Genomic DNA, 62,877 nt, shown 5'->3' with positions numbered 1-62,877 from the left:
TTGATCCTTTTGGCTTTGCCCCTCAAGCACAAGGGGCTCAGCCCAACCATTTGTATAATTTTCAGTCAGTACCTGTAATATGCTGGCATAACGGTTAGCTAGGAAATGGTCAGGATCCGGAACCTACTCCGGATATTACATTGTACTGTGTAGTGTGTACTTGTGTATTACGTCACCAGACGCTGGTTACAGTTGAAATAAAGCATGGTCTAGCATGAACCAGTGTTCGTCTTTCTCACCGGGCTCATTCCATGAAGCTGTATAGTCAATACGCTTCATTTTGGGGACGAGCATATCAGAAGAACTTGTAGTAGAACGTCCACACGTAAAACTGTGAGTAATGGCCCAAATAAAGTTAAATAGTGTTGATAAATTCAACCCGCACGATGATCCTTCCCAACTAGACCAGTCGTCGAAAAGATGACTTCGGGGATTTGAACTCTTTGCAGTTGGAAAAGGGGTAACAGATTCTACACAAAAACGTGCGTTGTTACTGCATTGTGCAGGCATTGAAGTACAAGATATTTTCTTTACTTTGACAGAGGAGGAGAACGATGATGTTTTATCAGAAAGTGACATTAATTTTGAATACATATTTTGAGCCAAAGGCTTATGTTCCGTATGAAAAGCACTGTTTCCGAAACATGAAACAGAAGGAAAATGAGACAATCGATCAGTTCATAATACGACCTAAGCAAAAAGGGAAACCATGTAAATTTGACAAACCGGATGAACAAATTCGTGATGCAGTCATTGAAAAATGTAGGTCAAATAAATTACGCACAAAACCACTGGAAAAAGGTCATGATTTAACACTCGATCAGTCAAGAACGATGGCTAGTACGATGGAGTTATCCGTCAAACAGGGCCATTCTATGGAAGCTCAGGAGGGGCCGGTGAGCTCAGTAAATCATGTTCAACATAAAACTTTAAATCCTAATCACAACAGATGTTTTTGTTGTGGCGAGGCAGGTCATCTCGCCCGAGAATGTCTTGGAAGAAAAGAAAGCGACAATAACTACATATCTGGTCCAAATACTCGATGTCACAGTCGTGCTCGTGATCGTAGTCAAGGTCGTGGTCGAGGTCATACTGAAGGTCGCAGTCAAGGTGTTTGACCAAGGCTTAGGTAAAGTCGAAGGCACGATAGCCAAATTCTATGTTAACGAGTATGAGGTTCCGAATTACTTCAAAGCACGCCCCGTGGCGTATGTGCTCAGAGATAAAATTGAGAAGGAACTTGAAAGGGTGGGAAATGAAGGTACAATTGAATCAGTCGAATTCAGCGATTTGGCAACATCCATTGTTCCGATAGTGAAAAATGATGGTAACATTAGAATTTGTGGAGACTACAAGGTCACGGTGAACCAAGTCGCGAAGTTAGATAACTACCCCATTCCCAAAACTGAGGACCTCTACACAACACTTGGGAAGGTACAGAGTTTACAAAGCTTGATTTCAGTCAAGCCTATTAGCAGTTGGAGCTGGGCGAAGTACACGACGATCAACACACACAAGGGTCTTTTTTAGATACAATAGTTAACTCTATGGAATCTCATCAGCACCCGGAATTTTTCAGCGTACTATCGAAACTATTCTCCAGGGAATTCCGAATGTTGTTGTGAGAGTCGACGATATTCTGGTAACAGGTCGTACCCGAGAAATCCACTTACAGAATTTAGAACAAGTTTTAGTGAAACTTGACAAGGCCGGTGTACATTTCAAAAGGGATAAGTGCATTTTTATGGCACTAGAAGTGCTCTACTTAGGTCGTCGAATTAATCGCGACGGCATTCAACCGTTTGAGGACTAGGTCAAAGCGGTTAAAGAATCACCAGCTCCTACGAACGTCAAGGAACTCCAGTCATTCCTAGGCATGTTAAATTATTACGCATTTTACCTACCTAACCTGTCGACCGTGCTCGCACCGTTACATGAACTATTAGTGAAGGAGACGAAATGGAAATGGACGAGGCGTCAAATCAAGGCGTGGAACCAAGCGAAAGAGAAGGACTTGGTCATATCATGTGATGCCTCACCTTATGGTTTAGGGGCAGTGCTGTCTCATGTGATTAATGGTGAAGATAGAATGATAGCGTATGCTTACAGGACACTCGCTCCCGCTGAGAGAAATTATTCCCATTTGGATAAGGAAGGAGCGTCAGTGATTTTTGGAATTAAGAAATTTCATCAATATCTGCTAGGTCTACACTGATCATAAGCCGCTTCTAGGTTTAATGAGCCATTCCGCATATGGCTTCAATATCGCGAAGGCAAGAAACACCACTCAGTGATACTGTTACGTACGTTCTAACACCAGAAGACACCATACTCGTGCTGGACTACTTAGAGTCAAATCCTGTCAAATCGGAGAACATAGCTAAATGGACATCGCACGATACATTGTTACAACGCATGGTTACGTGTATGTACACTGGGTTGTCAGAGAGATATCCAGTGGAGAACATGCGTCCATATCATAACCGCCGCACTGAATTAAGTCTACAGAACGGATGTATATTCTGGGGCAATCGTGTCATTATACTTCCTGAGGGTCGAACAAAGTTGTTACAGGATCTACGTGAAGGTCACACCGTGGTGGTACGAATGAAAAACCCTGTCGAGAAGCTACTTTTGGTGCCCCGGGTTAGACAGCGATATCGAGACAAAAGTCAAATCTTTTAACGATTGTCAACTCATCAGCGCGACAGCCGTAACACCGCTACACCCTTGGCCATAATCTCCATGGTCGTGTCTGCATATTGATAATGCTTGTCCGTTCAAAGGTCAAATGTTTTAGCTGTTGTGGATGCGCACAGCAAGTGGCTAGAAGTATACCCTACAACGACATCTACATCTTCTGTAACGATTGAGAGGCTACGACAAGCATTTTCACAACATGTACTACCAGATGTCATCTTATCTAATAATGGTACGTGTTTCACTAGTGGTGAATTCACATAACAGCTCCGATTCTTCCATCATCAAATGGATTAGCTGAACGCTCTGCTCGCGTGTTCAAAGAGGGCATGAAAAAAATGGATGGGACTGTTGGTTCACTTAACACAAAATTACAGCGTTTTCTGTTAGCATATAGGACAACCCCTCAAACCACTACTGGCAAAACACCAGCTGAACTTTTGAACAACAGAAAGTTGAAAACAAACCTGGACTTGATCAAACATCCCAACAATGATGTCCGTGAACATGTCGAAAGAAAACAACAAACACAAAAGGAATATCATGATCAACATGCGAAAAGTCGTGATCTAGATGTAGGGGAAAATGTATTTGTGAAAACTTTTATGGATGTGCAAAGTGGTTATATGGACAAAGTAGTGTGTAAAACGGGACCTGTTTCATATACAGTGAAATGTCCAGAGGGAAACATTGGACGCCGACATATCGATCAACACCGTAGTCGTCATTGTCACATTCCAGTTGAGGAAACCTTATCCGAACATTCCGAGGAAATGTTGGAACCAGTCGGGAGTCCAGATACATCTGTTACAAACAGTCATCAACAGGGAGACATCACTGTATCTATGTGTCTGTATCATCGCGTCATCTCGGCTTTCCTAAGTCTCACACCAAAATAAAACTTGTATTGTCAGATACTAACCGTGAATTATGTTTATCCTGCAACCATTATGGCATTCAAACCGAAAGCAAACTGACAGTTATTTACTTGGTTTCGCTCGAAGCGAGAAGCTTCTTTGATGTGGAGGTAAAGACTCATTCACTAAACCGAATGAGAGTGTACTCTATTTTACTGCACTGGGAAATAAATAAGCGCATTCACAAAAGGTATCTGCAATTATATTCAGTGTGATATATATCACTCAAATAAAATGAAAATACTCAAAAACAATAAATACCCCAATAAAGAATTACTTACAATACATAGCTTTGCCATGAGCCAAGAAAACGACGACACCGCCATACAAACTATTCTATATCGTAAAAATGACGTTTTTTTTTCTAACTTGACCCAGAACTTGAACCTTCGGGTAAATGTGACGTTACGTTTTATTAGCGGGACTGAATGACGTTCCATTCACCGGAAGGTTCAAGTTCTGGGTCAAGTTAGAAAAAGTTCCGTCAGATATGAAACTAATTCACGTGATCGTATTGACGGATAAAGCATTTCGTATTGACGGATAAAGCACAAGTTTATCCGGCAGTAGTTATCGGTTAGTATGTGGGACAGTTGCAGGATAACATGTTGTATATGACATAAAATGTTGTATATGACATAAAATGACGTCGTTTGTACATTACGTACAAATGACGCTTGTTACCGTCATACATTGTGTGTGCATTGTCTAATCGACACAGTCCAGTTGTGACGAAAAACACAAAATATATCTTAAGAACCGAGATTGCGTGCATATTCTCTTTCACCATGAACGATGATAAGTTTATGACAACAGTTCTTTTAGTTTATACTTGTCAAGAAATGTTTGTATGCACGTTTGTAGAATAAAGTTAAATGCAACACTTGAAATAGATGTTTAATAAATATCGTCATATGTGTTCAGAGAAAGTTTTAACGTTAGCAGTTAAAAAAATCTTTAAATGAGATTCCAGAACATGAAGATGAAAGGATCAACTGAGAAAGAGGGGCGGTTAGAATGGTTGGAGGTTACGGAAATTGTGTTACAAGTTAATTTAGGTAAAGAATAAGATAGTTTCAATCGAAGGTCAAAGACAGTCAGTGAATGATAAAGACTTCACTAAATATCTGAAATGTAGCATAACAGGACCAGAAGGAAATGGTGATATAAGAGATAGAGAATGAGTGCATATAGATAAGAAAAGTCACGAAGAAATTTTTAATACATTTTTGTAGAGGCAATATGAAATGTTTCCTTCTGAACACTTTATGTAAAATAGAAAGAAGAAAAACATGGAAGTGGACCCAAATATGGAGTTAGATGATATGGGCGATGACTGATCTCGATATACTCTAACTGGTCCTTGCCAGTTCAGTAATGTGCCAGTTTTGTCCAAAATGGTGAAAAATCTTACTCTGTCAACCTTATTGTTTATTAAAGGAAATACAAAAAAAAATGGAAATCATCCATATTTGTAATCAAAAAAGCAAACGTTCTTTGAAAGTTTAACTTAAAACAATATCAAAGGTACTGTGGAAATCTCATATTTGTGAAACACGTTGTGCATTAATGTAAATATTATACATACACAAGGGTGTTCTGAATAAATGCTTTATTTAGCTATTGCTAATTATAGTAACATGGGAATCCCCTTGTCCATATATAACATATTCATGACTCCTCTACATTGGTTGGTTGGTTTTAAATACCAACAGGCTTTAGTCGTTATTGTTCTGTTTGCTACCCGTTTGTTACTTCAATATTGAAATCCTAACATAGTTAGATCGACTAATTTAGTTCATTTTTCACCGCATAAAAATCAAATTGAAATTAAGTTAATAATTTAAGAGAATAATTTATGAAGCATTACCCGCCGACGAGTTATTTTGTTTGTTCTCTCTTTACATAAAGCTCATCGAACGATATAAAAGTGGCCTCAAACGTAGGCAACGCGTATGTACAAATATCAAACGATCATTCCAATATCTATATATTGTGCACTTAAAATTAACCACATTCTTTATTGAGAGAGGCAGGAAACCCGGAATGATAAATATAATTATTTGAATAAACTAACAATGCAAAAACTTAAACAAAGTATTAGTTGGCAGAAAGGTTCTTTTTTTCCAAAAAAAAAGATTCTTCAGTATCATATATTGAATATGTTACAGCTCCCCTTCAACAGAAAGAAGGTCTCTCATTGTTGTTTCCACATTTGATGTGATATTTTCCTTCTCTCTCTTCCTAACAACATATTAATGTACAATCATCGTTCAATATAATTATTTATTTATGAATATAATACTTGATAACATCCATCTTAATTTCAGTTTTTAATATGTTTTAATTGACCATAAAAGCATTATTTTACAGTGCAGTCTACAATTGCTGCATATATATTGATTTATAAAAAAGAAAATGTTAATTTAAAGACAAAGTTTAGATATCATTGAAAATAATAGAGATTCGCTGATAACAAATACTGATCATGTCGCATAATTATATCTCATCAAGATTTCATACATCAATAAACACTTCGGTATTGTAAAGTTTCTTGCAGTGAACTTGAAAATATCCATAACTTAAGTCAGCATGATTTCATGACCTCGCTATCAATAACCATTTTGTTAATGTATATGTACGTTTTCCAAATTAGTCTTTTAATATCATGTGTCGGTTTTTAGCAAGATTTGGGCCATTCTTTTAGTATAAACATACACTGACACAAAGAATTTGATCGTAGATAAGTGATGGCAAAAAGTTAAAGTGAAAGAAAGATTAAAAAACAAAAATCAATTTGAATTATCCATGCACCAAGTGATACCCTATAACGTTTGTGCGGGACTAGTATATCTTGAAAGTGATGATGGAACGTAACTATACGTAATCTTCTCGTTGAAATGACATTAGCACAGGATATCATCTTTTGACGTCTTTCCGTCCTTTTAATGTTAATATTTTTTCGCGACTCTTTATTTCTGTGGTCCCTATAAACAGATGAACTTTACCGCTTGCGATAATTTCTTTATCAACAATATCGATATCTAAACAGGCAATCAATATTTATAAATCGCAAATTATAACCACAATGTTAAATTATTTTAAAAACGTATCACCACCATAGAACAATATAATAAATAATATCTGATTTCAGATAAAGGTTTCTAACTACATGGTGAGTCAGAAGTTATGTTCTATTTTTTTCTTAGTTTCAATATTTCTGTGGTACTTTTGAGGTATTTTATATCTCAACATTACCCATGCTCATTTAATGACGTGCACAATTAATATTGTTGTGGGAATACTATTGATAGGAGAAAAAGTATCGACCTATGGTCGGTCCTAATTCTGCCCAACGTGGTTTTAGATCACCCTAGGAGAATAGGACGGACGTATTATCGATATACACAGCTCACATTTTATGATAATTACAGAAAAGTTAGTTTAATTATAATAAATTGTACATTGTAATATATGCTGCCATGATCAAATTGTTGTATTTAAATATTGAGTTTATCCCAAATACAATTAGAATAATAGTTTTGTAATATTGATAACAATCCTTAATATACATACTTTATATATATGTTAAAGTTATATGTGCCGTATTTTTCATAGTCACGAATCAAGAAGAGCTTTTAATATGTTATTAAACTCCAAAAGTAACCAACATTTTGAGAATTACAATACTTTCAATGTATAGGTTTTAATTTTACAACTATAAAAAAGAGCTGAAAATGATTTTTGGCAGTACTGCCAAAAATCATTATATTAACGTCTTCAGTGTAGTGAAATGAGTACATACGGTCAGACCATGAATTCCACAGAAGTGGATGCGTCGCCTGTACAGCATCACAAAAAATAGTTATTTATAGAACAAACCCACCTAGCGATGTTCAATATTTATTTTTGATTTTTATCAAGTTTCCGAATTATTATCGCTCATCTTGACTTCGATTTAGTCCTGTCTCTAAATGATTTCTAACAGGATTTTTTCCTTCTTAATCATGAAATGATATTGCGACTCAGAAACATTAAAATTTATATGTATGCTAATATATATAAACTTTAGGCTTGTATCTTTCAGAGCTGGCATTATTAGCTAGCTTGTCCGATGAATAAGGATATGATAACAGGGGAAATAACCCCTGGAGTATCAAGGATGATGGATATAACGACAGTGATAGTAACCCCTGGAGAATCGGGGATAGTGGACATAAAGACAGTGATAGTAACCCCTGGAGTATCAAGGATGGTGGATATATAAACAGTGATAGTAACCCCTGGAGTATTGAGGATGGTGGATATAACGACAGTGATAGTAACCCCTGGAGTATTGAGGATGGTGGATATATGGACAGTGACAGTAACCCCTGGAGTATTGAGGATGGTGGATATACGGACAGTGACAGTAACCCCTGGAGTATTGAGGATGGTGGATATAAGGACAGTGACAGTAACCCCTGGAGTATTGAGGATGGTGGATATACGGACAGTGATAGTAACCCCTGGAGTATCAAGGATGGTGGATATAACGACAGTGATAGTAACCCCTGGAGTATCGAGGGTGGTGGATATAACGACAGTGATAGTAACCCCTGGAGTATTGAGGATGGTGGATATAAGGACAGTGACAGTAACCCCTGGAGTATTGAGGATGGTGGATATACGGACAGTGACAGTAACCCCTAGAGTATCAAGGATGGTGGATATACGGACAGTGATAGTAACCCCTGGAGTATCAAGGATGGTGGATAATATCATGATCAACATGCGAAAAGTCGTGATCTAGATGTAGGGGAAAATGTATTTGTGAAAAACTTTTATGGATGTCCAAAGTGGTTATATGGACAAGTAGTGTGTAAAACGGGACCTGTTTCATATACAGTGAAATGTCCAGAGGGAAACATTGGACGCCGACATATCGATCAACACCGTAGTCGTCATTGTCACATTCCAGTTGAGGAAACCTTATCCGAACATTCCGAGGAAATGTTGGAACCAGTCGGGAGTCCAGATACATCTGTTACAAACAGTCATCAACAGGGAGACATCACTGAATCTATGTGTCTGTATCATCGCGTCATCTCGGCTTTCCTAAGTCTCACACCAAAATAAAACTTGTATTGTCAGATACTAACCGTGAATTATGTTTATCCTGCAACCATTATGGCATTCAAACCGAAAGCAAACTGACAGTTATTTACTTGGTTTCGCTCGAAGCGAGAAGCTTCTTTGATGTGGAGGTAAAGACTCATTCACTAAACCGAATGAGAGTGTACTCTATTTTACTGCACTGGGAAATAAATAAGCGCATTCACAAAAGGTATCTGCAATTATATTCAGTGTGATATATATCACTCAAATAAAATGAAAATACTCAAAAACAATAAATACCCAATAAAGAATTACTTACAATACATAGCTTTGCCATGAGCCAAGAAAACGACGACACCGCCATACAAACTATTCTATATCGTAAAAATGACGTTTTTTTTCTAACTTGACCCAGAACTTGAACCTTCGGGTAAATGTGACGTTACGTTTTAGCGGGACTGAATGACGTTCCATTCACCGGAAGGTTCAAGTTCTGGGTCAAGTTAGAAAAAGTTCCGTCAGATATGAAACTAATTCACGTGATCGTATTGACGGATAAAGCATTTCGTATTGACGGATAAAGCACAAGTTTATCCGGCAGTAGTTATCGGTTAGTATGTGGGACAGTTGCAGGATAACATGTTGTATATGACATAAAATGTTGTATATGACATAAAATGACGTCGTTTGTACATTACGTACAAATGACGCTTGTTACCGTCATACATTGTGTGTGCATTGTCTAATCGACACAGTCCAGTTGTGACGAAAAACACAAAAATATATCTTAAGAACCGAGATTGCGTGCATATTCTCTTTCACCATGAACGATGATAAGTTTATGACAACAGTTCTTTTAGTTTATACTTGTCAAGAAATGTTTGTATGCACGTTTGTAGAATAAAGTTAAATGCAACACTTGAAATAGATGTTTAATAAATATCGTCATATGTGTTCAGAGAAAGTTTTAACGTTAGCAGTTAAAAAAATCTTTAAATGAGATTCCAGAACATGAAGATGAAAGGATCAACTGAGAAAGAGGGGCGGTTAGAATGGTTGGAGGTTACGGAAATTGTGTTACAAGTTAATTTAGGTAAAGAATAAAATAGTTTCAATCGAAGGTCAAAGACAGTCAGTGAATGATAAAGACTTCACTAAATATCTGAAATGTAGCATAACAGGACCAGGAGGAAATGGTGATATAAGAGATAGAGAATGAGTGCATATAGATAAGAAAAGTCACGAAGAAATTTTTAATACATTTTTGTAGAGGCAATATGAAATGTTTCCTTCTGAACACTTTATGTAAAATAGAAAGAAGAAAAAACATGGAAGTGGACTCAAATATGGAGTTAGATGATATGGGCGATGACTGATCTCGATATACTCTAACTGGTCCTTGCCAGTTCAGTAATGTGCCAGTTTTGTCCAAAATGGTGAAAAATCTTACTCTGTCAACCTTATTGTTCATTAAAGGAAATACAAAAAAATGGAAATCATCCATATTTGTAATCAAAAAAGCAAACGTTCTTTGAAAGTTTAACTTAAAACAATATCAAAGGTACTGTGGAAATCTCATATTTGTGAAACACGTTGTGCATTAATGTAAATATTATACATACACAAGGGTGTTCTGGATAAATACTTTATTTAGCTATTGTTAATTATAGTAACATGGGAATCCCCTCGTCCATATATAACATATTCATGACTCCTCTACATTGGTTGGTTGGTTTTATATACCAACAGGCTTTAGTCGTTATTGTTGTGTTTGCTACCCGTTTGTTACTTCAATATTGAAATCCTAACATAGTTAGATCGACTAATTTAGTTCATTTTCACCGCATAAAAATCAAATTGAAATTAAGTTAATAATTTAAGAGAATAATTTATGAAGCATTACCCGCCGACGAGTTATTTTGTTTGTTCTCTCTTTACATAAAGCTCATCGAACGATATAAAAGTGGCCTCAAACGTAGGCAACGCGTATGTACAAATATCAAACGATCATTCCAATATCTATATATATTGTGCACTTAAAATTAACCACATTCTTTATTGAGAGAGGCAGGAAACCCGGAATGATAAATATAATTATTTGAATAAACTAACAATGTAAAAACTTAAACAAAGTATTAGTTGGCAGAAAGGTTCTTTTTTTCCAAAAAAAAAGATTCTTCAGTATCATATATATTGAATATGTTACAGCTCCCCTTCAACAGAAAGAAGGTCTCTCATTGTGGTTTCCACATTTGATGTGATATTTTCCTTCTCTCTCTTCCTAACAACACATTAATGTACAATCATCGTTCAATATAATTATTTATTTATGAATATAATACTTGATAACATCCATCTTAATTTCAGTTTTTAATATGTTTTAATTGACCATAAAAGCATTATTTTACAGTGCAGTCTACAATTGCTGCATATATATTGATTTATAAAAAAGAAAATGTTAATTTAAAGACAAAGTTTAGATATCATTGAAAATAATAGAGATTCGCTGATAACAAATACTGATCATGTCGCATAATTATATCTCATCAAGATTTCATACATCAATAAACACTTCGGTATTGTAAAGTTTCTTGCAGTGAACTTGAAAATATCCATAACTTAAGTCAGCATGATTTCATGACCTCGCTATCAATAACCATTTTGTTAATGTATATGTACGTTTTCCAAATTAGTCTTTTAATATCATGTGTCGGTTTTTAGCAAGATTTGGGCCATTCTTTTAGTATAAACATACACTGACACAAAGAATTTGATCGTAGATAAGTGATGGCAAAAAGTTAAAGTGAAAGAAAGATTAAAAAACAAAAATCAATTTGAATTATCCATGCACCAAGTGATACCCTATAACGTTTGTGCGGGACTAGTATATCTTGAAAGTGATGATGGAACGTAACTATACGTAATCTTCTCGTTGAAATGACATTAGCACAGGATATCATCTTTTGACGTCTTTCCGTCCTTTTAATGTTAATATTTTTTCGCGACTCTTTATTTCTGTGGTTCCTATAAACAGATGAACTTTACCGCTTGCGATAATTTCTTTATCAACAATATCGATATCTAAACAGGCAATCAATATTTATAAATCGCAAATTATAACCACAATGTTAAATTATTTTAAAAACGTATCACCACCATAGAACAATATAATAAATAATATCTGATTTCAGATAAAGGTTTCTAACTACATGGTGAGTCAGAAGTTATGTTCTATTTTTTTCTTAGTTTCAATATTTCTGTGGTACTTTTGAGGTATTTTATATCTCAACATTACCCATGCTCATTTAATGACGTGCACAATTAATATTGTTGTGGGAATACTATTGATAGGAGAAAAAGTATCGACCTATGGTCGGTCCTAATTCTGCCCAACGTGGTTTTAGATCACCCTAGGAGAATAGGATGGACGTATTATCGATATACACAGCTCACATTTTATGATAATTACAGAAAAGTTAGTTTAATTATAATAAATTGTACATTGTAATATATGCTGCCATGATCAAATTGTTGTATTTAAATATTGAGTTTATCCCAAATACAATTAGAATAATAGTTTTGTAATATTGATAACAATCCTTAATATACATACTTTATATATATGTTAAAGTTATATGTGCCGTATTTTTCATAGTCACGAATCAAGAAGAGCTTTTAATATGTTATTAAACTCCAAAAGTAACCAACATTTTGAGAATTACAATACTTTCAATGTATAGGTTTTAATTTTACAACTATAAAAAAGAGCTGAAAATGATTTTTGGCAGTACTGCCAAAAATCATTATATTAACGTCTTCAGTGTAGTGAAATGAGTACATACGGTCAGACCATGAATTCCACAGAAGTGGATGCGTCGCCTGTACAGCATCACAAAAAATAGTTATTTATGGAACAAACCACCTAGCGATGTTCAATATTTATTTTTGATTTTTATCAAGTTTCCGAATTATTTTCGCTCATCTTGACTTCGATTTAGTCCTGTCTCTTAATGATTTATAACAGGATTTTTTTTCCTTCTTAATCATGAAATGATATTGCGACTCAGAAACATTAAAATTTATATGTATGCTAATATATATAAACTTTAGGCTTGTATCTTTCAGAGCTGGCAATATTAGCTAGCTTGTCCGGTGAATAAGGATATAATAACAGAGGAAATAACCCCTGGAGTATCAAGGATGATGGATATAACGACAGTGATAGTAACCCCTGGAGAATCGGGGATAGTGGACATAAAGACAGTGATAGTAACCCCTGGAGTATCAAGGATGGTGGATATATAAACAGTGATGGTAACCCCTGGAGTATCAAGGGTGGTGGATATAACGACAGTGATAGTAACCCCTGGAGTATCAAGGATGGTGGATATATGGACAGTGACAGTAACCCCTGGGTATTGAGGATGGTGGATATACGGACAGTGATAGTAACCCCTGGAGTATCAAGGGTGGTGGATATAAGGACAGTGACAGTAACCCCTGGAGTATTGAGGATGGTGGATATACGGACAGTGATAGTAACCCCTGGAGTATCAAGGATGGTGGATATAACGACAGTGATAGTAACCCCTGGAGTATCGAGGGTGGTGGATATAACGACAGTGATAGTAACCCCTGGAGTATCGAGGGTGGTGGATATACAGACAGTGATAGTAACCCCTGGAGTATCAAGGATGGTGGATATAACGACAGTGATAGTAACCCCTAGAGTATCAAGGATGGTGGATATACGGACAGTGATAGTAACCCCTGGGAGTATCAAGGATGGTGGATAATATCATGATCAACATGCGAAAAGTCGTGATCTAGATGTAGGGGAAAAAATGTATTTGTGAAAAACTTTTATGGATGTCCAAAGTGGTTATATGGACAAGTAGTGTGTAAAACGGGACCTGTTTCATATACAGTGAAATGTCCAGAGGGAAACATTGGACGCCGACATATCGATCAACACCGTAGTCGTCCCATTGTCACATTCCAGTTGAGGGAAACCTTATCCGAACATTCCGAGGAAATGTTGGAACCAGTCGGGAGTCCAGATACATCTGTTACAAACAGTCATCAACAGGGAGACATCACTGAATCTATGTGTCTGTATCATCGCGTCATCTCGGCTTTCCTAAGTCTCACACCAAAATAAAAACTTGTATTGTCAGATACTAACCGTGAATTATGTTTATCCTGCAACCATTATGGCATTCAAACCGAAAGCAAACTGACAGTTATTTTACTTGGTTTCGCTCGAAGCGAGAAGCTTCTTTGATGTGGAGGTAAAGACTCATTCACTAAACCGAATGAGAGTGTACTCTATTTTACTGCACTGGGAAATAAATAAGCGCATTCACAAAAGGTATCTGCAATTATATTCAGTGTGATATATATATCACTCAAATAAAAATGAAAATACTCAAAAACAATAAATACCCAATAAAGAATTACTTACAATACATAGCTTTGCCATGAGCCAAGAAAACGACGACACCGCCATACAAACTATTCTATATCGTAAAAATGACGTTTTTTTTTCTAACTTGACCCAGAACTTGAACCTTCGGGTAAATGTGACGTTACGTTTTAGCGGGACTGAATGACGTTCCATTCACCGGAAGGTTCAAGTTCTGGGTCAAGTTAGAAAAAAGTTCCGTCAGATATGAAACTAATTCACGTGATCGTATTGACGGATAAAGCATTTCGTATTGACGGATTAAACGCACAAGTATAACCCGGCAGTAGTTATCGGATTAGTTATGTGGGACATTGGCAGAGAGATAACATGTGGTATAAGACAAAAAATGTATAGTTAAAAGACATACAAATGACGTTTCGTTCGTAACATTACGTACAAAATGCCGCTTAGTTACCGTCAAACATTGTGTATGTGCAAAGACTAATGCGACCACAAGTCCAGTTTTGATGACGAAAAACACAAAAAAAATGATCTTAAGCACCGAGATTGCGTGGCATAATACTCTCTTCACTCATGAACGATGATAAGTTTGTATGACAACAGTGTCTTTTAGATTATAACTTGTCAAGAAAATTTTGTAAGGTCACGTTTTGTAGAAATAACGTTAAATGCACCACTTGACATAGATGTTTAATAAAGTATCGTCCATATGTGTTTCAGAGAAAGTTTTTAACGTTAGCAGTTAAAAAAATCTTTAAATGAGATTCCAGAACATGAAGATGAAAGGATCAATCAACTGAGAAAGAGGGGCGGTTAGAATGGTTGGAGGTTTACGGAAATTGGTGTTACAAACAGTTAATTTTAGGTAAAGAATAAAATTAGTTTCAATCGAAGGTCAAAGACAGTCAGTGAATGATAAAGACTTCACTAAATATCTGAAATGTTAGCATAACAGGACCATGGAGGAAATGGTGATATAAGAGATAGAGAATGAGTGCATTATAGATAAGAAAAGTCACGAAGAAATTTTTAATACATTTTTTTAGAGGCAATATGATAATGTTTCCTTCTGAACACTTTATGTCAAAATAGATAAGAAGAAAAACATGGAAGTGGACTCAAATATGGATTAGATGATATGGCGAAGACTTGATCTCGAGATATACTACTAACTGGTCCTTGCCAGTTCAGTAATGTGCCAGTTTTGTCCAAAATGGTGAAAATCTTTACTCTGTCAACCTTATTGTTCATTAAAGGAAATACAAAAAAAATGGAAATCATCCATATTTGTAATCAAAAAAGCAAACGTTCTTTGAAAGTTTAACTTAAAACAAATATCAAAGGTACTGTGGAAATCTCATATTTGTGAAACACGTTGTGCATTAATGTAAATATTATACATACACAAGGGTGTTCTGGATAAATACTTTATTTAGCTATTGTTTAATTATAGTAAATGGGAATCCCCTCGTCCCATATATAAACATATTCATGACTCCTCTACATTGGTTGGTTGGGTTTTATATACCAACAGGCTTTAGTCGTTATTGTTGTGTTTGCTACCCGTTTGTTACTTCAATATTGAAATCCTAACATAGTTAGATCGACTAATTTTAGTTCATTTTCACCGCATAAAAATCAAATTGAAATTAAGTTAATAATTTAAGAGAATAATTTATGAAGCATTACCCGCCGACGAGTTATTTTGTTTGTTCTCTCTTTACATAAAGCTCATCGAACGATATAAAAGTGGCCTCAAACGTAGGCAACGCGTATGTACAAATATCAAACGATCATTCCAATATCTATATATTGTGCACTTAAAATTAACCACATTCTTTATTGAGAGAGGCAGGAAACCCGGAATGATATAAATATAATTATTTGAATAAACTAACAATGTAAAAACTTAAACAAAGTATTAGTTGGCAGAAAGGTTCTTTTTTTCCAAAAAAAAAGATTCTTCAGTATCATATATTGAATATGTTACAGCTCCCCTTCAACAGAAAGAAGGTCTCTCATTGTGGTTTCCACATTTGATGTGATATTTTCCTTCTCTCTCTTCCTAACAACACATTAATGTACAATCATCGTTCAATATAATTATTTATTTATGAATATAATACTTGATAACATCCATCTTAATTTCAGTTTTTAATATGTTTTAATTGACCATAAAAGCATTATTTTACAGTGCAGTCTACAATTGCTGCATATATATTGATTTATAAAAAAGAAAATGTTAATTTAAAGACAAAGTTTAGATATCATTGAAAATAATAGAGATTCGCTGATAACAAATACTGATCATGTCGCATAATTATATCTCATCAAGATTTCATACATCAATAAACACTTCGGTATTGTAAAGTTTCTTGCAGTGAACTTGAAAATATCCATAACTTAAGTCAGCATGATTTCATGACCTCGCTATCAATAACCATTTTGTTAATGTATATGTACGTTTTCCAAATTAGTCTTTTAATATCATGTGTCGGTTTTTAGCAAGATTTGGGCCATTCTTTTAGTATAAACATACACTGACACAAAGAATTTGATCGTAGATAAGTGATGGCAAAAAGTTAAAGTGAAAGAAAGATTAAAAAACAAAAATCAATTTGAATTATCCATGCACCAAGTGATACCCTATAACGTTTGTGCGGGACTAGTATATCTTGAAAGTGATGATGGAACGTAACTATACGTAATCTTCTCGTTGAAATGACATTAGCACAGGATATCATCTTTTGACGTCTTTCCGTCCTTTTAATGTTAATATTTTTTCGCGACTCTTTATTTCTGTGGTTCCTATAAACAGATGAACTTTACCGCTTGCGATAATTTCTTTATCAACAATATCGATATCTAAACAGGCAATCAATATTTATAAATCGCAAATTATAACCACAATGTTAAATTATTTTAAAAAACGTATCACCACCATAGAACAATATAATAAATAATATCTGATTTCAGATAAAGGTTTCTAACTACATGGTGAGTCAGAAGTTATGTTCTATTTTTTTCTTAGTTTCAATATTTCTGTGGTACTTTTGAGGTATTTTATATCTCAACATTACCCATGCTCATTTAATGACGTGCACAATTAATATTGTTGTGGGAATACTATTGATAGGAGAAAAAGTATCGACCTATGGTCGGTCCTATTCTGCCCAACGTGGTTTTAGATCACCCTAGGAGAATAGGATGGACGTATTATCGATATACACAGCTCACATTTTATGATAATTACAGAAAAAGTTAGTTTAATTATAATAAATTGTGTACATTGTAATATATGCTGCCATGATCAAATTGTTGTATTTAAATATTGAGTTTATCCCAAATACAATTAGAATAATAGTTTTGTAATATTGATAACAATCCTTAATATACATACTTTATATATATGTTAAAGTTATATGTGCCGTATTTTTCATAGTCACGAATCAAGAAGAGCTTTTTAATATGTTATTAAACTCCAAAAGTAACCAACATTTTGAGAATTACAATACTTTCAATGTATAGGTTTTAATTTTACAACTATAAAAAAGAGCTGAAAATGATTTTTGGCAGTACTGCCAAAAATCATTATATTAACGTCTTCAGTGTAGTGAAATGAGTACATACGGTCAGACCATGAATTCCACAGAAGTGGATGCGTCGCCTGTACAGCATCACAAAAAAAATAGTTATTTATGGAACAAACCCACCTAGCGATGTTCAATATTTATTTTTGATTTTTATCAAGTTTCCGATTTATTTTCGCTCATCTTGACTTCGATTTAGTCCTGTCTCTTAATGATTTATAAACAGGATTTTTTTTCCTTCTTAATCATGAAATGATATTGCGACTCAGAAACATTAAAAATTTATATGTATGCTAATATATATAAACTTTAGGCTTGTATCTTTCAGAGCTGGCAATATTAGCTAGCTTGTCCGGTGAATAAGGATATAATAACAGAGGAAATAACCCTGGAGTATCAAGGATGATGGATATAACGACAGTGATAGTAACCCCTGGAGAATCGGGGATAGTGGACAATATAGACAGTGATAGTAACCCCTGGAGTATCAAGGATGGTGGATATATAAACAGTGATGGTAACCCCTGGAGTATCAAGGGTGGTGGATATAACGACAGTGATAGTAACCCCTGGAGTATCAAGGAATGGTGGATATATGGACAGTGACAAGTAACCCCTGGGTATTGAGGATGGTGGATATACGGACAGTGATAGTAACCCCTGGAGTATCAGGGTGGTGGATCAGTGACAGTAACCCCTGGAGTATTGAGGATGGTGGATATACGGACAGTGATTTATGTAAACCCCTGGAGTATCAAGGATGGTGGATTAGTATGGAAAAAAAGAGGTAGGGGAAATTGTATTTGTACAATGGTGGATTTCAACATTTTTTGAGTATTAGGGTGACGATGTTTACAATTGTCAAAATGCAGTTTTGGATGATTTTTTTCCATACACCGTCATTTTTTTACAAAACGAAAAGTCTTTTTTTTAGGCGCTTTTTTTTTCAATTTTTTTTGATTTTCCAAATTTTTTTTATGATAGTTTTGTGTTAAAACGGGACCTGTTTTTACAGTGAAATGTCAAAAAATTTGATTTTCGATCAACAAGTCGTCATTTCACATTTCACAAAAGTAATGTCCGAACAAAATGTTGGAACCAGTTTTATACATCTTTTCCAATTTACAAACAGTCATCAAACAGGGAGACATCACTGAATTATGTGTCTTATCATCGCGTCATCTCGGCTTTCCTAAGTCTTTTTCCAAAATAAAACTTGTATTGTCAGATACTAACCGTGAATTATTTTATCCTGCAAATTATGGCATTTTTCAAACCGAAAGCAAACTGACAGTTTATTTACTTGGTTTCGCTCAAGAAGCTTTTTTTGATGTGGAGGTAAAGACTATTCACTAAAATATGAGAGTGTACTTATTTTACTGCACTGGGAAATAAATATGGCATTTGTTTTTATCTGCAATTATTTTCAGTGTGATATATATCACTCAAATAAAATTTTCAAAAAAAAAACACCCAATAAAGAATTACTTACAATCATAGCTTTGCCGTTCAAAAAACGACGACACCGCAACATACAAAGGTTATAAATGACGTTTTTTTTTTTTTTTTAGAACTTGAACCCGTAAATGTTTGTTTTAGCGGGAAATGACGGTTTTCACCGGAAGGTTCAAGTTCTGGTCATTTTTTGCAAAAAATTTCCGTTTTCACGTTTTTTTTTGACGGTAAATTTCGTATTGACGGATTAATCAAAGATTTATGGCGTTTTTTTTTTTTTTGTTTATTTCAGATGATTAAAGATTTTGTTAACATATGACATAAAATGTTGTATATGACATAAAATTTTTTTTTACGTACAAAAAATGACGCTTGTTACCGTCATACAAATTTTTTGGTTTTGCATTGTTAATCGACAAGTCCAGTTTGACGAAAAACACAGATATTTAAGAACCGAATTGCGTGCATATTAACTTTTCACCATGAACGATGATAAGTTTATGACAACAGTTTTTTAGTTTATTTGTCAAGAAATGATTTTTGCACGTTTTAGAATAAAGTTTGCAACACTTGATGTTAATGTTTATAAATATCGCATTTTTTCAAAGTTTACAAAATTTGACGTTAGCATTTTTTTAAAAATTTTTTTTGAGATTCCAGAACATGAAGAAGTGAGAAAGAGGGGCGGTTAGAATGGTTGGAGGTTACGGAAATTTGTTTACAAGTTTTTTTTAGGTAAAGAATAAAATAGTTTTTCAATCAAAGGTCAAAGACAGTCGTGAATGAAATTTTCACTAAATATCTGAAATGTTTCATGGGAGGAAATGGTTTAAAGATTGAGTATATTTTAAGAAAAGTCACGAAGAAATTTTTAATAGTGGTTTTGCGAAAATTAAAAATGTTTTTCTGAACAACTTTCCGTACAAAGCAGTACAAATGGAATGGTTCAAAATGGAGTTAGATTCATGGGCGATTGTGATGATAAAAAATGGTCCTTGCCAAAAGTAATGTGCAAGTTTTGTCCAAAATGGTGCAAAAATCTTACCTGTCAAATTGTTTTAAATACGAAATCATTTTTTTGTAATCAAAAAAGCAATAATTCAGTAATACAAAAACACGTCATTTAATGTATAATACCACAAGGGTGTTCTGGAATACATAGCTATTTAAATGGGAATCAAAAAGATTGGTTGCCTATCTACAATCAGTTGTCTAGCGATACCCTTGTAGATCGTCTTTTCATGAACTATATATACACTTTTATAATATTTTTCTAGCTATATTAAGTTCTAAAAGTATTGTACGTAAAAATAGCTTAATTACATATTCTTTATTAAAAACTGAACGTCTTTAAAAGATCATGCAGAATTAAATCCACTTCAAACTATATGACGTCCTCCACGAATTGGTGGCTAGTCTACCTACAAGTACCCAATTCAGCTTGTTTTGATTCTTAATTACCGGTACACACAATACGTTTATGATCCCAACCCCGCAAGTTATCTTGACCGTATATTGCGTCATGGTCCAATAATTATAACTTGTCAAAATACAGGTAAGCCACAGTATCCAGCTATACAGGTGCCTCAAGGTGACCATCGATAGATGGCCAGAGGGCAGAATCGTTGCCTTCTGTGTTTGCACGGCTTTATGAGAATGGGGGCAGTATCTTTATATAATATGTGATTTTAGAATTGTTTCTATCAGAGATTTAAATAGTAATTATTAAATCTCTGTATCTATGGAAGTTTGTTAAGACAAACAAATATACTTTACCGTTTAAAAATCATATAGGTTCATGAGTTTGAAACACATAGTACCATTCTTATTAGATACATGTACATGTACAATGTACATGCTTGTTGTAGAGCCTGGGTAAACATGTACACCGTTTCCCAGGGGGGGGGCAGGTAGATTGGGATGAGGTAAAAACTAGCTGGCAAAACATATAGTAAGTGATGCTGAATACACCTCAATTATTGTCATGACAGGCAGCCGTGAAGTGGAGCTGACGGGAGCTGTACAATGCGTAAATCATGCATGTCTGTTAACAACCTTGAATTTACCAATAATACATGTATATATTATAATCAAAATTAATTTAGATTAGGTACTTATTCAACATTGTAATATGGTATTTTTATATACATAGTCATGTAATCAGGTTTCTGATATATGTAAAAAGCTAGTCTAAAACAAATTAATTAATGAAAAGATATTGGATGAAATATGATATTCCAATAATCTTGAAATAAATGTTTTAGTTAATTATACACTTGGTATTTAGATTATTTTTAATTTTAAATATATAAAGCTTCATTAACAAATAAATTAAAAATGCACTACCAGTTAAAACACATATCCCTATTGACTAGCATTGTTGTATAACTGTACGTTTGTGTGATGAGTACAATGTATGTATATGTAGAGAGGATGCCACCTGAGTTCATTGTACAGCATGCTATAAATGGACCTCTGGGGTTGGGATTAAGGTACTACATGTATACAGGTGTTGTTAGTCTGTGATACACTTGACTGAACATATTGAAGGGTGCCCAAAGAAGGCCCCAGGCCCCACTCTGACCAATGTTAGGTAATTTAGATTATCATACCCGTGGTGTGGTTGGTGGAACAGTATGAAGTCAAAGTGACCATGGCAACTGCAGTCCTAGCCTAGGGGTCTACCTTTCGAGCAGGCAAATTTAAGTGTACAATATACATGTACTACATGTATGGATCATACATTGTTATCATGTAACTCACGCGGTTTGTAAAGAAGGTCAGAATAGGATATTGTCAAATTATTCAAGGTTTATAAAATTATAATAATTATGACAAATTCAGAATCTAATCAACAACTATTAAATCTACAGTTTAAATGGGTAGAAGTTGGATTTATTTTGATTCTGTCTGTTTGATTTGTTATCAGGCATGTGACCTACATTTTAGCGATCGGTCCTTTGAACCAGTGTTGATGCTCACGAGCAGCCACATGCCCGATAATAAATTTTTGCTTTCTTAAGCCAGTGCTTACAGGTTCCTCAATCGGTTGACACAATAAAGTGTAATTTCTAATGCCGATTTTTAACGTCTATAGACGATTTCTCATTTTTCCAATGCTTTGCAACGCGCCAGGTTCCATGTAGCAAATGTATACGTATTATACATTTGACAGGATTAAAACTATTTCGCGCACCTTGCCGTTTAGAAAACTATATTCCATACATACATAGTTTAACATTTTATGAAGAATTTAATTTGTTTATGTTTATATGTCCTTGCTTTTATTATGCCCATCAATATACTCTTTTTAATCAAAATAATTTGCCGATCAAAATATCTCTTGGCGACGATTTGCTTACACTAAAAATCTTACTCCACGCAAGGTTCATCACTTTATGCGTACGAAAAAGAATTTCATCTTTAAACTACATATCACTAGCTAAGAAAAATAGTTTTTAACTGGGAACTATCCATTGGTGAGACATAACCAGTATGTGGTTTACCGTACGCAGTTAATTTGCAACGCAGTTAATTTGCTTTTATAAATTCTAATTAACGTCCTTATTTATAAATTAAATTGTTTGATAATAATATATTGATACATTTTACTTTATATGTATCTATTAAAATAAACATTACAGTACGAATGATTTCCAGTAATTAACGGCAATTTTTTATGTTGCAATAAATATTATGTTTCTGATCGCAATAAATATTTCTATCTGTCAAAGCCCATATAGACTGCAGAATAAATACATTTTCTCATATCTCTGTGGCACATCATCTAGTCTGTCTGTGGTCTGGATGTAGTGGACATTTTACCTGGACACGATGTCCACCTGTAGTGGACACCGTGTTCACACGTAGTGCACTCCGTGTCTACCTGTAGTCTAAATCTTGTGCACTCCGTGTCTACCTGTAGTCTAAACCTCGTGCACTCCGTGTTTACCTGTAGTCTAAACCTCGTGCACTCCGTGTCCACCTGTAGTTAAAACCTCGTGCACAATCCGTGTCCCACTCGTAGCACACCGTCACAATGTGTAAAACCTTTAGTCTACTACCAAACATGTATGTATCCACCACACTTTTATCTATTAGTAGTCCTAAATTTAGTACACTTTATATGATAGAATTTAACCTATGTGTATTTATCTATGAACAAACATGCTTCTTGCCTCAATGGTTCAGACAAGGATACGGCCCATTACAATAATTTTACGTAATTAACATTATGTCATGTTATAATCAGACTCTTATGAAAGATTACTTGGACACCGTTTGAGCACATAATGATTCTTTACCTTTAGGAATGACATTATTAACCAGGGTACAATGTTGATATGGAAATAGCATTTAAGTACAATGTCGTATGTGGAGGTAGGGAAGTCTTGGAATTTAGTAAATTTATATTTGCATTTATTGTTTTGTTGAGATAAAACAATTGAGATGTAACGACTTATTACCACAAACTGCTGGTTAGCATGGGATAATCACCCATGGAATATTGACCCATAAGGGTGGATCGGCTCTATGTGCTAAGTATGTATGCTTTTACTAAAATCATTGTATTCGGATGACAGTTCTACAACGCTTTTATAGACAAAGGATTGGTTAATGATTATTGAATTAATGTATAAATTCAATACTTTATAAACGATAATATATTGTATAAAATTCCATAACATAAATAAAACTATTTCCGTCTTTAATATTACAGAGTTAGCTGATTTGCAAAGGTTATGATGTTACGTCAAGATAAAAAGAATGAAATGCAAATGACTGTCAGACATTTCTTCGAAACGTATGACAGTTATTCGCAAGTGCACATGGCACGTCATCGTATTATTGTAATCAGATACCTACCCGTACAAGTTGCCAGATAACATATGTAATATGGCAAAAGACGGACGTTTAATCTAGCTAGAACAAATGTAGCTTCTTGACAACACTGTATCTATTAAATACAAGTTTATTTATGAATTAGAACAACGTTTTAATTGTCCATGCTATGCACACTGTGGGGATTGACGTTTCATCCCTAATATTGATCAATGGTCAATGTTAGTTCCTTGTAAGTTCATCTTGTGCTGCTATCCGGAAATATTCATTTCATTTAATTTATTTCAAAAAATGTAATATAAGTTATTACCACAAAATTTTGAATATACTTGTATTTGTAAGGGTGGGAGAGGCGTATACTGGATCATTGTGCGTATCAGTACAGGCACTGTAAAAAATGAAGTGCACTAGTAGTGCACTAGAGTTTAAGCTCTGTAGTGAAACTGGAAGTTCACATCGTTAGTGCACTCTAGTGCACTACTATGTTTAGTCTAGTGCACTACGTTGTTCACTACATGTGCACTACGTTGTTCACTACATGTGCACTACAAAGTGCACTAGATACCAAGTTTAGTTTGCTCCCAACTGTATATTCATTATTTCAATTGCATATTTTTAAAACTACAAGAAAATCTAGCTTTTTCAATGAAAAAAAAATATCCACTGTAAGGATTCAAACCATTAATTAAAAGTCATTCTGTTTTTGTAATTAAAAGTCATTAAATTTAATGTAAATGGTATGTATTGCTTCATAAAACTTTATTATAACATTCCATTTTAAAGATTAGATAAATGTGTCACATTATTCAAAAATGATTTTACATTTATAATGAAAACATTAGTTTTTACATGAGGCACATGCTCAAACTGATTTAATAGGAAAATGTTATCATGGTAACCAATTTTGCAAATGCAATATTTTTTCAAGTGATTTGACTTGGCATATTGATCTTTGGTAGGTAAATAAAGCTATATTTTCAAATTCATTTTGTTTACTAAATGGGGCTACAATCTGCCAATACACATTTCTTTCCATATTCAACGAGAATTATTAGGTATAACAAGAGGAAAATCCCGGAAGAATAGGCATACTGTACAACAATGTCAACATGCTGACATGTGTGCACACGTGGGAACAGAATATTTGGCAATATATCGACTGATATTTAAAAAAAATACAAAATGATTCTATGCAAGTCCAGTTCGCCTTGTATACCATCCATTATTTGTGATATCCAATGTACAATGTGTCTCGAAGAAGAAATATATTAAGTGAAATAACTGAGGTTTTTAGGTGCAATGACCATCAGGCCTAGGCTAAACTGACAGTTTTCACGGCGGAAGTTTACATTTGTGACATGTCGATATGCGCATAAGTGGAGCTGCTATAACAGAGAAATTTTGACAAAATTTTCTGTAGTATCCAGCCATACCAAGAAACCTCATCAGCTCTCTCCTGCCTCCAGGAGCTGGAAAATCTATAATTGATTCTACTTTGGCCTGAACAGGTTTAACCTGCCCCTGTCCTACAACATGGCCTAAAATTCAACAGTTGCATGACAAAATTCACATTTCAATAAGTTTACAGTCAATTTCATGGTAGTGAGTCTTTCGAAGAATTCACGAATCCGCGTAGATGGTCTTCCCACGTGTCGTGGTAGTTGATGACGTCATCAATGTATCCATCACACAGCCTTCCAGGTCTGATATCACGCTGTTAAGAAGACGTTGAAATGTTGCCGGGGCATTCTTCATACCAAATGGCATAACTTTGTACTGGTACAAACCTTGCGAGGTTACAAATGCCGACACTTCTTTAGCTCTTTCTGTTAATGGCACCTGCCAATATCCTTTCAACAGGTCAAACTTGCTTACGTACTTAGCTTTGCCAACTTTGTCAATACACGAGTCAATCCTTGGAATTGGATAAGAGTCTGTTTTACTGACAGAGTTTACTTTTCTGAAGTCAGTACAGAACCGGTATGTCTTGTCTGGCTTTGGCACCAGAACACATGGAGAGCTCCATTCACTTTTGCTTGGTTCAATAATATCATTGTCCAACATGTATTGAATTTCTTTCTTTAAGTGTTCTTCTTTCAAAGGATTGACACGGTAAGGATGTTGATTGACAGGTGGCGCATCGCCTACATCCACGTCATGATAGATAGCATCTGTTTTGCCTGGTGTATCCGGAAACAAATGTTTAAACTCAAGTATCAAATCTTTCAGTTCATTGCGTTCTTTTTTCTGATAGATGACACAGTTTCTTGTCCAAGTTCGCGAGCACATCTGAATTCCGTAACTTAACACCACAGTCTAAACCTACATCTTGTACACCACCATCTAAGTCTAATTTACAAATATCAGCTGTACTTTCACTTTGTGATGGTACAGAGGCCAAAAGTAGCAATAGGTTGAGAGGTCTTGCTCTCTTCTCTATCTACATATTTCTTAAGCATATAAACATGACATAATTGAGTTTTCTTGCGCCTCCCTGGAGTTTGTACAATGTAGTTAACATCATCAACCTTTTTCTCAACAATATAAGGTCCAAAATATCTAGCTTGCAAAGGCTGACCCGGTATTGGTAATAGAGCCAAAATTTTTGTCACCTGGATCAAAAACTTCTTGCACGGGCATCTTTATCATACCATGTTTTCATTTTGGTTTGAGTAACGGCCAAATTTTCTTTTGCCAGTTCACATGCCCTTGTCAAACCTTTGCTTAAAGTTAGACACATACTCTAAGAGATTCACTTTAGAATCTTCGTCCAAAATTTTGTCTTTCAAAATTTTCAAAGGACCACGTACAGTATGTCCAAACACAAAGTTCAAAGGGACTAAAGCCAAGGAGATTCTTGTACAGATTCTCTAACGCCAAACAACAACATGTGTATACCTTCGTCCCAATCTCTTTTTGTTTTCAAAACAATAAGATCTCATCATATTCTTCAATGTCTGATGAAAACGTTCTAAAGCACCCTGAGACTCTGGATGATAAGCACTAGACTTATACTGCTTGATCTGGAGCTGGTACATGACTTGTTAAAAATACCAGACATGAAATTTGAACCTTGGTCCGATTGGACAGCTTTTGGAAGACCAACCAATGTAAAGAATTTAACCAAAGCCTTGACTATGTTAGGGGCTTTAATATTTCTGAGTGGAATGGCTTCAGGAAAGCGTGTGGAAGCACACATAATAGTTAAAAGATACTCATTCCCAGACTTAGTTTTGGGTAGAGGACCTACACAGTCTATAATGACTCTACTAAATGGTTCCTCAAATGCTGGAATGGGGTGCAAAGGTGCAACAGGGATTTTCTGATTAGGTTTCCCTAACCACCTGACAAGTATGACAAGACCTACAAAAATCAGCCACATCCCGTTTCAACTTGGGCCAAAAGAAGTGATCTAAGATCCTGTTATAAGTCTTGGTCACACCTAGATGCCCTGCCATAGGTACGTCATGAGACAAACTCAGAATATCTTGCCTATACCTCGGTGGGACAACTATTTGATTGACAACTTTCCAGTCTTCCTCGGGAGACACATCAGGGGGGCGCCACTTGCGCATCAAACACACTCTGACTGACGGAAGTAACAAACCGGGACTTTCTCAGCCTCTTCCTCACTCAAAGCCCGATTACACAATAAGGAGATTTCAGGATCTTTCTCCTGTTCTACTATAAGCTCCTCTCTAGACAAAGATGATTTACTCATCATGTCAGACAAAGAAGTACCCTTGTTAGGAACAACTCTATCACTATCAAAGTCTACAGGATTGCTCAAAAGATCACACTTGCTCCCGACATCCTCTATATCATGAGCCAAGAAAGTGTCACCTAACCCTGGACTATAATGATCCTCAACTACTGCAACATCAGAAACCTTCTTCCTCATTGAACGAGTTACAGCACAAGAAGGGAAAATACCAGGAAATTCCTGTTGAATAGTCTCAGCATCATCTGTTTTTATCAGGGATACTGGACACTAAGGGATCTTCCCTAACTTTCTCTCCAGCCAAGTCATTGCCTAAAATGAGCGACACGCCCTCTATGGGAAGTTCCGGTCTAACACCAATGGTGACAGGCCCTGTTACTAAGTCTGACTTTAAATAAACACAATGGAGAGGCACATTAACAAAAACCTAACTCTACACCTTGAAGCAAAACACTACTACCAGATGAGGTCTCCTCAGACAAAGGCACTACGCCATCTAATATTAAAGAATGAGAAGCCCCAGTATCTCTCAAAATCTTCACTGGTTTCAAGTTGGTGATATCACTAGTAAGTGAAACAAAACCTTCAGAAATGAAGGGAGAGTACTTCTCCAAGACACTATCAGACTCTGAGCATCTTAATCTCAACAGACACTTTAGATCTTCCACAATATCACTAAGTTTCTGACTAGGCTTTGACATAGCTAAACACAGAAGGAAACTGACTGTTTACGCCTTTGATCCTTACGCTGGAGAGACGGATGAGAGAATAACATTCAGACATAGTATGCCCTACTTTCTTGCAGTAATTACAAACAGGACCAGAAGGAGACCCCACACCTGCCCTGTGATCTGTTTTAGAATCAGACTTAGTTTTATTCACCTAATTTAGGTTTGTCGTTGGAAGGGCAACCTAAAGGTTGTGGTTCCTAGGCCTGACCAAATTTACTAGTACTGTGGTACTGTTTTTGTCTTGAGAACTGTTTTTTAACAAATGGACCTTTGTGGGTTGAGAGCCGTTAATCCATCTGCACAATGTTAGATGCCTTGATTTATACTAAGTGTGTTCACAATTTTTCTATTCATCTTAATTGCAAGTATTTTTATGTTTGTGTGGACAACATCCGTTTAAACTCCATCTATCAAACAATAATTTGCCTCAATTTACCGAAATCCTCAGCAATATCTTTAGTAATCTCAACACCCCAACTAATTAAATAATTTGTTCCTTTATTCTCTGGGCTAATTTATCCTACATGAAGTATGTTCCACCTCTTCTTATCCTCGAGTTTCGAATATTTCTGGCTCGGTAAGACCTCAAGGAATAAAATTAATAATACAGCTTTTTCAAAAGAGCTTTCTTGACTTCTTGGTAAATTTGAAATGTCCTCTAGAGGATAAAAGAAGAATAAAGGTCTATTTAGCTTTACTCTATCATAAGAACACTTTGATGAAGCTATTGTAAGCTTATACTTCAGGCCATTCGATTATAATCTATCAGCTACTTTTCTCAAATGAAGAGAGAAAAAAATTCGTAAAAAATTACTATCTCTTGGTAAAGAGGAGAGGGAAATTAAACTTATAAATTCTAATGGACATCACAACCTCTGTCTTACCGTTTGTAAAACCCTTTATATAGCTTGGATTACTTGTCTCCGTCATTGAGATAGATAGCATATAATTCTTTACATTTTCATGTTCCTGTTTCAGCTTGTATTTTCTTATTTCTATATTTCGGTTTCCATCTGAATATTCTCTCGATCTCTTTTTTACAGTTTTTATTTTCCTTTCAATTAACTTCTTTCTACTTAAATCCTTGTTCTATTTCTCTTTCGCTAATAATTATTTCGTTGTGTATACTAATTTGTTTCACTTGTGTCTTTATCAGATGTTCTAAGTTAACAAGTTGGTTACACTTTGGATTTCATGGATCAGTGAATGCTATGAACTCCACCTATACTATCTATTCGAAACTTTGAGTCTAACATTTGACATTTCGTCAACACAAATTTCTTTTATTTACATTGCAATTATTTTCCTCGCTGTCTTATCACTAAATTTAGTTTTGATTATTTTGGCACCATTTTTGCCTCCCCCCCCCCGTCTAAAACTATCATACACAGTGCTAATAGTAAACTCTCCCCCTCATATCACTAACCTTGCAAATAAAGAATAATCTCCTGGGTCGCCTGGTCGCAGGTATACCAATATCAACCCGGTCCACGACCTGACAATACGTAGTCATATGTATATTGATGTTGGCGGTTATTATCGTGTTATCATCACAGTTTGTTACACATTTTTTGAAATATTCTCTTTTATCTTATTTTTATCTTATGTTTGATTTCACATACTTTAACTATCAGATCCCGGACATCAAAGCCCCCTATTTATATGTTACATTAAACGAATATCTGGAAATGGTGTTTCAAGCATGCTTATTCTCACACATTCACAACAGGTTCTAATTTTCTTGCCTCAAATTTTAGTCAAGTGATGAGTTTTACATTGTCCATTAAGAGTAATTGGTGGTGGACCCTACCGAGTCAGTTACGATGGATTTTAATTTCGTTTACTTATCCTCTGATTTGAGAATCGTTCATGGGTATTTTCCTTGATTCCATTCAGGTTTCAAAGTTAACATCTAATTCATACAAATCCACAAGGAAATTGACACTTTCACTCCACGCTTGTTTTGTAAAAGTTCCAGGCAATATGATATATATATCCACACACAAAGTCGTTGTATTAATCCAACTGATAATCGAGTCACAATAGCATAACCAAAAGTATTCTTATTTAGGCGCTGTACACTTCTCTGTATTTGTATTAGTACAACGGTCTCATTACTAGTTCTGATTAGCCGTGGACAGCTGGGGTATATATAGCTTAAACCGTATTTCATATTGAAATATGGAGAACCTCCTATAATTCTAGAAATATCTAAAACTTAAAAGCCCTCGTTGATAAACAAGGTATATTAAACTCTTAATATCTTTATGGAAAAGTAGATTCATTATAGGATCCTATGCTTTAAAATACAAATTTGTTTAACAAAAAATTCATTGTGTTCTCTACCATTGATTCATATTTCTAGAAATTTCATTTAAACCTTATCCAATGATATGACCTTCAATACGGTTGTATTGTTAAAAAAATACAAACAGACTGATACGGAGTTTTCTCACCTGATCTCAATATCTACAAAGTATTTTGTTCCTCATTCATAACACAATAGGTACGATTATTTGTTATCCTATCATATAGTTACTACCACAAAAGAATAACAATTGGTGAAAGTCCAATCTAAATGAGCTCTGGGTTTTGTTGAGAATATAATATACCTCAAAATTAACACAGAATTTATTTGAAACTTAAGGGATAAAAAAAACTGGAACTTCATTAACTTCACTGATCTCACCAGGTAGGATAGATTCCTCTTATCTGAAACTCCCAAGTTATTATTTTACTTTATTATCATCCGCTTCTATGGTGGTGATTTGTTTTTTAATATAATTTTTAAATCTGTGGGTTTATTATTTTGCAGATTTCCCCTATCCTAAATAACTTGATTGTACCCCTGTTTTTTGTAAATTTTCAGATCAATTGTTGATTTTAAAGATCATATTATCCAGCACTAGTCACGGTTAAGGTTAATTATGTTTTTAGGAACCACAGAATATAGAGGCAGTCGACGCTATATAATTATTACATTAAAAGGACAGAAAGACGTCAAAAGATGATATCAAGTCATTTCAACGAGAAGATTATGTATAGTTAAAGAAACTTTTCAATACCGAAGTGTTATTGATGTATGAAATCTTGATGAGATATAATTATGCGACATGATCAGTATTTGTTATCAGCGAATCTCTATTATTTTCAATGATATCTAAACTTTGTCTTTAAATTAACATTTTCTTTTTTATAAATCAATATATATGCAGCAATTGTAGACTGCACTGTAAAATAATGCTTTTATGGTCAATTAAAAGATATTAAAAACTGAAATTAAGAAGGATGTTATAAAGTATTATATTCATAAATAAATAATTATATTGAACGATGATTGTACATTAATATGTTGTTAGGAAGAGAGAGAAGGAAAATATCACATCAAATGTGGAAACCACTATGAGAGACCTTCTTTCTGTTGAAGGGGAGCTGTAACATATTCAATATATAATACTGAAGAATCTTTTTTTTTGAAAAAAAAAACCTTTCTGCCAACTAATACTTTGTTTAAGTTTTTACATTGTTAGTTTATTCAAATAATTATATTTATCATTCCGGGTTTCCTGCCTCTCTCAATAAAGAATGTGGTTAATTTTAAGTGCACAATATATTGATATTGGAATGATCGTTTAAGTCTTTGATATTTGTACATACGCGTTGCCTACGTTTGAGGCCACTTTTATATCGTTCGATGAGCTTTATGTAAAGAGAGAACAAACAAAATAACTCGTCGACGGGTAATGCTTCATAAATTTTTCTCTTAAATTATTAACTTAATTTCAATTTGATTTTTATGCGGTGAAAAATGAACTAAATTAGTCGATCTAACTATGTTAGGATTTCAATATTGAAGTAACAAACGGGTAGCAAACACAACAATAACGACTAAAGCCTGTTGGTATTTTAAACCAACCAACCAATGTAGAGGAGTTATGAATATGTTATATATGGACGAGGGGATTCCCATGTTACTATAATTAACAATAGCTAAATAAAGTATTTATCCAGAACACCCTTGTGTATGTATAATATTTACATTAATGCACAACGTGTTTCACAAATATGAGATTTCCACAGTACCTTTGATATTGTTTTAAGTTAAACTTTCAAAGAACGTTTGCTGTTTTGATTACAAATATGGATGATTTCCAATTTTTTTTGTATTTCCTTTAATTAACAATAAGGTTGACAGAGTAAGATTTTTCACCATTTTGGACAAAACTGGCACATTACTGAACTGGCAAGGACCAGTTAGAGTATATCGAGATCAGTCATCGCCCATATCATCTAACTCCATATTTGAGTCCACTTCCATGTTTTTCTTCTTTCTATTTTACATAAAGTGTTCAGAAGGAAACATTTCATATTGCCTCTACAAAAATGTATTAAAAATTTCTTCGTGACTTTTCTTATCTATATGCACTCATTCTCTATCTCTTATATCACCATTCCCTTCTGGTCCTGTTATGCTACATTTCAGATATTTAGTGAAGTCTTTATCATTCACTGACTGTCTTTGACCTTCGATTGAAACTATTTTATTCTTTACCTAAATTAACTTGTAACACAATTTCCGTAACCTCCAACCATTCTAACCGCCCCTCTTTCTCAGTTGATCCTTTCATCTTCATGTTCTGGAATCTCATTTAAAGATTTTTTTAACTGCTAACGTTAAAACTTTCTCTGAACACATATGACGATATTTATTAAACATCTATTTCAAGTGTTGCATTTAACTTTATTCTACAAACGTGCATACAAACATTTCTTGACAAGTATAAACTAAAAGAACTGTTGTCATAAACTTATCATCGTTCATGGTGAAAGAGAATATGCACGCAATCTCGGTTCTTAAGATATATTTTTGTGTTTTTCGTCACAACTGGACTGTGTCGATTAGACAATGCACACACAATGTATGACGGTAACAAGCGTCATTTGTACGTAATGTACAAACGACGTCATTTTATGTCATATACAACATTTTATGTCATATACAACATGTTATCCTGCAACTGTCCCACATACTAACCGATAACTACTGCCGGATAAACTTGTGCTTTATCCGTCAATACGAAATGCTTTATCCGTCAATACGATCACGTGAATTAGTTTCATATCTGACGGAACTTTTTCTAACTTGACCCAGAACTTGAACCTTCCGGTGAATGGAACGTCATTCAGTCCCGCTAAAACGTAACGTCACATTTACCCGAAGGTTCAAGTTCTGGGTCAAGTTAGAAAAAAAAACGTCATTTTTACGATATAGAATAGTTTGTATGGCGGTGTCGTCGTTTTCTTGGCTCATGGCAAAGCTATGTATTGTAAGTAATTCTTTATTGGGTATTTATTGTTTTTGAGTATTTTCATTTTATTTGAGTGATATATATCACACTGAATATAATTGCAGATACCTTTTGTGAATGCGCTTATTTATTTCCCAGTGCAGTAAAATAGAGTACACTCTCATTCGGTTTAGTGAATGAGTCTTTACCTCCACATCAAAGAAGCTTCTCGCTTCGAGCGAAACCAAGTAAATAACTGTCAGTTTGCTTTCGGTTTGAATGCCATAATGGTTGCAGGATAAACATAATTCACGGTTAGTATCTGACAATACAAGTTTTATTTTGGTGTGAGACTTAGGAAAGCCGAGATGACGCGATGATACAGACACATAGATACAGTGATGTCTCCCTGTTGATGACTGTTTGTAACAGATGTATCTGGACTCCCGACTGGTTCCAACATTTCCTCGGAATGTTCGGATAAGGTTTCCTCAACTGGAATGTGACAATGACGACTACGGTGTTGATCGATATGTCGGCGTCCAATGTTTCCCTCTGGACATTTCACTGTATATGAAACAGGTCCCGTTTTACACACTACTTGTCCATATAACCACTTTGGACATCCATAAAAGTTTTTCACAAATACATTTTCCCCTACATCTAGATCACGACTTTTCGCATGTTGATCATGATATTCCTTTTGTGTTTGTTGTTTTCTTTCGACATGTTCACGGACATCATTGTTGGGATGTTTGATCAAGTCCAGGTTTGTTTTCAACTTTCTGTTGTTCAAAAGTTCAGCTGGTGTTTTGCCAGTAGTGGTTTGAGGGGTTGTCCTATATGCTAACAGAAAACGCTGTAATTTTGTGTTAAGTGAACCAACAGTCCCATCCATTTTTTTCATGCCCTCTTTGAACACGCGAGCAGAGCGTTCAGCTAATCCATTTGATGATGGAAGAATCGGAGCTGTTATGTGAATTCACCACTAGTGAAACACGTACCATTATTAGATAAGATGACATCTGGTAGTACATGTTGTGAAAATGCTTGTCGTAGCTTCTCAATCGTTACAGAAGATGTAGATGTCGTTGTAGGGTATACTTCTAGCCACTTGCTGTGCGCATCCACAACAGCTAAAAACATTTGACCTTTGAACGGACCAGCATTATCAATATGCAGACACGACCATGGAGATTATGGCCATGGCCAAGGGTGTAGCGGTGTTACGGCTGTCGCGCTGATGAGTTGACAATCGTTAAAAGATTTGACTTTTGTCTCGATATCGCTGTCTAACCCGGGGCACCAAAAGTAGCTTCTCGACAGGTTTTTCATTCGTACCACCACGGTGTGACCTTCACGTAGATCCTGTAACAACTTTGTTCGACCCTCAGGAAGTATAATGACACGATTGCCCCAGAATATACATCCGTTCTGTAGACTTAATTCAGTCCGGCGGTTATGATATGGACGCATGTTCTCCACTGGATATCTCTCTGACAACCCAGTGTACATACACGTAACCATGCGTTGTAACAATGTATCGTGCGATGTCCATTTAGCTATGTTCTCCGATTTGACAGGATTTGACTCTAAGTAGTCCAGCACGAGTATGGTGTCTCTGGTGTTAGAACGTACGTAACAGTATCATGAGTGGTAAACACTCAATCCGATTTGCGTGTTTCTTGCCTTCGCGATATTGAAGCCATATGCGGAATGGCTCATTAAACCTAGAAGCGGCTTATGATCAGTGTAGACCTAGCAGATATTGATGAAATTTCTTAATTCCAAAAATCACTGACGCTCCTTCCTTATCCAAATGGGAATAATTTCTCTCAGCGGGAGCGAGTGTCCTGTAAGCATACGCTATCATTCTATCTTCACCATTAATCACATGAGACAGCACTGCCCCTAAACCATAAGGTGAGGCATCACATGATATGACCAAGTCCTTCTCTTTCGCTTGGTTCCACGCCTTGATTTGACGCCCGTCCATTTCCATTTCGTCTCCTTCACTAATAGTTCATGTAACGGTGCGAGCACGGTCGACAGGTTAGGTAGGTAAAATGCGTAATAATTTAACATGCCTAGGAATGACTGGAGTTCCTTGACGTTCGTAGGAGCTGGTGATTCTTTAACCGCTTTGACCTAGTCCTCAAACGGTTGAATGCCGTCGCGATTAATTCGACGACCTAAGTAGAGCACTTCTAGTGCCATAAAAATGCACTTATCCCTTTTGAAATGTACACCGGCCTTGTCAAGTTTCACTAAAACTTGTTCTAAATTCTGTAAGTGGATTTCTCGGGTACGACCTGTTACCAGAATATCGTCGACTCTCACAACAACATTCGGAATTCCCTGGAGAATAGTTTCGATAGTACGCTGAAAAATTCCGGGTGCTGATGAGATTCCATAGAGTTAACTATTGTATCTAAAAAAAGACCCCTTGTGTGTGTTGATCGTCGTGTACTTCGCCCAGCTCCAACTGCTAATAGGCTTGACTGAAATCAAGCTTTGTAAACTCTGTACCTTCCCAAGTGTTGTGTAGAGGTCCTCAGTTTTGGGAATGGGGTAGTTATCTAACTTCGCGACTTGGTTCACCGTGACCTTGTAGTCTCCACAAATTCTAATGTTACCATCATTTTTCACTATCGGAACAATGGATGTTGCCAAATCGCTGAATTCGACTGATTCAATTGTACCTTCATTTCCCACCCTTTCAAGTTCCTTCTCAATTTTATCTCTGAGCACATACGCCACGGGGCGTGCTTTGAAGTAATTCGGAACCTCATACTCGTTAACATAGAATTTGGCTATCGTGCCTTCGACTTTACCTAAGCCTTGGTCAAACACCTTGACTGCGACCTTCAGTATGACCTCGACCACGACCTTGACTACGATCACGAGCACGACTGTGACATCGAGTATTTGGACCAGATATGTAGTTATTGTCGCTTTCTTTTCTTCCAAGACATTCTCGGGCGAGATGACCTGCCTCGCCACAACAAAAACATCTGTTGTGATTAGGATTTAAAGTTTTATGTTGAACATGATTTACTGAGCTCACCGGCCCCTCCTGAGCTTCCATAGAATGGCCCTGTTTGACGGATAACTCCATCGTACTAGCCATCGTTCTTGACTGATCGAGTGTTAAATCATGACCTTTTTCCAGTGGTTTTGTGCGTAATTTATTTGACCTACATTTTTCAATGACTGCATCACGAATTTGTTCATCCGGTTTGTCAAATTTACATGGTTTCCCTTTTTGCTTAGGTCGTGTTATGAACTGATCGATTGTCTCATTTTCCTCCTGTTTCATGTTTCGGAAACAGTGCTTTTCATACGGAACATAAGCCTTTGGCTCAAAATATGTATTCAAAATTAATGTCACTTTCTGATAAACATCATCGTTCTCCTCCTCTGTCAAAGTAAAGAAAATATCTTGTACTTCAATGCCTGCACAATGCAGTAACAACGCACGTTTTTGTGTAGAATCTGTTACCCCTTTTCCAACTGCAAAGAGTTCAAATCCCCGAAGTCATCTTTTCGACGACTGGTCTAGTTGGGAAGGATCATCGTGCGGGTTGAATTTATCAACACTATTTAACTTTATTTGGGCCATTACTCACAGTTTTACGTGTGGACGTTCTACTACAAGTTCTTCTGATATGCTCGTCCCCAAAATGAAGCGTATTGACTATACAGCTTCATGGAATGAGCCCGGTGAGAAAGACGAACACTGGTTCATGCTAGACCATGCTTTATTTCAATTGTACCCAGCGCTTGGTGACGTAATACACAAGTACACCATACAATGTAATATCCGGAGTAGGTTCCGGATCCTGACCATTTCCTAGCTAACCGTTATGCCAGCATATTACAGGTACTGACTGAAAATTATACAAATGGTTGGGCTGAGCCCCTTGTGCTTGAGGGGCAAAGCCAAAAGGATCAATTTGTATAGGATTTGTTTAGGAACATTTTCTAATTTCTATAAACAACTTTAATCTTATTTTATGAACTTTGTAATGTTTTACTTGCCATACTATGATAGTTTTTTTTAATTTAAAGCGATCTAGGACGGGTGTTTTTTTGTTTTTAACTCCCTTGTTTCATATCAGCTTTTGAAAAGGTGTTTACCGAATTTTTTTTTTTTTTTAATATTTGCTAAAATTATAACACATGTAAATGTCTATTTTATAAATGTTATTTAAGGAAGTGATGCAGGCAACTCATCAAATATTTGCAGGCTAAGCAGTCGCAGTATAAGACGGATCGCATTTCAAGTATCGAAAGAAGGCATTTTGAAGGCAAGTCACTGTTGATGTCGATTGATTACAATACATAGAGGATAATTCTTTGTTTCTTTATGAATAACACCTAAATTTCATCGAGTGATGTGGAAACTGTTATATTTATCATGGGTGTGGAGCGATGTGATTTATCAAGAAACAAGGCAAATCATATTTATTTTATTTTAAGTAGGTCTAGGTCTAAACTAGGGCAACTGATACCAGTTAATATATATCTATCAGCAGTGATTACCCGCCTTCTAATTATGTTCCACGCATTTGGTACAAATTTCAAGTAAATTATGATAAATTATTATAATGCAACACAGTTATATATCAAATATATATATGAAATATACACGTATAGTTCGGTTTCATATTTTTGATAAAGGTATTCCGGCCAAACCAATATTTTCACTGTACATGCTGGATTCTAATTGCTCAATTCTAAGTGAAAATATCAATGTGATATTTTTTTACTCTGGTGAACATTACCACATATATTTTCATAGTAAAACCTTAAACTTTACTTTGAAAAATGTAACATATAACAATAAGTTCCTTTCAATTATAACATTATTTTGCAGATGAAGCATGATAGTCTATCGGTGACTACATACTACTAAATTAGGCGGAAATACAACGAACATACAATGGCTGACGACACTGAAGAGGTAGGTCGTCTGGTTATGCAAACAGTTTCGTTCCCGTTAAGGTGTTCATAAAGAATTATCAACAGGCTCTTATGTGGTATCATCAAAAAATGATCTACACATACGACGTTAGAATAAAAACTTTCATTTCGAATTTTGGTTCATTCAATGGAATGACAGTTATCTATTCTCTATTATTTCTCCCAAACGTCTCCCGTTGGGCTGATTCAATGAAAGCGGTGTCTTTCTACGTGTAAGGGTTTGTTCATCGACCAAACTCACTTCATAGTTCATATAATGTCCATGTGGATATTACAATACCCACCGCTCACCTGATATTATTATACAAATAACGATAATCCAGATAGGGATGGGGTGGCTTGTTTGTCCGTTATCTGCAGAATAGAATAGCGGAGCATGATTTTTGTTTTTCATTTTCATTTAAGAAAATGGTCAAAATAATATAGGATGATGATAAAACCGATTACTATGATGACGACTTGTAAATAAAAGTGGTTATCATAAGTATCAAAGAGAAATAAATGAAAAATGAACGATTTTGCTATTTCATGAAAATTAATGCTCTATTCAGTTTGTCTTTATTGAATGTATATTGGATATATTGATTGTTTTAGCCTATTAAATATCGACGCTATGATAAATCTATCAAATTAGAAATATGATGTTTGTGTACTGAAACATTAACTTCAGGAACGTGTAAAAATGAAATCCTTAAAGCTTGACGAGCCTGTTCAGGGGGAACCAAATATGTACACGAATCAACCAAAGGCCAATTCGGTGAGTATGTTTCATTCATCGTTAATCTTATTAAACTCCTATCGTCAGGTTTGTAGTGCTAGTACGAAGAGAACCTCATAACACTTGGGACCACATTAAAGCAATGAAAGACAATTTTAATATCGAACCGAAGGAAGAGTATTTGGATACCTTACGACTTATATCTTGGATTATTTAACATGTAATATAACAAAAACACAATATATATATATCACTTGGTAAGCCGTTTTATATTCATCCTAAATAATTACGTGTTACTTACCTACGTTATCCCAATAATTGAAGACCCTCTTTGTGATTTTTGCGTTGTTTTGTGCTGAAGAAAGAGAAAGTTGGGCGAATTCGCTGTCTGTATACAATAATCAGGAAGGCTATCTTTATTTATTTAACCAACGATAGAGTACATTTTTTTAAACTCTATTTTTATATCTGGGTATTTATCTTTGAAGGACGGACATCTAGTAAAAAAGAAAACAAAAGGTGATGATACAGTTCTAGAGAAAAACCTCCACAGCTCCCCGGTAAGCGGATTTCATTAAAGTTTTAACTTATGTGTCCCCTACTGTTCCTTTGCTTGCCTTTTTATATTAAGTAAACGAGTTAAAGGAATGCATTGCGAATTAGGTTTAAGCAGTGAAGAACTGTGTCGCAACATAGATTCAACTTAATTATATTAACCTTCAAAAAAGTGATTGATTGTCAGATATATCAAAAACTGAACAAGCAATGCCAAAGACATGGGTTGTTAAATAAAAAAAATGATTAGAAGACGTTCAGAGGAAACTAATGAACAACATACCTTGTTTTGCACATGTCATTTCCACCTTATTAGGAAAAGTATTGAACTCGAACAAGGGAAGTAAAGCGAGTAATACCTTTTAAAGTGAAAAATAATATTCAATTGTTGAAGGGGAAAAGTGTGAATACCTAATACTGAACTTGGTTTGTTTGTTTGTTTGATTCAATTAACATCATATTAACAGCCAGGATCATTTAAAGACGGCCTCCCATGTATGTTGTGTGTTGTGTGTATGAAGTGCGCGGTGAGTGTTTTGGGAGACTGCAGTTTAATCGTGTTGTGTCTTCTTGTATAGTGGAACTCTTTTCCTTTTTATAATGTATATCACTGAAACATGCTGTCGAAGACACTAAGCAACACATCCAACCCGGTCATATTATACTGACAACGGACGAACCAGTTGTCCTACTCCCTAAATGCCGAGCGCTTATCAGTAGCAGGAACTTCAACTTTTATAGACTATGGCGTGTCTCAGCAAGGCGACAGAACACATATATGCGCATATATTGCAGGTTTGTGTGCTGACATGTTTTATAACAAAAGATAAATCATATTTTATATGGCTGTGTGTTTTTACACGCTCCTGATTGGCTGAAACTGTCCCGCCTTAATACAGCACGATATCCCCCAAACAATTCCATACTATACTTCGTGACATCACCCCAGGTTGATAAAAGATTCCATAACATCGTAGTCGTACCCAAATACAGAAATGGTGACGTCAGGTGATATAACGTCACAATAACCTTTGGGGTTGATATAAGATTCCACCAGGTCAATGTCGTACTAAAATATAGCGAAAACGGACTTTCCAATGACGTCATGATAAGCTATTGTGACGTCATCATTCAGCAAGATGTGACGAAGGGTAGCAATCAAAGTGAACCTGTCAATATCTGTGTGTGTAATTTTGTAAGATTTTCCAAAGGTCAAATGCATTATATGGTGTCTGAATTATTCAAAAGAACTCCTCAATATCTGAAGAAATTGCTAGAGGTCGACATAATATACCATGCAATATCTGAATAGGTTGGTTTTGTATCATTCCCAATATCTAAGTTATCCAAATTATTAAATGTTCTCTTTGTGAAATGTGCGTTTTTTTTGTGCTGAAGAAAGATGAAGTTGGGCGACCGGGAGACAGAGCGCTGTCTGTATAAAATAATCAGGAAGGCTGGCTTTATTGATTTATTTTATATATCAATGATAGGGTACATTTAGGGACGATGTTGTTCATCAGCTCTTAACCATGTATATACTCATGTACAACAACACGCGTCAACTGTTTGGCAAGCCAGTTCCATTCAGTATTAAATGTATCCTATTTTTCCTTTTCCATTCGCTTTTCATTTAACCAGTGAAGAACTTTGTTGCGACACAAATAACATTGATTTTAAATCTTTTCTAGAAAGTAATTTGTCGTTAGATAAAAAAAAATATGGAAAAATCAATGCTTGAGATTTAAATTTAAAAAAAAAACATCTACTAGGGAAAATAATAATAATTTTAAAAATATTTAGAGGAAACTATTGAACAAATTTTACAAATTTTAAGAAGTGCAACAAAAAATAACCAAAAAAACATTATGAAGAGCTATGAGCATGTAAATTTTGAGAATTATTTAGTAATACATTTAAACAAAATTTAATGTTTGAATCCCTAGACCGACAAAAAGTCATGATGATTTTATAATTGTAAGGAAACTTAATATTCATGTATAGAATTTACTGACCAAAATACAAAGAAATAAGTTATATAAAATTACGATGGTCTATATCAGTCGGGACGAACAGAAAACATAAATTTGACAGTTCATATCTGCTATCAGTTCCATACTTTAGAAACAAAAACTAGATAGTTATTTGTTCACTCCCAAAAGTGACACAAAAGAAACAACATATTTTTTACTGTTTTTTTCTCTAATTCCATTGCTCTGATATTTTTGATAACCTTGGACACAGGGAAAGAAGCATCCAGTGTAAAACTGGTGGCGCGATAGTACACAATTACCTTCTTTCTCCAATATCGAATACAAGAGATTAGATCATTCTATCTTAAATCTAGGTAAACAAGTGTTGCACGACTCTTCAAATTTGTCACTTAACTCTAATGTATCCAGTTTAGGAGTTGATATTTGAACGGTTTTCGAAGCTTTTCCAAGAAAAATCGAACTCACGCTTGTATCGATATCTAGGTGGGATTTTCTCAAATTAAATTACCGATCGAAAACGTCGTGATTCTATAACTTCAGTTTGCTGTGCTATTATAATGCAATGATTTTAAATCATGCAATTCAAACATAGTGCAGCAGTCGAATCTGTCTTAAAGCGACCACTCAAGAGAAATCGAAAAGTGGTTCTCTTGATAGAGAGTGGTCTCTTAACAGAGTGGCTTAGGGAAAGAAGATAACTAGAGCGATCATATAAAAATATAAGATGTCATACGCTGAATATAGCATTATTCAGTGTAATATAAACATTTATTACACAAAAAAATATTTACAAAAAAATATATTTAGTGGATTTTAAAAAATGTTTTATTTTTAATCACTATTTTTATTGAACAAACCTAAGTATTAAAAATTCATTTCAGTGACTTATTCATATAGTTCTAGTAATACCAATGGGGTTCTCAATTAGTGTGATAGCAGACAAGATATTTTGTGTGGCATTATTTGATATACTGTAGATATTCATTTTGTATTATCTTTTTCAATATTGTTTTTTTTTTTTATTTTCATTATTCCTTCCTAAATAGTATTTTTCATATCATGCTACACAAATAAATAGTCATTTTTATGATTCATATGTGTTTTTTGTATATCCAATAATGTATTCATTTTTTCTATGCGGAATAAGAACGTTTTAATATGCATAATGTTTTATTATATAATTCAGATGGTCATGTTTGACTTATATGAGGCTGTACGGGATGGAGACACCGAAAAGGTTGTTCATCTTCTACAACGTGGTGCTGATCCAAACCAGGTGAGTTTTTTAGCGTCAGTCAATGTTAAATTCTATTTTACTAACCGTTTATCGTTTTCAAAAATATCGGCTTTAAATTATTTTAGAAAGGGCTAGATATGGTAATGGCTCTTTTTTCTAAATCTACCAAATTTCAAATGAAGTGATTAGAAAATAAAATTCTGTGTGTAAAATATTGAAAATACATCCCTGATAAAAACTAAATGATATTTTTTGTTGACAGAAATTATGTTTGCTATATAACCATGGTAAAATTTTGCATACATTTTGCAAATTTGAAAATTAATTTCTACGTACGCAGACAGATTTTGACGAAGAAGTTTATTTTTTCTATTCCATAAGAAATTATACTGGATACATTCACACCATTTTTACCGACTTAAACCATCCTTGCCCGACTGTTCACTTTAATAATACTACTAAATATGTCGTGTATTTAGTTGTTATTTGAAATGCAAGATTTTAATTAATAAAATTGGTTCGTAGGCAAATTTCCATTGTTCGTGAAAGAGGTCCTTTCATTATGAACTATGAAATTATTTGGCAGATGAATCATTAATAGTTTGTTTTGCTTTCAATGTATATGACAGCTTCAGTTTCATTAGTAACTATAGCCTGTTTACAGTACGCATCAGGTGGTTTAGTTGCCAAACACCGCCACAGTGTCGGGCACTAATCCTGTCGACCGAATCAGTCGATTTTTGGCTGAAACACAGGCTGACATTGGCTCAAATTCGAGTGGTCACCCCTATACCATACATTGTATATTGTATATAAATTTATATATACCACACAGTTTGTATTTCTGCCAATGTATGCGTATCAATAATAATACATGTACTTTACTGGAACATATTGAATTGCACTAAGTGAATACAATTATATACATATGATAAACGTATATATTTCTTATGTTAAAGTTTGTACTATTATAAAACGTTTCTATACAATAATGCTCCCTATACAGAGTACTCCATCGACCGATTTGCATTGAATCATACCTATTCACCTATCCAAATATTATTTTTGGTTTCTTTTTACAAATCTATATAATTGATTATCGAAAATTGTACATCTTTGTCAAGAAACCAAGAACACGTATATATTATGTGTGTCTCATTTCATTTCGTCCTTGAAAATAAGAAAATGAAAAAGGAAAAGGCTTATATTTCGTATCAGCTTTTAGGGTAAAATATATAATTGTGCTGTCGATGGTAACGAAATATCTGGATTGGTATAATTAAAATGGTATATTCATAATTCATTTCATTCATTAAAGCGACATATGGGTATGGATAGTGATGTGTCAGCTACTATAAATCGACACAGTGTAAATGTGCAATAGTAACCTACTGCCAGCAACAATATCATGTCTCCAGCTAATGAGTCTTGACACCTATATTTTTACGATCGTAATCCCCTACACTCGTGTGACACTCGTAACTCTGGGAGTGGATTCAAGACAAAACAACCTGACGCGTACAGTAAATCATATTTTCTGAAAAGAAAAAAATATACCAACATTAATGTATGTCTTACATAATTCCAGATTTCTAGCGGCTGTTTGAGGCGTATCGTATTTATGAACGATATCAGAATAATAAAGGTTGTTGATAGAAGGAGATTTGGAACTAAATCAGGTAAGCTCTGTGTGCAGAATGTCGTGACAAAGATCACAGAAAATTGCTATTGAACTTGGTGTTTCAACTTTCAGCGCTGTATTCAGTTTGTTATTGCTTGGAAGATGGATACTAGCAGGACAACATCAAATTCAAAAAGTACGTTTTAATGTGGAATAAGCCGTTTTCAAGGTGGCTCAGAGCTTGTGAATATGAAATCACCAACTCTTTGTATTTATCCTTTCTAATGAAAGGATTTCTTTCACGAACAATGGAAATTTTGCCCACTAATGCTGTGGCCAAATTAAAGTTGCCCAGTAGAGGTGTATGACAGGGTTCCCTTTTTGATCCAAAAAGGCATCAAAATAATGTTTTATGTCATCAAATTGTATTATTTTTTTCTGAAGAGTGTAAATAATTAACCATTATAATTACAAATTTGTGGGGGAAATGTAACATTTAAAATTTTAGCTACATTTTAAGGAACATAAAAAATGTCCAAATTTTGGGTGACAATATAGCAGAAACGTGTACATCTTTGTCAAGAAACCAAGGCACACGTATATTATCCTAATAGTGTATTTCATAATTCATTTCATTCATTAAAGCGACATATGGGTATGGATAGTGATGTGTCAGCTACTATAAAATCGACATAGGTAAGGTGCAATAGTAACCTACTGCCAGCAACAATATCATGTCTACAGCTATGCGATTCTTGACACACCTATATTTTACGATCGTAATACCCCTACATCAGTCGACTCCGCCAGGTCGCGCTCGGTGTAAAACTTCCGAGGCTGCAACATGGGCTACAATAATCCCCTACACTCGTGTGACACTCGTAACTCTGTGAGTGGATGAAGACAAATAAACCTGACGCGTACTGTAAATCATATTTCTGAAAAAGAAAACAAATATTTACCAAACATATATTCATGTCGTATATTATTTTCAGATTTCTAGCGACTGTTTTTATGCGTATCGTAGATATGACCGATAGCAGCATGTTTAAAGGTGTTGATAGAAGGAGGTTTGAAACTAAACAGGTAAGCTCTTGTGCAGAATTTTGCATATGCAGATATTACTACAAAATCGATATCAAACATCACTTTTAGCATTCAGCTGTCATTATCGAGATATATGAGTTCTACTACTAGGACAACAGGAAAATCAACAAATTGAATACTGTTTGAAAGCCTACATTAACGTAAGACACCTGGGTTATGTCACTTTAGAACATAATTATAAAAAGAAATTAGTCGATATATTTGGAAGTTCTCTATTCCACTTAATATAATAAAAATAATATAGTTAATGCATCCTAGATACTCTATAAAGTGTTATCGGTATTTTACAAGAAACGTTTTGAGATATAAAATGTAAGCAATCCTGAATAAAATCAAGTAATACTAAATGTGATAATTACAGGAAATATGCCCTGTGGGTCATATTTACGTTTATGTTTCCTTTTATGTTTCCGTTGTAGATATTATGTACATGGTTTTTTGTAACGATTTCGCGATTGATCCAGCAATTGCTTTGTGGGAACTTATATTCTTTTTATTTATTCGTTTTTAAGTTTATGTCGACTTTTGGATATGGTGTTTTTTCTGTTCTATCAAATTAAATCACGCGATCAAAAGGTAATGATTTTTAATTTAGTTTGCAGTGCTATTATAATGAAAACATTACGTTTAAATTATGCAATTCTAGCATTTTTTGTATCGAATAATATATTGATTTTAATTTTGTTCTATACGGAATAGGAACGTTTAAATATGCATAATGATTTCATGATGTCATTTAGGACACGTTTGACTTAGCAAAGGCTGTAATGAACGGAGACGAAAAAAAAGTTGTAAAACTTTTAAAAAGAAGTGATGCTGATCTAAGCCAGGTGGAAGAATAAATAGCGTCAGTGAAAGTTAACTAATCAACCTATAGTGTTTAAGCGTGTTTTATCAGGTCAACTGACTCTAAAGGTCATGATTTTCCGTCCACCGTGCCATCGTGGCGAAACTTTAATGTCAGAATAATCTGCTTTAGATTAAATAGAGGTTACACAATGAGTGGATTGTTTGAATATTGTAATGTATTCCACACGATAGATGCAATACTCAAAAACCGCGATGTAGTGCTGACCTGTATCACTTCTTTCTACCCACAAATAATGTCTTCGTCCTTGAGCCGTATATAAATATCGGAAGGGCCTACGTTAAACGTATATTTAACTGAGGATATGTAACCAAGGTGAAGTAAATAATTTCAGTATTTCAAAAGACACTTAAATTAGTTATTCAAAAGATCACCCACTTGATGAAGAACTCATCGATATCAGATTCATTCTAATTAGGAACATCTTAGGGGCCAAATAATACCCAATAAACGTCTTATTTGAGTTCAAATCTTCATAGTTGTCTCTCCAGAAAATTAAAACTTTGAACTCATGTCGGACATACACGGCATCGTCTATTTCCCCCGCCAGATAATCATCAAGCCTCAAGCCATTAACATCCAGATTTAGTTCGTTTCATACACTTAAAAATCTACACAACTTATCAATGAAATTTAATATCCCGTCAAAATGTATTATTAGGTACAAAAGGTTAATTAAACATGTATGAAAACGTCACGTTTTTTTACACAACGACCACGATACATATTCCAACATCAGTTTTGGACGTCAAGTGGCGATTACAACATAGGATGACGTCATTTGATTATTGATGACGCTGACAATGATGACATGACACTGAGAAATAAGTAGATCGGTCAAAGTTCACCGTGTCAGCCAATCAGAAATGGAATGCGTACAGAGTTTATTCCACGTGTGGTATAAACAAATTATTAATCAATAGCTGCATCGTTTATTCAATGTCCTGAGAGTTGAATAACACCGTTGAGGTAGAAATTCAAATTAACTTTGATTCTCGTCATACGGCAGGCAATGTGCTGCAAATACTTAAGGAATGATTTTCATTTTTTGTTGTTTACTGATGTGTAAACTGCATTTTTGTACAATTATTTTTAAATGTTGCGCGTTAGCGCGTTATGTTGAAATATCAGTCCAACAAATGCAGTTTACACAACCAGTAAACAAAAACAAAACAAAAATAATTCTTTATATTTACATTTTTTTCTTTTAAATGTAATGTTCTGATAAAATGAAACTTCGTTTTTTCAACGTTATACGATTGATGTAACAGCCGGTCAATTATGGAAACCCGGAACAGCTGGCTCCAATTTAGCGGGAAATGTTGTGAAGTTCAGAAAGTACACAAAACATAGTTCCATAATAGCACTATCATTTTCATTGTATTAATGCAATATTTCTCAAATATTTTATTATATGAAATGTGATTTAAGATACTCATTGCATTCACATTGTTTAATTTAAGAATTAAAAATACAGAAACAGTATAGGTCAAATATTATGCGCATTAACACTACTTGCAGAAGTCAGTGTTCCAGTGTATGTATTCTTGAGCGAGAACCGACTGCGTTTACACAAATGTAAACGATTTCCCAGTTGGTAAGGTTATAAAGCAAAGAATACACGGAAATGTAAATATTTGTTCGTCAGTAGGACCTATTCTCGAGACAGATAACTGAAACTGCAGTAGAAAAGATCCTTTGCTATCATATCAATGTTGACACTCCTTATAAATACTTCAAAATTACTATATTTCTATCTATTTAGGTTTAAGTACGACATAGGCATCAAAGCAAAATTAATCAACATTTAAACAATTACTTATGTATTTGTCCACTTTATCATAAAAGAAAAAAAAAACAATATGAATCCCTTTGCAGCGCGGTCAGGAACTAACCGTAGTTGGAAAGCTTTTTCCAAGTAATGTAATCCCATTACCACACACCCCCTAAACCTGGCATGTCCATTGATTAACCCCGGGTAATAATAGAAAAATGGAAGACTCTTATGAAAACGAGATAAAGCATTAAATTAATGCTAGTATTTTGCACAGTGCATTTGCTTGTTGTAGCAGCTGTTGGAACAATGCATGGGTATACATAAATATTGCATTTATTATACTAATAAGCAGTTCAGTTTTGCTCGTGCATAGTGATAAACACGCCTCCAAGCATTCAGTTACTGGTACATGCTTCTTTGGTCTTGTCGGTACATCCATGTTTGTTCACACCAGACCAGTGTTCGATGATTCATGTTCTGGACACTCGACATGGGCATCTTTGTGCCTGTTCTTCCTTCTACAAATCACAAGATAAAGCACGGCAGGAAGTGTTAAAGCTAGCGAACGGCGTGGCATCGATAGCGTTAAATATGATCTGACGGAGCATGCGTCTTTTTGCATTAAGAAAATCCATGACATTTTCTCTCCCAGAGAAGTGTTTTCCTAGTAGTAGTAGTATTATCTATTCAATTGGTCTTATTACTAAAAGAGGGTGAGCTACTTCAAATTGTCACAACCCTCTTATGAAGATCAAAGATGCATAAGGATCACCTTCACTATAACATGTAAAAAGGTTTTTTATATTTGTTTTGGTATTTCATCAACTTAACTAAAGATTTAAATCAAAATACTTCGCACGTGCCATCTGAACGAGGAAAGCAATACTGGTACCGGGGCAATGCTTCCTGTGTGGCATTAGTCGTTCTGAAGGTGGCAGTCAGTCTCCCTTAATTCACATCTGGTATCGCATTACCTGTCAATATAAGATGATCAAAATCAATTTTTTATATCAATATAATTACATTGAAACAAAAAATCTCATTTTATATGTAAAATATATAAGGTGTGCATGTGCTATGAACATTATTCTGTAGAAGAATGTTCGTCTGTTTATTAAGGTTTGCGTTTCAAAAAAAAATATACTGTTATGTAAATAAAATTGTAATGCTTTACAGTTTCATTCTTACATACAACCATTAGTATAGTATTGCAGTCAATATTTTATATGATTTATTTCACATCTATATATATGAGTTACTTTCCTTAAGTGTTTCAATTAATTAACATAGTTGCGTTGATCATCAAAATTTAAAGTATACCGAAATTATAATCATTATCGCAATTAACGGGCCCCACAACTAAAAGTCTAATCTGGATCATGCATATTTTGTTAATGTTACCGGTATGTAAATGAAATGCTACAGGCTAAAGGGGATAAAAACAGAAGGGATATGGAAAATGAGATAATACTCTAGAAACATTAGTATGTCCTCTTTAAACATTTATCAGTTCAATATGTGCTTATATTTTGTCTCTAAATAGTAAAAATTAATGAAAGCAATCTTCATAATATTGTCTTTTTTGACGACAGATACTTTTCTTTGACTTACCTTCCTTGAGTTTCAATGAGTTTTGACGTCATCGGAGACAATCAGAGGAAAATATGTTATATTTCGATTTATTGGGTAGCGTGATATATTCCCTACATAATGACACATTATTGACGTCACAACCTATAAAATGACGTCACTACATGTGAATGATGATGTCATCTATGTCGAGTACATATATCATGTGGAGTATCATGTGAGGGGTTAAACATAACGTCATTTTTCACAAATGAATAAGTAGTACTTTCCTAGTAAGTCCATCCTGCAGTAATACGACTGTACATGTATGTAATTTATAGTTTACACATAAAAATTAACCGGGGAGTTTTGATATAAATACTGGTAATTTTATGCGCAAAAAAAGATCGTAATGAAAATGGATAATTATTGCGGCCCACCTCATGTCACCATGTCTTTTTGCCCCCCATTTTCGTCGACTGAAATGTTCTAAAAATGCACATTTAAAAGAAAAAAAGGGTCCTCCTGCACTTTTTTCATACTTCATTTTAGAAAACGTTCAAGCACGTAATGTTCGAACCTTTAATAATAAAAGTTCAATAACGCATGAACTAGACTAAAAATGTCCATCAAGAGATTCCACTATTTCAAAAAATGTCTCTGAAAAGATTAATTTGTGTATATGTCTTTCCAAGTGTTACACAACAATGTGCCGATGGTGTGAAGCCGATATGTTCAGATCAAGCAGCGTTGCATAATGATATGACGACATTCACAATTATCTTTTTTACATGCAGGTAATTACACATTGTAAAACTAATCTCAGCTATTGTAAATGGTAATATCCTTTTCCTTCTCGGGGGACACTCTCGGACCCCCCAAACAGCAAAATCTGGCGCCTTCGACGCTTGCAAAATCATCAAAATATATCGTGAAACTCATATCTCAGCCATTCTAAATCGTAATATTTTTTTCACGAGGGTGTCCCCAAAACCTCCAAAACACCACAATGCTCACCAATTTGGCCACTTTGCGTACTCATTAATTTCCTGTTATATTATACATAAACTCGTGTATATGTAGAATACGAATTTTACAGATAATATTTTTTATCTAGACCCTATGGTCAATAGGCAATCTAGTGTGTCCATTTTGATATAAACTAACTAATTCTCAAATCCCTGTGGATTGTACGTATACTTTTAAAATTTACTTCGGTCGACAGTTTTGTCATTTCCAAAACTGCGCACGGTTAGATAATATAATGAAGCGGTCATGTGAATGATTTGTGTTTTTATAAGAAATATGTTGTTTCATGGCCTAGTGTTAGTTGAACTATTACATGTGTATCTTGTTCATGAGTACATGTCATCCATATTAGGTCATTGTGTCTAGTAGCTGTGTTTTGTCCCGTCTTTTTTATCGGTTGTGCGTATATTGTTACTACTGTACATGTTATTCTATTTTCGTACATGGAAAGCCCCGAAATTTTGTCGTATAAATCCGTAAAACTCATTACAGAACTTTAAAAAAATAAATTAGCCTAACCCTTTCTGTGCGGTGTTCTGAAGGATTAAGCTCCAAATAAGAAATAAAGAGGTGTGTAGTACATTTGTACATACATAAGGTGGGATAGGGGCACGTTTGTCGCGGTATGATAGAGTTTAAGATAGGGTATGAAGGGTGGCGGGATCTACTTTTATAAATATGCATTATATGTTTGTACGTGTAGCATGTAATATCATTGTTGTTTGGGTCCATTTTCTTTTAAACTTTTATTTCTTCTTGTTGATATAAACTTCAAAGTCTATGTTTAGAGTTTTAATTTACAGACAAAAGTCAAGCACAACCCCCTCAAACCTGAGTTGTCATACCCGTAGAATACACGATGCCAAATGGCTTTTGACTTACTGAACATATAATTTTATAGCTCAGAATATGACGATTAGAATAAGTAAACGATCGTTTTTATTATATCAGGGTATGTTATAGATTGTATATTATATACGGATACATTTCAAACATATCAATATCACAGACTACACGTAGCGGGACTGTTTTAAATATTCATAATCGTCAATACCGCAACACTGCTCCATTGAATTTCCCGGCTCTTTTCACAGCTGTTTGTCTCAGATGACGTCACGAATCTACGGTCACCTGGTGATATCAGGGGCGATAAGCGATGCGATCGTTCTAGGCAAGAGTCGTTGTGGTTCAAGCACATTTTATTGAAATTACGTCAAAAATAACCTGTATTTTTTTTGTTGGAAATCATAAAGTGCATCGCAACAAACACATATCAACACAAAAGTAGCATATTTAAAAAAATGTTTTATAACCTTTAAAGTAAAGTTTCATACGTGTTATTATACTATCACAGTCCACAGTACATATGTATATGACTTGTGATCTTCTTATGTATATGACAGCTTAAGTCCCTTGGTAACAGTAGCCTGTTATATCATATCTCTGTCAGGAAAAATTATCACCAAATATATATTCATGTCGTATATCTGTTTTCAGATTCTTGACTTTGTCGTAGACAATCGCGATATAAGGATGCTAAACGTGATGGTAACAGGAGGATTGGAACTAAACCAGGTAAGATCTGTGAGCACAATGTCGTGACAGCGATCACAGAAAATGGTTATTGAACTTGGTGTCCCATACTTTCAAAGTGAATTTCTCTCCATTATAAGCGCAGATATTGCTATAAACTCGATATCAAATTATCAATATTAGCTGTCAGCTATACTAAGTTATCATTACTGGGAAGATTAATTCTAGCAGGACAACAACATATTCAACAAATGCATTATGTGAAATTAGCCGTTTTAAGTGGCATTTATCATCTCATGATTTGCATCTGAAAGCAATGTAATATAACCTCATAATCATTTTTGTTTCTTGATCAATAAATATAAATTGTACTGATGATACAATTTTAGAATTGAAATTCAAATTAAGAACATTATTTTGTGCAATCCTGTCCTTTTGTGGTCTACGAATGCGTCTACATTGTTCGCTGTAATGGTTTCCTTCATCCTTTGACACATACATTGCAAGATACCAATATAATAGTTTTTTTCCTGTTTTACCAGGGGTTAACTATTTATTAATTGTAGAGCAAATTCGTGATTCTGCTGACAGAAGTAGTGTATTTCCAGGGTTTTGTAATCACAATATGAGGACATAGTTCCTTCCATAGCCCCTGGAATGTTATCATAATTACCAATTTGCATTCCGAATTCTGACAGACTTTGGTACATCTTAAAAATATCTTCAGATGTTTCATCTCATGGCAAGAGTAGGACCGGAAAATGCTTATACTTAGGAAGTCTACCTGGCAGATGCAAAGCATTGTCTCTCGCATATATTACACAGGAATGTTTTATTATCATCCGATCGTACAGTAATGATACAGCTCTCTTTGCTCATAATTATGCTGGCTTCATTTTAAGATTATAATTAATAACTCATTTCATTGACATGTTTGCGATCGTTTCTAACATTGTAACGCGAAAGCAGAAGTTTAGGAATGAACTCGTCCTCATGTTTCCAGGGTCACAACGATTTCTTAGAAGGTACCGTAAGGTATCATTTCTGAGTCCCTACATTTTTATGAAAAAATAATCACTGACTCTGTTTCTTCTGGATATGATTGTTTTTGTTTTATATGCGTATGATAACTTAAGTTCATTGGCAAATGTAGCCTCTTGGATCATATGTCGCTGAGGAAAAACTCCTAAGTCATTAACATATATTCATGTTGTATATCATTTTCAGTTTCCTGATAATGTTGTTATACGAATCTTACGATCTTGTGACAAACGGATGATAGAGGTTTTGAAAGAAGGACGATTGGAACTAAAACAGGTAAGTTCTGTGTGTACAATGTCGTGATAGCAATCACAGATGATGGTTACTTAACCTAAAGCTCAATACCTGGGTAATGCCTTTTTCTTCATTAAAAGTGCAAATATTACTATAAAATCGCTATTATATATCGATATTAGCTTCAAACTATATTCGGTTGTCATTACTGGAAGGATGAACTCTAGCAGGTATGTCGGATTAGCCGTTCTCAAGGTGGCATGTATCTTCCCACAATTAGCATATGAAAGCATTACCAAACAATGCCCTTTGATATTATGTCTGTCTGTCTGTATATCTGTCCGTCCGTCCGTCCGGATAACTTGAGAAAAGATTAACGGATTTTTATCAATCTTCTTGGGATAGAATTTGGGGTCAAAAGGTCAACTACAAAGCTCACTGTTACTAAAAATAGATTTCCTCACAAAGTATTAGTTCCCAGAGAGATACAAACGGTATAAAGCTAGTATATTAATAATCCGAAATAAAAGGCCAACATAAATTCAAAGTAAAATCAAAAATCATTTCTATGGAATATAAATTCAGCCACTATATAGGGCTTTCTTCAGTCCAAAATCAATTTTTGAACCAACATCAAACAATGATGGTAGCATATGAGAAAATACAGCTTGGATTGAATTTCGGGTCAAAAGGTCAACAACAAAGCTCACTGTTACTAAAAATAGATTGTTTGAAAAAAAAATCGTTTCCAGACGATAACTTGAGTAAACCTCAACGGATTTTGAACCAACTTCATATAAATAATGAATATCATACTAAGCAATAATAACTGGCCATAAATTAGAAATAAAATATCATGACCATAGGGGACGGCAAGTGTTTGCAAACATTGTTAAGAAGCTTTTTGTATTTTTCTTGGTCAATATAACTTTCAATAATACCAAATGATATGTTCAAGGTAATGTGAAAAAATTAAAAGTTGTTTTTACCATAATTAAATGCACAAAATAAAGATGTCCCAGGGTTACATTATTCACAATTTGGCAACGATTTTCGAATATCCTGACATTGTTTTCCAAAAAAGATCCTTTGACTTGATACACAACTATTCGCATCTTACATAAAGTATAATTTAATATTAATCCCGACATGATGTGTTTGCAACAATTTGGAATGGTAAGATTGGACTTGGATGTCTTAGTTTTTTTGTATAAATCATTTTCCCATCGGGTCAATTATCGATCACTCAAGTCTTACTGCATTACTTTTCTGACGCTCAACTGATTGAGCTTAAGCAATATTCTCCTCTAGCCGAGCGATAAATTGCGGTTAGTATTGACCAGATATACAGATAAATCATTAGTAACTTTTTTCTGTGCACAAATGACAGCTTAAGTTCCTTGGCAATAGTAGCCTATTAAATCATGTCTGGCAGGGAAACAAACTGAAATCGTCAACATATATTTAGGTCGTTTAAGTATTTTCAGCTTCCTGACAATGTTCTTATGGAAATCTTACGAACTAGCAACGAAAGGATAATACAGTCTCTGAAAGAATGCGGATACGAACTAAACCAGGTAAGCTCCGTGTGTACAATATCGATTGGAATTGGTGTTTCGTATCTGGAGAGTGAATATGCCTTCATTATATTTTTGAATAAATATTCAAGTGTATGTAAACTCACTATATTATCAAATATGAAATTAACATACTTAGCGTTGCTGAATATGGTCAACAGATAAGCTCCGTTTCATATAATGAGAATTATAGCATTTTTATACGTTATCGAGAACAAATTGCAAAATGTAGTTAGTCATGAAACAGCAAGACTAAACATCTATAAAAATTGTCCAAAAACTCTGTATAACTCAACAAGTAATTCTGGGTGAAATATTTTTTTTTAACAAAATTACATTGGTAATTTCATCAATTTATAAATATGTATAATATTGGTTAACAATGGGAATGTATTTGTCAAATCAAAAAATTTCAAATCCAATCAAAATGTCATCAAATAAAACAAGGGTATTTTCAATTTCTTGGAAGCTCCAAATCTATGTCTTGATAATTTTCATTTCAGTAATACGTTACCATAACTTTAGTATGCAAATACGCTACCTACACCCATCTTTGTAGCCCCAACAAACATAAGATTTGAGAATCCCGTCTCCCTACCGTACCTCATCTCGTACTCGACGAGAGTAACATAGAGTGGTCTCCCTTCCTCTTTCCTTTATGGCGCTACACAGCTCGGACGGCAATTGCATTGTGTCTATTTCGTTTCGCTGTTAGGTCCATTTATTTGACGTTTTAGTCAAATTTTTTCACACATTCAGTTGTGTGTTTACCCATCTGCCCTGTGTTGTTTTCTTTTTGTACTGTCATTCGTTTTTTGTGCCTTTTTCGGCCGTTTTTTTGACTGTTCCACGTGCTTGCCGGTGTTCCGTAGCGATCCGTCATTACTGGTGACGTCTCGCTATTTCCGGTTTGTTTACGATTGTTTTTGTTCGGTTTTTCGTCGCTGAGGCTTCGTTGCCGTTGTTATTAGGTAAGATTTGTGTCACCTAACACTGTTTTTTACGGGTTTAGCGTGTGTTGCTTATATTTTACGTTTTTGACGTAATTTTCTTACCTTGTTTACGTAATTGTCGTTGTAATGCCTGGTATGTCCCGCTCGGGTCAGCGTCAGGGGTCTGCTCATGGGTGTTCCCATTTCTATGAGGAACGGGACCCACATGATGCATGTCCCCTATGTCGCCCTTGTCATGAGTCCTCTCCTTGTGAACTTTGTCCAGTTGGAGAGGCTCTTGGCCAGGCCGGCATTACACCAAGGCGATCTTCGTCCTCCCGTAAGAGGGATTCGTCCTCATCTTACGGGAGGAGAAGGAAGCAGGCTTCTAGTTCTGTTTCTGTTCCTGTCTCGGTAGTTCCTGTCTCTACAGGTTCTTCTCGAGATCAGGGGGTGGTCCCTCCTGTCCAGGATGTTCCTGGAGTAGGGGAGGGGCAGCCTGACCCTGACGTTTCTCGGTCTAGGGTCGAATTGGCTGGGAATGCTCGTAAGCTTCCATGCTTGCCTTCGGGTAGGGACTACCAGCCGCCGGTCTCTGACGTTGTCAGCGGCTCCGGCATTCCAGGTGGTGTTGCGGTTGGGGGCGGTCTTGATGCCGGACCTATTCGTCCGAGTTTGGGTTCAGGGACTACAGGCTTCCTTTCTGGTTTGTCCGTTTCCACTGGGATTAGTGATGCGCAGCTCTCAAATCCCGGCATCAATTCTGGTCCAACTTTCCCTCCCGTCCAGTTACCTGGTTCAGGTCCTATTAGGTCCGCTCCTGAGTGTGCTGGCTCGGTTTTCCCAGGGGGTCATCCTCAGGGTCCTGGGTTTGTTGGTCAGGTGTCCGATTTTCGGCCTCCTTTTCCCCCTGGCTTAGGGTATACGGGTGCCTGCGGGCAACCATCCTTGGGCCCCCCAAACCAGCCTGCGGATGGTTTTGGGTTTCAAGCAGCATCCCGGCAGTTATAGGCATAGCCCATACATGTCCGGGTTTCCACTTGGAGGGAGTGGTGGTCCAACCTCGTCCTTTGGTCAGGTTGGCCAGCCCCAGTCTCAGGCAGGCCAGTTTGGCCAGTTCTGGGGTCACTCCCAACCCACGGGACCTTTTCCGTATTTTCAGGGATACGGTTTTAACCCCATGGCTATTCCTTCTTGGAACCCTTGGGGTTTGGTCTCTCCCTCGCGGAGACCTGTCAGCGGTTCGGTTGCTCCCCCCCAACCTACTGCTGCTTCGGGTGCCGGTCCTAGAAAGGTTCGCCGGACCTTTAGGACTTCTGCTTCTCGTGCAGTCCCGTTTGTCTCCGAGTCCAAGGGTCGAGCTTCGTCCGTTAGGTCGAAGCCCTCAGCTTCTGTGGTTAGGAGTTCGGCTCCTAAACGCCACTTGTTGAAGCCTGCTCAGGAGAGTTTTCCTGAGTCTGTCTCTTTTGCTGGCCCTTTTCTCCCCGTTGGGACCTCGGGTCCAGGCAACGAGGAGGATATGGACTGTGAGGTCGTGGGTTCGGCAGAGGATGATGATGTTGTTCATCTCTCCCCTGGCTGCTCCGATATTGACCAATCTGGTTTGTCGGATGCAGATCTTCAGGTTGAGGATTTCCAGGATGAGGGTGACTTCGAGGCTGCTGAGGTGGATGCCCAGCAGGTTTTGTCTGGGATGCGGGCCTTTAGGGCCGATGTATCTCGGATTCTCGGGGCGGAGGTTTGCCCACCACCTTCCGCATCATCCATCCCGGAGTGTCCACCACCCTTTTGGGTTCTTTGGTGGCTCCACGGGCATCTGCTCAGTCAGATCGCTCACTGCCAGAAGGCACTATTGTGTCTTCTTCAGCTCTGGCCACTGCCCAGTCTCGAGTTATGGAGAAGAATTCTTCTTCATCTCGCACGCCTGGGTTTGCCGGGTTGCAGATCAGTGTTGGTGATTTATCATAGGTTCAGGCCTCTGATTATGCCATTCACGATGGACTGCTGTCCTCTCAGCTAGCTAAGCTGGGGTCTAGATAATTGGCAGCTTAGCCCGGCAAGTCAGTGGACCAGGTGGTGTTCGGCTCCAAGGAGCACCACAAGATGGAGAGGCTGCTGCGCCTTTCCATTCAAATTCTGTCTTATATAGACTTTCTGACGGTTAGTCTATATATGGTATCCGATGTGCCTGAGGTCGGATATCTGAGACAGAGCAGGCCGACATTCAGGAAAGAGTTACCTCTACCCTGAACAGGGCATTGAGAGCCTTGGCGTCTTTACAGGTGTCATTGCTCGCCAATGTCTTGTTGGCTAGGCGTTTTTCTGTGTTGAAAAACCGCCCGGTCGAAGAACCTTACCGGTCCCGATTGTTGACTGCCCCCTTCTCTGGGTCCACTCTTTTTGGAGGGACTCTTCCTTCTGTTCAGAAGGATTTGAAGGAGGACTCGGTCGCTTCTGCCCTTCTTTTGAAGAGATTGCAGACCGTGAAGGCCAGTACCTCGCAGGGGTCCGTGCCTCCCAAGAAGAAGGCTAGAACTTCAGCTCCTCAGTCTACTGCACAGCCGAAGTCGAAGCCTTACTTCAAGGGCAACAAGGGGAAGGGTAAGAAGGGCAAGAACCCTCCTGGGGGTAAGAAGAAGAGTTCCTGACTCTTTTTCCCCCTCCTTGGCCATTCCAGACGAGGGGTCTGTTCTGGAGGACTCCGCTCCTCCAGTTTTAGATTCCGGTCCTTCTCCCGCAGGATTCAGTTTCGGGTTAGGAAGCGATTCTCCCGCCTGGGAGGGTCTCGATCTTCCTCGTCCCGATCTTCCTGTAGGAGGTCGTCTGTCCTTCTTCCTCCCAGAGTGGAAGGAAATCACAGAGGACACATGGGCCTTGTCTGTGGTCAAGGAGGGGTTTGGGCATTCCCCTCTTGCGGGATCCGCCCTTGGCATCAAGACCTATCTTCTTCCCTCCTCCGGGGGATCCAGAAAAGGCACTTGCCATCCAGGAGGAAGTAAGGACCATGCTTTTAAAGGGCGCGGTCGAGGAGGTGCCTATGGTGGAATGCACTCCGGCTTTATTCCAGAATGTTTCTGGTTCGGAAAAAGTCCGGAGCTTGGCGTCCCATCATAGATCTAAGTGCTTCAACAGGCACGTAGATTCTCCACACTTCAAGATTGAGACTCCACGGAGCATCATAGCTTCGGTGAGAGAGGGGATGTGGGCTACATCAGTAGATCTGAAGGATGCCTACTTCCACATTCCCATCAAGAAGTCGGCACGGAAATTCCTCCGTTTCACTTGCAACGGGAAGGTTTTTCAGTTCCGGGCCATGCCTTTCGGGCTCACGACAGCTCCTTTGGTTTTCACCAAGCTGCTGCAGGTTGTCGTGGGGTTTTCTGCACTCCAGGGGAATAGATGTTCACATCTATTTCGACGATTCCCTCATGCTCCACCTAGTGCGGGAATCTTTGGTGCAGAACACCCGTCTGGTCCTGAAAACTTTTGCTCAAAGTCGGCTTCATTCCTTCCAGAGAGAAGTCCGAGGTCTCCCCTTCTCGGGACTTTGTCTTCCTGGGAAACCGTTTCAACACGGTTCAGGGCATTGCCCTTCCACCTTTGGAGAAGTTCGAGAAGGCCAGAGATCTTGCTCTGACCTTCATCAGTTGGTCACACGTCCAGGTGCGTTGGTTTCTCAGTTTTCTGGGTTATCTCAACTCCCTGGCAGATGTAGTCCCCTTGGGAGACTTCACATCAGACCTCTCCAGATGTTTCTCCTCGCGAACTGGGTTCCTGCCAGCAGGGAATGGGAGGCTTGGCTTCCTCTCAACCAGTCCGTGAAGGAGTTTGCACGGTGGTGGACTCTCAAAGACAATGTTCTACAGGGGGTTCCATTGTCCAAGCCAGCTCCCACCATGACCTTGTTCACGGACGCGTCCATGACAGGTTGGGGGGCTTACCTCAATGGCCATTGCCAGTCGGGGGAATGGTCTGGGGATCAGCTCTCCGAGCACATCAATGTGCTGGAGATGAGGGCTGTTCTGTTGGCTTTGCAGGCTTTTCGAAAGATTCTGCATTCCAAGGTGGTTTGTGTGGCTACGGACAACTCTACAGTTGTCGCGTATCTGGAGAGACAGGGGGGGGACAAGGTCCCACGTCCTTTGTGCCCTCGCTATCCGTGTTCTTCTTCTCTGTCAGGAAATGCAGTTGACTATTCTAGTCAAGCATCTTCCAGGCAGGTTGAATGTTCTGGCGGATACTCTCTCCAGGCGCCGCCAGCCGGTTCTGACAGAATGGCAACTAAATCCCTCGATCTTCGAGGGCATTTGTCAGGTGTGGGACAGGCCTCATATAGACCTTTTCGCCACTTCCCTGAACAATCAGCTGCCAGCCTTTGTCTCTCCGGTGCCAGACCAATTGGCTTGGGCTGTGGACGCGCTATCTCTGGATTGGGAGGGGATGCAGGCTTATGCATTTCCCTCCATTCAACCTGGTGGGCAGGGTTCTACAGAAGTTTCGGACGCATCATTGCTCCCTCCTTCTGATAGCGCCCCTGTGGCCCGAGACAACCATGGTTTCCGGAGCTATTGTCGTTTCTGGTGGATGTTCCTCTGGTTCTTCCACTCAGATCCAATCTCCTGCGCCAGCCACGGTCACGGACGATGCATTCACGTCCCGAGATCCTCCACCTTCACGCGTGGAAGCTATCTCAGGAGGCCTCGCTCAGGCAGGCTTTTTTTCGGACGTGTCAGCCCGCATCGCCCGATCAATTAGGTCTTCCTCTTCTGCCGTCTACCAGTCACGCTGGAAGATCTTCTGTGATTGGTGTATCGGCAGGAAGATTGATCCGATCAAGGCTTCTGTCCAGCTGATTGCAGATTTCCTTCTCTATTTATTTAGGGAACGGAATCTCGCCTCTGGTACTATTGCGGGATACCGCACGGCTATTGCCAGTGTACTGTTCTTTTCATGATAGGCGAGAGGTAGGTTCTTCCACCTCGTTGTCTGCTTTGATTAGGGGCTTCAGTCTGGACAGGCCTAGGGTACGGCAGTTTAGCTCCACAGTGGAACCTAGCTCTTGTGTTAGAGTCACTGAAGGGGGCTCCTTATGAGCCTTTGGGGTCTGTCTCCCTAAAGTTTTTAACTTTTAAGACTGTCTTCCTGCTTGCCCTTGCCTCAGGCCGTAGGAGGAGTGATATCCATGCTTTGTCTGTTCACTCTTCGTGCCTTCGTTGGGCCAGAGATAGCTCTGCCGTTACCCTTCTCACTGATCCTGCCTTTTTGGCAAAGAATCAGGTTCCTGGTTTTTCGCCCGATCCCATTAGGATTCCTTCCTTGACAGTCTCTGTTGAGTCTGAGGAGAATGATCAGTTGCTGTGCCCCTGTCGAGCACTTAGGTTTTACCTTGATAAAACTAGGGGGGGGGCGAGGTACTCGATCTCGTCTATTCTTGCCCATTAAACAGGGTCAGCAGGATATCTCCTCCCAATCCATTTCCAGATGGATATGTCAGGTGATCAAGATTGCTTATGAGCTATCTAATGATCTATCTCGGGCGAAATGTAAGGTGAGGGCTCATGAGGTTAGAGCCCTTGCAGCTTCTTTGGCTCTCCTAAATGGGTCCTCATTCCAGGACATCATGTCTGCTGCCTTTTGGCGTGGTCAGTCTACTTTCACTGACTTTTACCTCCGGTCCCTGTCCTCTCATTCTGAGGGACTGTTTTCCTTGGGTCCAGTTGTGGCGGCTCAGTCTGTGACTGTTCCTCCACCCTAGACATGGTATTTATTTTTGGTTTTAACTGTATGCGGGCAGGCATCACGATGGTACTCCTCTTTTCTCTGGGAGGTATTCCATTTTTTTATCCCTTTCCTTCGGGGGGTTCCTGGAACCCCTTTTTATTCTCCCTACTGGGGCTTGTCTCCTGGATTTGACGTTTGATTGGGCTGCCTGGCTTCGGACTCTCCACTACGGTAAGACGAATTCGCATACTAAAGTTATGGTAACGTATTACTGAAATGAAATTGAGGTTTTTCAATGTAAAACCAATTTTCATGATGTAATACTTACCATAACTTTATGGAGTCCCACCCTTCTGTTTCCTCCCCTTTCCTCCTCAGCCATTTTGCCCCTGTGGCTCCATAAAGGGTTTTTGAGGAAGGGAGACCACTCTATGTTACTCTCGTCGAGTACGAGATGAGGTACGGTAGGGAGACGGGATTCTCAAATCTTATGTTTGTTGGGGCTACAAAGATGGGTGTAGGTAGCGTATTTGCATACTAAAGTTATGGTAAGTATTACATCATGAAAATTGGTTTTACATTGAAAAACCTCAAATTATGAATAATTTT

At 36.5% G+C, this 62,877-nt stretch overlaps 3 protein-coding genes across 3 annotated transcripts; 2 read left to right on the top strand and 1 right to left on the bottom strand.

Annotated features, from left to right (window-relative positions):
* Positions 1–34,106: 34,106 nt before the first annotated feature.
* Positions 34,107–34,667, bottom strand: LOC138311555 (uncharacterized). The gene has a single exon (XM_069252864.1). It carries the CDS (start codon positions 34,665–34,667, stop codon positions 34,107–34,109), a length of 561 nt encoding a protein of 186 aa, XP_069108965.1.
* A 3,972-nt stretch (positions 34,668–38,639) lies between these two features.
* On the top strand, positions 38,640–45,964 carry LOC138311551 (uncharacterized). Its single transcript, XM_069252859.1, has 6 exons — positions 38,640–38,735; positions 39,426–39,512; positions 39,962–40,033; positions 43,209–43,298; positions 44,848–44,938; positions 45,876–45,964. Exons 1-6 carry the CDS (start codon positions 38,715–38,717, stop codon positions 45,881–45,883), a joined length of 369 nt encoding a protein of 122 aa, XP_069108960.1. The 5' UTR covers positions 38,640–38,714; the 3' UTR covers positions 45,884–45,964.
* Positions 45,965–46,675: 711 nt separating this feature from the next.
* On the top strand, positions 46,676–55,780 carry LOC138311554 (uncharacterized). The gene is made up of 4 exons (XM_069252863.1): positions 46,676–46,817; positions 52,728–52,805; positions 53,991–54,080; positions 55,526–55,780. The coding sequence occupies exons 1-4, from the start codon at positions 46,755–46,757 to the stop codon at positions 55,778–55,780; spliced, it is 486 nt and encodes a 161-aa protein (XP_069108964.1). The 5' UTR covers positions 46,676–46,754.
* The last annotated feature ends 7,097 nt before the right edge of the window (positions 55,781–62,877 follow it).

The sequence above is a fragment of the Argopecten irradians genome, unplaced genomic scaffold (genome assembly GCF_041381155.1).
Source record: "Argopecten irradians isolate NY unplaced genomic scaffold, Ai_NY scaffold_0046, whole genome shotgun sequence".
Lineage (NCBI taxonomy): Eukaryota > Metazoa > Mollusca > Bivalvia > Pectinida > Pectinidae > Argopecten > Argopecten irradians.
The sequence above is the reverse complement of the archived record's forward strand: the minus strand, read 5'-3'. Positions and strand labels throughout refer to the sequence as shown.

Bases quoted from the DNA above. Each gene is read 5' to 3' on its own strand.
- LOC138311555 (XM_069252864.1), bottom strand. From the start codon at position 34,667: ATGGATGGGACTGTTGGTTCACTTAACACAAAATTACAGCGTTTTCTG.
- LOC138311551 (XM_069252859.1), top strand. From the start codon at position 38,715: ATGGCTGACGACACTGAAGAG. The intron at 38,736-39,425 runs GTAGGTCGTCTG...CATTAACTTCAG, and splicing joins TGGCTGACGACACTGAAGAG to GAACGTGTAAAAATGAAATC. The intron at 39,513-39,961 runs GTGAGTATGTTT...TTATCTTTGAAG, and splicing joins ATCAACCAAAGGCCAATTCG to GACGGACATCTAGTAAAAAA.
- LOC138311554 (XM_069252863.1), top strand. From the start codon at position 46,755: ATGAACGGAGACGAAAAAAAAGTTGTAAAACTTTTAAAAAGAAGTGAT. The intron at 46,818-52,727 runs GTGGAAGAATAA...ATCTGTTTTCAG, and splicing joins GTGATGCTGATCTAAGCCAG to ATTCTTGACTTTGTCGTAGA. The intron at 54,081-55,525 runs GTAAGTTCTGTG...AAGTATTTTCAG, and splicing joins GACGATTGGAACTAAAACAG to CTTCCTGACAATGTTCTTAT.